The following is a 72089-nucleotide window of genomic DNA, read 5'->3' as shown; positions in this document are numbered from 1 at the left end:
CCTCTTCTTTCTTTTAGGTGGCTCGGAGATGTTGATGATAATTTGCCACAATGTCATATCATCCAGATCAGGTGGGAGTACCGTATCAGGAAGCAAATCTCGAAGGATAGTTCGAGGGTCTGTCTCCATCATGATGTGTTGCTGAATGAAACTGTAGGAGCCTGTTGAAAACATGATAATGACATTATATTAGGCATTAGGCATTGCACTGTGCCATTTTGGGACAGATAATTAATTTATTTCCCCTACGATGAAAATCAGAAGATGCACTGATGTGTGCGGAGGTCTGCAGCCTTCCTTCATACCTATCTGAGGTCTGGGGGTCCAGTCACTGGAGCTTGCGTGAGATGATCGATCATCATCGTCTTCATTACCACAGTCTGGGGAAGCGAAGCCATTCAGTGGGACCACACTTTCAGGATCAACACATTCTGTTGACCAAAAAAAAAAAAAAACTTTTATCAATGCATTCCCAAATAGGATAACTTTACATTTTGCAACTTGGAATGTGCGTACGACACACAACTTGTCTGTGCACCTAGATTGGATCGCAGAGGAGTAAGCAACAATTAGTAAGCAAAAGGAGTATAAAATCAAGCTGCATTTCAAAAAGCGAGCCAGTCATAACTGTATTCTGTACTATTCAATTTAAGAAAAATGCCATATGAAAAAAACAAAATGAGTCTGCATGACTTCAAGTTCATTGACTTGAGCATCATTTCAGGTCATAAGACAGTCTGTACTCATGCAAATTTAGTTGATGGTGAAAATTTCGCTACAATAAAATACAGTCACCCTTTGGGTTTCAAGGCATCTTCAGCTATTCTAACGTTTGTAATATGCTACCGACATTTGCCATGTGGATCTACCATGTGTCAACAAACCCTCCATGTAACTGATTACATTTAACTTTAAGTTAGCCACTTGAAAACCAATAAGCTAAAACAGGTGAGTGAAGGTAGATCTTTAATATATTGAGGCAAGTTCACGCTACAGAGTCAGAATGCTGCTTCATAATACACATTACACGAATATACACAATTGACCCGTATTTGGACTATTCCTCAGCTAACTTGACTGACAATTCAGCCAACTTTAATGTCTGCCCCTCTCTGCAGTGGCTACAGACTGTTGTAGCGTAGGCTAAGCTTTGAGTTAAGTTAGCAAGCCAGTAACATTTGATGGCAAGAGTTAATTTGCGTTTGCTTCAACTAACGTTATCTATGGTTGAATTGCATGCTACTAGCTAGCTGGATGTGAGTGTTAAATCCTAAACCAGCCACTAAATGGACGAACTGTTTATGCCTGCTTTGTGATAACGACAGACTTTCTTGAATTAACTTACAAGTCGGTGTCTGACGTTGTGAACGAGTAACGCCACTGTTCAAAAACAAACGCTTCGGGCGAATTCAGCTAGTAAGAGCTAGCTATGCGGCTACATCATCAACATCACAACAGGAAGGGAAAAATCCACATTACTGATGGCCACAGAGCTATTGGGGTAGTGTGTTACAAACAGCTAGCTATCTATTGGCAAGCAAGACAGCATTTTTCGGAAGGAAGCGGTCTCGATAGCTAGCTTGCTTGCCATTTAATGTTAGTGCACCATGGAAATGGCCCAAGTCCGCCAAAACATGGAGAGCTTGTTAACTTGTAAATGTGAAGTACCTGCGAGTTCCCCATCTTGCCCAGACACCGAGGTCCTCTCAATGGGTAAAATATTTTCACCGGGCTGCGGGACTAACAGCCCATTGTCTCCGCCTAGTGTTGCTGTGGCCTGTCCCACCGCCATCGCCGGCTCAACCTCCTCGACAGACCGCGCTGAAGTCGCCGCCGCCCAATTCTCTCCGGTCTCCGGTCCGCAAATTCCTGGATCTTTCTCAACAATTTTAAGTCCACAGCCAACAGACATACCCATTCTAGGTTTTTTCAAAACAGGTTCATCTGATTCAGATGTTCTGGCTTTAGCACCAACAAGAATATTCTCTCCGTCCGCCATCTTCAACTCTACCGAGCCGCTGTAATGGCCCAGCGCTGTAAAAATTCTTCCGTGCTCGACTCGACAGCTGGGATATTTAAATGGCGCATGTGACTTTCTTTTGCTCACCGCTAGTGTCCCGACTCACGAATTACAGTCTCTACAATGTAACCAATGGGCCAATAGGCCAAGACGATACAATTAAAAACAAAACAATAAGAAAAACAGAAGAATTAAGAGAAATAAATAATAAACTAGTATATTTCCAATATTAAGCATAGCCTAAACGTAGGCATCGTTTTTTGTTATTCCTCAATATTTCAACTTTGCAATGAATAGGCTATCCCCCCCACACACACAAAAAAAATGCAATTGATCCTGCATTTGTCACTGAAAATAGCCTACGGTGTCTGTCCAGTTGGCTTGATGAGATTCTTTACTCTAAAACTGAAATAGTTCCTCATATTTATCGTGCAAATATTTTATTTTTTTGGCGATTCTTACACCTTCATAAAAATAATACAATATTTACAAATTAACAGTGAACAGATTTAAAATGTTGGTGAGACTGGCATACTGCACACCACTTTACACTGCTCACCTCTGGTTCACTTATAAAAAGGCCAGCATGCAAAAGTAACAAGTTGAATATAATGATGCTTTAAGAATACTACTCAAGGTTCCCAGAGGAGGGAGTACTAGCCAGATGTTTGTATCTGTAGGACTAAGCACACTTCATGCACTTTTAAGAAACCAAATGTATAAGTTTTCACTACACCTGGATGAGTCGCCCAACAATATCATGGTGGCACTCTCAAATCCGATTATGAGTAGCACAAGGTACACATCCAGACTGAGAGCGCACTGGAGAAAATGCCTGTATACATTTTAATAATTGTTTTTCTATAATGTATTATCTGTTTTGTGTAGCTTTTTGACTGTCCTAAGTCTGTCTTAATATGTATTTGTAATATCTGTCTTGTGTAAATTTGGACATGGGTCTAGCAAATAAACTGAATTGAATTGAATTGAATTGAAACTACAGTACATGTCAGATTAATGTCAATGCAATATCAATGATCAATAGCCTAATGAAAATAAACAAATACCATAATATACAACTCATAAGAACCAGGCCTTCATTAATTAAGTGTATGCTGACTGGATATCGTTAGACCCTTCTTGAAGGACCCAAAACTATCACAAGAACAGTGAGTAACTAATTTCACCAACGAGGAACCATTGACGAAAAGTGTCTTGAATTTGACATACAGTATGGTTGTTCAACTATAAGTTAGTTTATTAGGCTAACATAACAAGCCTTCAAAACACCATTTCTCTTTACATGGTTACACATTTGAACTTGGTGTGATGTCCATTTGTTTTTTGTTTGTTTTGTTTTGTTTTGTTTAGTAGGCCTAACTATTTTTTATCTGAAATGGAAAAAATGTTCTCCCGTGTCCACCAATAAGATTAGACATTGTGCAGAATTTTAGGCTGAAAAAAGTAGACGCCACACAACAATGAATGCTAAAAAATTGTTGCATGTTTTGCCTTGTTATCGGTGTGGTCTGGTCATGACTGTTCTCATCACTGCTGTCATATTTTACACAATACTTTCAAAAAACATTTTTTTTTAAAAGGGCCTGTTCTACCAGTTTAGTTCAGTTTCATTCCACTGTGTGGCATACAGTAGTTCTATTTAGGTTACCCTACTACCGGCTATTACAAAGCTGGCAAGTTCGGGTCACAGAGGTGAATCACAGACCTCACTGCTTTAACCATCACAATCCAATAATCATTCTGAGAATACGACTACGAATCTAAACAATTTCTTTCCCCTGCCATAATAAATATAATAGACACATGCACACACATTATCAAGGAGGCTAGAAAGATGCTGCATTTGGTTAAGTTTATTGCTTAAAGGGAACAGTATTTTTGGTAAACGGACAAGAAATGCACACATATATTTGTCATGGGATCGATATGGCTTGTCTGCCTGGGTTCATTAGGTTCAATTTCCTGTTTTAGCCTTAACTGAATATGCTTCATAAATGGAGTGGGCTAATTCAAGATTGTATTTGACACAGTGAATGTCATAGACTAATATGACAGATTAACACTACCCTGTTTGTGGTCCGAACTGTGTGTCTGTAACAGGCGCTGCTACGCTGCACCAGATACAGAGTTTCCCTGAGCCACTTGAGGGTAGCAAAGTTGAGATGAGTTAGTGTACACTTATATGAGTAAAATTGACATATGAGTCTCTCAGTCTCACCCCCTAAATGTGTTAGGATATCAATAAAAACACACTGTGCAATATTTTTGAATTGTTCCTACAATATCAAGAGGTTGCTCAGCCTTTGAATATTTCAATCAGAAAGCTTTGTTCTCATCATCATCAATCAGTGCCATTTTCAGAAGCAGTCAATGCTTGTGTTTCATTAATCAATTTCTACTCTCGTTGTGCTTGCGGTAGTCTGTTGTATTCTACCTCTTGTCTTTGTGTTTTTTTCTTTTGCGTTCAGTGTCAGCAGTCTCTAGCTTCTGGTTTCTTGAGAAGATAATTATATAGTTTTTATCATACTCTTTTGATCCCATGAGGGAAGCGCTCAGGGAGCAGCTCAAGGGCCCTTCAGCTGTGGATGTGGGCATGGGAGAGCAGTGCATTTTTCCTTCTGGTCGTGGATCAAACCGGCAACCCTCCGGTTAAAAGCCCAAAGCCCTAACTAGGCCCTGATATTGCACATAGAATGAGTGCAAAATGTACAATATCAAACAGGTCTCCCAACTGGTCTACGAAGGCCTCTACATTGGACTGCTGAGTCTCAGAAGTTCTCTTGCTACTTTTCTTCAGCTCCTGCCATTTGCCATAAGTGTTTCCAGTTGTTTTATGGCGTATCACATAATACGCAAATGTGTTAAACTTCAAAGGTCTTGACCAACCTCTAAATACTGACTTTTTTTTTTCTTTTCAAAAATATTGGTGGGTGAGAGCATGAACCTTTAAAAGTTGAAGAAGAAGGACCACCCTAGAATACATCATGAGATAAGTGTACCCAAATCATGGGTTAATACATTCAAAAATGCCATTTAATTCTTATACTGGGGATGAATCTGGGGAGGGTGAAGCTTTGTTTGTGCTTGGTTTCAATGCCCCACAGTTCTCCAGACTTACTGAGGTGGAACCATACAACAGAGTGAGACAGCAGATATTTAGAAATATTCTCCCAATTCTGATCAGGTTATGCCACTAGTCTGTCTCATCTATTTAACACAACACTACAAAATAAACACATTTTATCCAGCGTTTCATTCATCTTGATTGACGAACCAGAGCAATACCAAGTTATAGCGAACATTTATAAAACCATGAATGAAAGTACAGTTCCAACATGACAGCTCAAACGTAAACACATCGCTACCTACAAATCCTCTGCATGTTCAGACAGACAATGACACAACAGGACAAGCTTCTCATTGCAATCCGCTGGGAGTTTTGACTGGTTCTGAGAATACAGGGAATAAGAAATGTATCACTGATCCTCCACATTTGTAGGGGACTGCATGGTTTTCTTTCTTTCTTTCTTTTTTTTTAACTCTCGGTCAGTGGTAAACTACATGGGATACTTGTGTCAAGTTTTCCTCCTGAGTATTTTGAAGAGTAGGCACGCACATCCAGGTGCCAGCAGGAGCCAGATTCCAAAAGGTTAAAACATGAGATGAATAAAGCTGGATCCGCACACTGTGAGCTCCACGTTTTAACAGTTTTTTTTTAATCACGTAACGTGTCGGGGCAAATCTGAAGAAGGGCATTTGCCCGAAACGTTACGTGATTTAAAAAAACTGTTAAAAAACGTGGAGCTCAGTGTGCGGTTCCAGCTTTATTCATCTCAAGTTTTCTTCCTGAACCTTAAAGCAACATCATCAAATCTTGATTAGGAGTGGAACACGGCCAGACTTCCTATATTTCAGGTTAAAATGGCTTTACATTTGAACGATGTACTGTACATGGCACCAGTCAGTAAATCACTTTTGCACTCCCTACTTGAGACACAGCAGATCACGCTTGAGTTCTTTGTCATTCAAACAGATAGGCCAATGCAATAATAATAATAATAATAATAATAATAATAATAAAACTATTTATTGCATAGGCTGAAATTCTTTCACACAAACAAACAGGTATTTGTGGGCATTTGAGGGCGTTTTTGGGAAGTAACCATATACCATGCTGTTGAAGGTGCAAAATATTACTGCATCCCCACTGAGATCACCTAGAGCTGGCTCAAGGGTTCTAAAAGTATTTTGTCATGTTTAGTTGTATAATGAAAGCACACTTTAGCTATCCATGTATGTTCATTTCTGACTCCTTAGCTATGTCTAACTATACTGGGCTATTTGACGTCTTTACAACACAAACACATTAAAGATATCGGATGTGTAAAATATTGAGTTACTCCAGTCTAGATTTTTTGACGTTGATCACTCCTATGATGTATTTGCTATTGTCTTTCCAAAGTGAAGTGCCAGCCTGTTTCGAAGTTAACTGATGGTCAAATCAACCAACAATCTGATATTGTTTGCACCTCCAGTCTGTGATGTATAGTTTGTGTGAAAGAATATGGTGGTGTTCGAAGGGTGCAGGAGTGAAAATCAACTATTAAAAATGTGAGCATTTATTCCCATCCCTGGTAGGATGACATGAAAAAATAAATCCTATAGGTTCACAATAGTGTTAAGATCTTGATCCACTTTTATATGTTCAGAAGTTCAACGGAGAAAGCTGTGCAATTCGCCTCAGACAGTAGCCTAACTGAACAGCATTGATGAGAGGAAGGACGAAAGACATTTGTAGAAAAGTCCATTCAAAGTCAAGTCACAGTCAAAGTCCTCATAAACTGGCGAAGCCCAGTGGTTCCAGGAGCTTAGAAGTCTTCATAATGGCAGGAGCCTCACACCTGAGCTGTTAAAAGAAGATCAATTGTGCAACACGTGCAACAATTTAGCAAACGTGCAAATGAAATCTGCCACAGCAAAGATTTCCTGATATTATGTAGCAAGCGGTGGCAGGCCTACTGGTGATAATAACCTTGTTGCATAACATAGCTATTATTTAAGCAAACATGTTTGGAAAGTGAACGACAATTGGTCTTTAGCGTACGCTACTTTCATTAAAAAATAGATTTACAACTCACCTATTATGGACAGTATTGTAAGCTAATACATTTCACGACTTCACGCCAAGTCCAGCTTTTTCTGCGTCTCTGCTAGTTTATCTTGAAGCCTTTTCTTGCGCCAATCCAAAAACTTTCGCCGCATTCTATTGGCCTGCCAGCCTGCAAGGAATCCTGTTGCAAACGAGACGGCTATGGCGACTTGTAAAGTCCTCTCCGACACATCTGCCATTTTCACCTCTGTGTATGAATATCACCTCAACCCGATACAGTCAAGTGAGTTTGACAGGCTTTGTGGGATGGCCATGCGTATGGACCGGACCCGCTGTCACGTGATAGGTATTCTACAGTGCCTCTGGTGGTGCAAATAGTACGGTGGGACGTTTGAAACGTTTTTTTCCCATCCCAAAAGCAGGTCTACAGTAACTTTGGTAGCCTGACCAGCCAGACCTATGAAGATTTGCTGCCGCTAGGGGCGTCTAGATTTCTAGGCCACTACTTTGGTGTATCAATGCTTGTAATATTACTATAATAATGTTATATATTTCAGTCCATTTTTTTTTTTTACATTATAAGCCAATGATGTTTTTTCTTTTTTTATGTTTTATAACTTGTTCAATGGTAAGTTATGCATTGCATTTGTTTTATGAGTTATGCATTTGGGATTTAACGGCTATCAGCTGTAGCACTTCTCCACACTGATCCAAATTGTGTTGGGACAGCCTGAATTGGGCTACTCATGCAGTGTCACAGTTTTCAAGTTCAAGATGTCACTCAAATAAAATATCAGCAATGAAATGTGTACTGTATGCCGCTGAGACATCTTAAAGGTGGGGTAGGAGATGTTTGGAGCATGCTCTGGAGCATTTTTTTTAACATATTGCTTGAAATACTCTTCACACCCCCATTGTAACCAATTAATTAAAAGTTTTGACACAAAAATGAAAAGTTTTAGTGGCTTCAATCCAGGAAAAAACACTATCCAATCATACTGGACGGACTGTTGATGATTGGATTCTGATGCTCTATCAACCTGCAATCTGCTCCCCCCTCCCACTCGTGAACAACCATTGCACGTTCCTGTACTCTGGAGGCGTGACTTCGGGGGAAGTCTGAAGAAAGGGGTTGGGGGTTTGACCTGATATGTATTTTTTGCTGGAATTGTTTTCCAGGATCTTACCCTACCTTTAACATCACACAAGTTTGAAAGAAATATTAAACAGAATATTAAAATAGTCTTCAGTGCAAGATGTAGGCTGAAATATAAGAAGACATAATTTAGTTTACACCGCAAACAATACAAGGTGTGTGGGGGTGGTTGCTATTCCAATCAGGAATATGTAGCCACATGCTTTTTAATTGTGAAATTGGCAAGAGGGTAAGAGGCTATGAGTGTGTCAGAGCGGATGAGCCTTGATCTCCTCCTGCAGTATTGCCTGAGGTGCAGAATGGCCGAAAGCGCAGAGTGGCCAGTAGCTCAGTCCTTAGGTGCTTCTCAACATGCCTCCTCGATCCTCGATGCTCAATCCTCGAGGGGCGTTCCCACTGATAACCAACACTGGATAGACTATCCCATTGTTTTCGCCCCATCATTGTTTATGTCGATCAGTGAGGATCGAGGCCCGAGGAGCGAGGGAGGATGTATAAAAGCCCAAATGAGAGGCACCCTATGTCATGGGCTGTGCTGAATGCTGATCCTTCTACCTCCCTCTGCAGAGCCTTACTGTCATGCATGGTGCTGTTGCCATACTAAGCTGCACGTGATGCTGCCACTCACTTTCAGTGTATATGGAGCAACAGTAAAAGTTGCCCAAACCTCAACTGCTGAAGAGTGAAGAGTCGCGCTGTCTCGCTGCCTGCATGATCACACCAGTGTGCAGGACCAGCTCAGGTCCTCCCTGATGTTAAACCCTGGCCTATAATCTGATCAGGTAACTCTCCACTGCTGAGCCCCCAATGAGGACATGCATTCCTCACAGCTCCTCTCTTGCTGAAGTTGTTGCCCCAGCTGCCACTATGACATCAGGGCTCTACTTTGTTCTGTAGGCCAACTTGCTATTATTTGCTAAAATAATGATATATTATTTGCAGTTCATGCAGGAAATGCAACTGGACATGAAAAGCGGCATTGTACATACTGCTATATACTGAATACTGCTTCTAACTATAGAAATGTGATATTTTGAACCTGGAAATATTACTGCATTTCAGAAGGGGGTGGGGGATAGGCACTGCAAATTATAGATGGCTTCCTCTTTTACCAACATTACATGCGTGCACAGCCATGGGGCAAAGCATGGTCAGTGGCTGGCCACAGCATTATACACTGAGCCAACGGCTGCTGTAGGCTAACCTAGATTTGTCATGGTTTGCATATCTTGCCGGCTAATAATGGCACCTAATTATGACTGCCACACAGCGAAGCGGCGGTCATAGGTGTATTTTATTTTTTTCCTTTTTGTGCATGAGTAATTCTCCGTCAAGGATTCCCAGGACACATTGGTGGACCTGTAGCCCCACAAGGGTAGCACGGAGCTGTTGGGGGTCCAGAGAGGAAATGTTTTATGTGTAATTTTTCAATTAAAATGCTTGCATGTTTTAGTATTTACACACTTTGACATGGTATATTGCACACATCCAGTTTTCTGTTGGTGAAAATATCTGGGACAGGGTCTCCAGGCCTGTAGATGGCACCCTGGAGGGATGGGGATGGGGATGGGGTACAGGTAGCTGGCAGAGAGGAAGGAATGTTGAATGCCAGTGTGCAACACCTGAACCTTGACTTGTCTGTTGTCTTTCTGTTTTAAGGTATGTTTCATTTTATTCTTAATGTTGCCATCTAGGTTGCTTTGCAGAGATTACTGGTTAATGTGTTGAATGTTGAATAATGTGTTGAGTGAATGATTCTTATTTAAATGAAATGAATTTTAATTCAAGCAAATGTTTGTTGCCACCATTAACCATGTGGCCATCGCTATTTAGTGAGGTTAAAAATTAATGAATTGGTTGCTGAATGTTGTTTATTTTCACATATATATTCTTATCAAAGTTGTTAATGATTTAATGTGTGTTATGATATTTAGTGAGTGTGTCTGAACATTGTTGGATATCCTGGAATATCAAAGTATTTATGCTTAAAGCATTTTTTTCAACTAATAAATGGAATGCCAGTGCAACACCGGAACCTTGCCTTATCCGTTCTCTTCTCAAGCAAGGGAACATGGTTGTGCCAGCTCAACCCCAAGACCACGTTTGTTTTGTATGTTGGTGTTAAGCGGCCATGTCAACCCATCCCATAACCACTCATTTCATAGCTCCACCTATAAAATGAAAAAGCAAAAATGAGGTGTTGTAATCGCAGGTATCTCTGACCTGACATGGTCAAAACTGCACAAAAGTGGAAGTGTGGGATCATTATAACACCCTCTGAATGCATGCCAAGGTTTGTGCAGTTCCGTTCATGGGGGGCCATACAATAAATGAATGTTACTGTACACCAACTGGCCTGTAGATGGGCGGAGACAGTTTTCTGTGAATATCTGTAGGGCCTAGGAGTATCACCTTTTTTGTATGTTCTTAAAGGGCCATGTCAACCCATCCCATAACCACTCATTTCATGTGTAGCGCAATGCCAAAGCAAAAATGAGGTGCTGTAATCAGGTATATGGCTGATATGGCCAAAACTGCACGGAAATTAGAAGTCATTATGACACCCACTGAATGCATGCCAAGTTTCATGGACCTCTGTCAATGGGGGGGCCATACAATAAATTAATTTATGTGTACATTTAGTGACTACACCAACTGGCCTGTAGATGTTCGGAAACAGTTTTCTGTGAATATCTCGCGAACCACAGGGCTATAGGGGCCATGTCGCTCATAACCACTAATTTAATGTATAGCGCCACCTAGTCAAGGTAATCACAGGTATCTTTGACAGGTTCAAAACTGCACGAAATTTTGATCATTAGGACACTCAATTTACAAAGTTTTGTGTCATTTGGTCCATGGGGGACCTTAAAATAAATAAATATATCTACATTTAATGATATACTATGCACATGCATGCACACACACACACACGCTCACAAGCACGCGCGCACACACACACGCACGCACAAACACACATACACGCACATACACACAGGTACGTATGACACAAGCACAAACACACGCACACATGCACAAGCACACCCACACGCATGCACACACACACACACACACACACACACACACACACACACACACACACACACACACACACCATTACACACACACACACACACCATTACACACACACACACACACACACACTCAAGTGAACACACAAACACAGTGACACGCACACAAATGCAGACACACGCACACAGCACACAGCACACACACACACACACACTCAAGTGAACACACAAACACAGTGACACGCACACAAATGCAGACACACACACACAGCACACCACACACACACACACACACACACACACCATTACACACACACACACACACACACACACACACACACCATTACACACACACTCAAGTGAACACACAAACACAGTGACACGCACACAAATGCAGGCAAACACACACACACATCTAGTTTTGCATCTAGTTTCATCACGGTCTGCGTTTGTATCATTATCATTTTCCAGTTAGCCTACACCTGCACCTTGGGCTTTACGCTCAACTAAGTTGCCTACCTCTAGAATGTGTGGAATGTCATGTCAACATTACTGTAGGCTACATATTCACTGATTTTTGTATAGCATGTGTCGTGACCTATCGCATTGCACAGTCCTGACACTGCCTAAGGTATGCATTCCTTTAGCAATATAATATTGAACATTTTACTGTTTCGGTTGTTGCGCTTTTCTTGGAGAGTGCTGTTCCAGTGTTGCATGCTGCTTTATTCCGCTGCTTTCTGCTCTTGTGTGTGCATGCTTATGCAATGTAGCCTAGATAGCCTACTGTAATTTATATAGGCCTGTCAATAAGTCACAATATATTACATTACATTAGTACATTTTTGAACTTGCTCAATGTGAAAAATTCTTCAATGAGAGCAACTGCCTCTGGACTCAGGATTCACAACTCACACCATCCACGTTGCCATGCAACAATATATACGCAAGGGCGCGGTGCATGATGGGAGTATCCGTGTGATGCTGATTCAGAGCTGAAACGGAGAACGGGGAGGATGGGAAATGGTGCAGCATCAACGAAGAAAAAACCGCAGCGGCCCTGGGAACGAAATGATGCGCCTCACCCAAACGTGTCCAACTGAGGTCTTACTTCGTCGGCAGGCGAGCAGGTTGGCAGAACAATCGTCTTCTTAATTTTTTTGTCTGTGCAATTCGTCATTGCATTATCCTAAGTTAACGTTCTTGATTTTCTGTGTCGCGTGTGTTGGCACCTTGTCAATACTGACCCTATGCATAGCGGGCGGGATGCCTATGTGGGAGGCAAACGCCCATCGGATGCGCGTGTGCTATTGTGATAGAGTATGCGCTTTGGGACGTGCCAGTGAGTCTTGGTTAAATGACACATCTTTGCATAATCCAAAATTTTGTCACTAAACCTAAACCGTGTGATAATCTTATTTTATACCTGTACGACAATGATCATGAATAATTGACAGAAACGTATCAGAAGATCTGTTCCGTCACAAGTCGCGCAGGTCGACATAGGGAAATGTAGTATTTAGAGTCGAAAATCCTTCCTCGCATGAACAATAGAGGCCTTTGGAAAACGACATATCCCACACTGCTCCTCGAATCCATACGGAGCAAGGGAATTTTGCCCCCGGTTGTCCCTCACATTAAATGAGTGAAATTAACCCAATGGGCTATGAAAGAAACCGTTTTCAAGGGCGGGTTTAACTGTAAAAGCTATTCATTGGACGAGAACACATCTAGGGCGGGACCAGGGGTTAGGGTGATCTTGACGTCTGTGTTCAGGCGACGCGCGCCGCCTGTCGCAACTTGAGTGTAGCACCACTGTGCTTTCTCACTGTGCGCGCTCGCTGCAGTGCGGAGAAAATGTGAGGGCAGGCAGCAGTGCAGGACGATCGGCCAGGATGTAAATATCGTTTGCAAATATATGATGTTCCATATCGACTGTTTTATGCGAAGGGTCCAGTGGATGTGCGACGGTACAGTAGGCTATGAATCAACTGGGCTATGCTACAGTGACAGTTTAAGCGTCCAGTAATGCTAAACACAAGCTTCATGGAAAGGATTCGCTGTCATAGGCTAGTCACAGTGATGTAGATATCGGACGGTAGGCTCCTGCCAAATGATCGAATTACCAAGACATGCTTTGTCGTTCAGGCGCATGATGACAATACATCATTTTGTAGACTGTTGTTGGTAGTCTGCGTGCATATGTTTTGTGTCAAACAGTTTAGTTGAGAGAAATTCTTCACTTGTGAAATCTTCCCTGTGTAATTTAGCCCCCTGATCTGCTATTCATGCTGAAATGTCAGATAGATACTTGCCAGTGTCCCCTCGGTACCTTTGCAGTTCTGAGCTACCAAAGATGCTTTTGTAGACTCTGCGCCCCCGCACAGTCCCCAATGAAGGTTACCAAAAGGAAACGAAAAGGAGCAAAGCGCTTTATCACCCTTTGGGCCAGGTAAATTACACAAATGATTTGCCTTCATGCCTTATATAGTTTGCTTATTTGTTCCTAATTCTGTTAAGACTCAGAATATGCACTTCATATGGAATATTTGAACAACACTGTTGCTCACAAGTTGGATACATCTCTTGTACGCTGGTCTTCTGATGGGTTGGAAATATTGGCTTACCAGTTGATTTTGTATGTCCTCTTATTTGTGAACGTTTATTGTGATATAATTAAGTATTGGTGGACATGTTTGTTTCTATTTGTCTTTGATTTAGCATGTAAGCTTAAACTTGAGAAAGTTGATCAAAATGCAATCACATGAAATCATTTTGATGCAGTCACTTAGCACATGTGAGGCGAGGTGAGTTGACTATTTATTTTGGGTTCTCAGAACAGTGACCAACTCCTCAGATATCTCAGTAGACCTCTCCGTTCAAGCAACAGTTTTGGATCTTTTAAGAGGGGTCTTAAGGCATATTTGTTTAATATGCACTTAGTCTTTTGAGCATTTGTTATGTGTTATGGTTTGTATAATAGTTTTGTTTTGTTTAATTTGTCCATTGTTAGAATTTGACATTTATTCTGCTATTGTCCTTAAATTTAGCCTTACCATGCTATAGTTATTGTTATTATATAATTAACTGAGTGACTTATTTGATTGCTATTGTCATTTCATTGTTTTATTTCTCATTAGATTAGTGCTTAAATGATTGTTTTATTGATAATATTGCTATTCTCCCTATTTTGTAATTGTTCACTGTTATTTAATTTGTATTGCTATTTATCTGTATGTCGCTTTGGACAAAGGCGTCTGCTAAATAACCATAACCATAACCATAACCATATTATATGTCATCAACTGACCATCTGTAACCTGCCATCCTTAGTCATCCTACTGTATTTAATCTCAAATTAATATTTGAAACATGTGGACTGCCATGACTGATGACAGTGACATTGTCTGTTGGACTTGGACAGGTCTTTTTAACAGCTGTGGTCTGGAGGACAGAAGTGTTAGTAGGCTAGTGGAGAAGGTTTAGGAGGTTTCCCTTTGGTCCTTCTGGTGCTGCTCTGAGGTTTCCAGCATTGGAACCAAAGATTCTAGAACAGAGCTCTGTTCTAGAATCTTTGACTGGAACAGAGACGGGACTCAGAAGAGTGGTGCTTTTAAGTAGCCTGGAGGTTGTTTTTACACAGGGGACCTCATGGTGTAAAAGCTTGGTTAAGCACAATCTGGGTGTACCCTCAAATGTAGACTAACAGATGCTGCTCGGTCACCACGCTCCAGTTCAAAGGGGTCACACAGAAATGACGATTGTTTCTTTTTTTTTAGTCATGGGAAAAGATGACATCACCTGTGTTGGTACCACAGCAGTAATGTAGCTTTGATTCTCTGGAAGTAGAATCAAGTAGGATAGCATTTGGAGATTTAGAGCGAATGTGTGCGACTGTGCGTCAGACATTAGTCTGTACAGTAATGGTCCAGATCTGTCACCTAACCGACTGACATCTAAGGATTCTAGCGACTTTGAGGATATTTATGTGGAGGGAACTGCTGGAGCTTCCAGCATACTGGTGCTAAAAATAGCTTGTTACTCATCTCTGAGAAGTGAAACAAATTACTGTACGTCATTCATAAGAAAGCGCCGAGCTGTTTCATGTATTTGAAAGGAGGCCAGTTTCAAGAAGCCGCTGTTCCACGGGGTAGTGTTTTGAAAGCCACAACAGCCAGGAGAATGAATTAAAGCTCATTAAGATATATTTTTTCAGTGAAAGACAAAGGGACAGAATACTGTCTTCTCTCTGCTAAAATGAGCATCTGTCTGGGCCCGAGAATTGATATCTGATACTCTTCATTCATTGGTTTGGGATGGGTGTAGTCTGCAGCCTCTTAGGCACTCAGTCACCCAAGCTAAAGAGAGCTGATGCAGGATGATTTGCGTGTCTCGCAGTGAGATACAGGGATTACATGAAGCTAGTTGTACAGGCGGTTTGGTGGAGCCTACAGTATATCTTTTAAGAGCGACCCATGGTGAAGTCCAGACATGTGGAGTCATACACATACAGATCAAAACCATAATGCTGATTTGTTGATATTTATAAATCCAGATTAAAAACACTGGCCTGGAGCCAAATTCTAATTCATTTTGAATTACTTTTTTTGATCAAACATCCTCTTTTCATTACTCTTTAAATGGCATTGTTTAATTGTTCATTGGTTGTTATTTTATTTTTATAATTTTTTCCCCTATTATTTTAATGAATATTTTGCCTTATTTTACTCTAAATATATACAAAGTATTGAGATCATGTTGCACGGTGACACTGCACCTTTTCTGCTGTGAAATACTCCCAGTGTTGGACTAGCTAGCGGTTGCTAGTTTGTGTTATTGTGTAGTATCACACTCAAATGTGGTCATGTTCCCACGTGTACATAGTATGCAAGCTTTGAGGGGCGACTTGATCTTTTTTACACATTGGCTTTTTTTTATTTATTTTTTTAAAGAGATGTCCCCCCAGCCTTGTTCTTTTTACTGTTGCCAGTTTGGGCACAGGTGTTCATATGACATCTTTCAAAGTTCTGAGCACCATTCTACCTTGGTGCCTCTGTGTGGTTATGAGTTCATTGTTAGAATGTGCAAGTATACTTGTAGGATCAGAACCTAAGCCTGTGTCAGCTGCAATATATTTGTCCTGTCTAAAATGACATATTTGTGTAGCATGAATCATTGTCTGCATAAGGTTTGATGAATAATGGATGTTTGCAGGACCTTCATCTTATTCATCCTGAAATATCAGACTGTATCCTAGCAACTTATCTCCTTCAGTAATATAGTATGTGAAACTGAAAACGTCTTCCCGTGCACTGTAACTGGATTTCCCCCTCAGCATAATCATTTTACTACACTCAATTTGGTTTGTAGTTTGTTGCAGGTGTAGGGTAGTGGTACAGGGGAGTTGTCCAGTTAGGTGCTTGACAAGTTGTCTTGCTTGGTCTGGAAAAGACTGATTGTGTTGTCTGTCCTTAATGGATATGTATGTATACATTTGAAGAAATAGCATTTGTGTTTATGCATATATCTATTGTTTGAGGAATACAGGTCACCCATGCTCTAAAACATTTAAAACAGTTCAAAGCTGTAAGGGTAACATAGACTTTCCCAGATGTCTTTCCCAGATTTCCCCTCGGGGATCAATAAAGTATCTATCTATCTACATGTATCTATCTATCTATCTATCTATCTATCTATCTGGTGTTGACTGGGTGTGTTTGGTTTTGCAGGTAAATGGCAGGGTACCGCAGGCTGCAGTGCCCATCTCTAGCCGGCCAATGCAGTGTGTAGGGCCTGCTGTCCAGGCCGACGTCAACATGAACGGGGTGGGGGAGCAGGTGGACATCCTGCCACCAAATTGCATGGTGAAGGAGCGCTGGAAAGTGGTGAGTGACCACACGCCTATGTTTGTGTGTGTTTGTACACGCGTGTGTGTGTGTGTGCATGTATGTTTCTGTGTGATCTGTGTCTAAGAAGACCAACTGTGTTTACACACTTGCTACAGTAAATTTGTTTTATTACACAAAGGCACACGCTTTGCACACATTCACGTGCTCAGGTGTTTGTGCGGCCCTTTGAAGTGTCAGCCCTTTGCTGTCAGGATACCAGGTGTGAGAGGAGGAGACATGGCCGCACAATATGGCCGCTGTTTTCTGACCCACATACGTTTATCTGTAGTGTGTTTGAGAGCGTGCCCTCTTGGGTGATATGAATACCAATGGTAGTGTTGACACTCTTTACACACCTACAGGCTTAGCGAGGTCAGTTAAGGGCAGCCTGTATTCTATCAGGCTGCTGTTATTGTGAAGTTAACTAGACCACTTAGTAGTTAATATTCCACGATGAATCTCTCCTAATCATTAAATTGGACACATATAGTGTTGAGATCTTGACCTCGGTGACCTCACAGCTTCCCAGTACTATTAATTTATGTATCACTGTGAAACAGTTCCAACTATGAAACATTTTCCCTTGAACAATATGCTGTGTTTTTCTGCTATGGGATAAATGTGCGATACACATTTCAAATCTGAAAGATAACGGCGAGGAATTTTGAAGATTTGAAAGCCATTGGAAATGTGCGCTGGTGTTTCATTGGTGATAAATGCCATGATATGTTTGGGCCATTTTTAGTCTAAATGTGTGATCAGCAAGTGACAGAAAGACTGTCGGCTGTGATGCCACTATAGCGAATATGTGGATATTACAGTGTGGCTGTGAGTTCCGTATAAAACAGATGTTTTTTTTTAGCAATCTCATGTGACTATGAGTAGTGAGGCATGCAAATAGACATAGACATTAGGTAGCCTGCTGGTCTGAGTTAGCTACAGCTGGTGACATGAGCCAATGAGTCAATGTTTGCATGGCTAAATTATACTATATATGGACAGTACAGTAGGCATATCTGTAAACACACAAAGCTACTTAAGTAAAGGGACTTTTTTGTCCATGTCCCTGGATGTCGGTCTTCGCCTGTCTGACTTCGTAATGTTTTGATTTTACTACATTGAATTAGTAAACACAGGTCACATACAAATACTACAGGTTTGGTCTGACCTGGTGTTATCTGTGGCCCTGGTACTGTAAGTGACCAGTCACATGAAGTATTCGCACATTACCATCTACAGAATTGTTTGATCTTACAGCATATTAGCCAGAAAACTGACAGAAGATGTAGGCTATGTTTACGTTTAACCATAAGCCAGTCTTTGGACAATAAAGTATCATATGACTTGAACACAAACTTGATTTCTGGATGAAAAACCGTGAGTAAACCATTCCATGCCTTCCCACAGCTTTAACAATAATGATAATAATAATAACTTGGACTTATATAGTGCCTTTCATAGAAGGTCGCTCAACAAATAGGGGGGTTAGGGGTCAAAGGACTTTGTGAAAATAAATATTTTGAGGTGTTTTTTGAACATGGGCAGGGACAGGGCAGAGTGGACATGGAGTGGTAAGTATTCCAGAGTGTGGGAGCATTGACAGAGAAAGCCCTGTACCCAAAAGTCTGCAACCTGGTGCGGGGGATGGCCTGCAGGTCCTTGTCAGAGGACTGTAGGGAGCATGACTGAGTGTAGGGGTGTGAGGCATTGTGGTGAGGGTCCATGGAGAGATTTGTAGGTGAGCAGGAGGATCTTGTAGGCGATGCGTGACTTGACTGGCAATCAGTGAAGCTGTTGGAGAATGGGAGTGATATGCTGCCAGGGCTTTATTGTCAATCTCAACAACTGAGAGTTGGCCATTCACGAGAGGTTTTGATAAGGCTTGTAGTTAATTAATCTAATTAAACTAAATGAATTGCATATATCATTTTTGATTGGAAGCATTTTAAATATTTCAATTCAAATGAATCAATGAATGATCAGCATTAGTGCCATTACAGTGAAAAAAAAAACGATCTTATTATTATGATCTATGGTAAGATCTATAGTAAGATGAGGAAATAAATGTAAAAGTGCTTCAGGAAGAAGTTTTCTTTTTCCACATACAAGGCATTTCAGGCCACAGTTATAACCTAGAGGACACACATAAATTAACACTCCCCTCAGTGTCAACACTATATCTTTGCATTGATGTGGTACTTTAGAGTTGACCAACTCCGGTGATATGTAAATTCCTTGCTACAGACATTGCAGAGGACTTTATTTTTATCCACACTTTAATTTGATCGACAGCATCAATGCTCCAATCAATGATCTAGGCAGGCACATTCTCTTCTCTCTCCTTCATGTTACAGTCTAATGGTTACTGACTAGAACGGCTCTGGGTCAAAGGTCGTATGGAAATAGATTAATCTGCGTTATTTTTTTTAATCAGCTATTTTTTTTCCTTAAATTAAATAATCGAAATTAATCAGTTATTTTGGCAGCCCTAGTGTATATATATATATATATATATATATATATATATATATACTAGAGCTATATATATATATAAACATGACCGTTTGTCCATTGTGTTTTAACTCTCTCTCACTTTCACTCTCCATTTCCCATTACCTTGTTCTGTCTGTCTGTCTGTCTGTCTGTCTGTCTGTCTGTCTGTCTGTCTGTCTGTCTGTCTGTCTGTCTGTCTGCTTATTTGTCTGTCTGTCTGTCAGCTCAAGAAGATAGGGGGTGGTGGTTTTGGGGAAATCTATGAGGCACTGGACTTGCTGACCAGGGAAAATGTGGCACTGAAGGTGGAGTCGGCCCAGCAACCCAAACAAGTGCTCAAGATGGAGGTGGCTGTCCTGAAGAAACTCCAGGGTAAGCAAGTGTGTTCTCATGCTTGCCTCAGGCTGCAAGTCTCTGTTTTTCTCGCAATAAATGCTCCCAAGCAAATGGAAGTACACATTTATGTGTCACTGATCAGGAGTCCATTTGTCACATTTGAAGTTAATTTCTTTCCATTCCATTTTGTAGCTGAGTGCATTTTAGTGTGGCTCAGTTCTGCTTACACCCATATAGGCCCTATCCCTGTCTCTTGTACCCTTAAACAGTTCCTTACTCACATGTGGCTCCCTGGACATGTCATAGGGAATCATGTGTGACAGTCTCTGTCATCTGTCCATCTGTGTCTTGAGGCAAACTAACTGACTGAATAGTTAGGTCTCTTAACCTGTATCTGTTCGAAGAGCTACTCTGTGTCGTGCACAGAAATCATGAAATGTGTCACACATAATCCATCGGAAGTGGGCCCCTGGCTCAGTCAGTCAGAAAGTCTGAAGCTGTAGATGTATAACGTTTTAACCTGAAACAAAGCTGGGGAAAAACTGTAATGTGAATATTTCAAATCTGTACTCAGTGTCTCTGCTTTTTCAAAATCATATTTCCGAGAATGCTACAGCTTAAGTTGCTATTATATTGTGTGGAGAAATGTTACTGTTTCTGTGGCAACGATGATGCAAAACCTGACAAATTCAGTTTGATGCCGTCTCTTGGCATGTCACTATTCTTTCTAGAGGCTGGCATGTAAAATGGTTCAGGTACAAATCCTTACTGTGATAAAGAAGTATTAATCTAGATGTGGCCTCGTTTTCATCAACGTGAACTTTCACTGTTTTTTACTGGATGACTCATATTAGCCCTACTGGAGCAGAGCGTCTGATTCCGCTAATAGGCTTTTAGCTGATCACAGGAAGGTACAAACACAAACACAGTCACAATAATAGCCTCTTCAGAGCTGTGCCTTGAACATGCACATGAGCGCATCAGCAGACACATACACAACCTTTCACACACACACACACACACACACACACACACACACACACACACACACACACAGTGCAGGGGTGTTTCTTTGGTTGTCAGATTCGGTTTTTTCCAGCTGTGGCTCTGCAGTGCTGCTGGGAGCTTCCAATACTACAGGGAGGTTTCCAAGGGTAATAGGCGTGAAAGAGATAGCAAGAGAGCGAGGAACAGGGAGACGGCAAGAAAATGTGTGTGTGTGTGTTTGCCCTTCTTTTAGGACACTGTGAAATGCCTCCTGATGTCCTCTAGCCACTGTTCCCATTAGAGTGTAAAAGCAGAAGCACTCCAAACAATACCATTCCACTCCAAGCAGTACCATTCCACTCCAAGCAGTACCATTCCACTTCAAGCAGTACCATTCCACTTCCAATTGTATTTGCAAGTCTCTTTCATGACCTTTCTGTTCCTGTTCACATTATTTTCAGGGAAAAACCATGTCTGCAAATTTATCGGATGTGGACGAAACGAGAAGTTCAACTACGTGGTGATGCAGCTGCAGGTACCACATCACACGTTTAGTTTTACTACTGGGGATCATGATAATGAAATGATCAGAGTTTCTGTAGTCAATGTAGTCAGTGTTTGAGTGCATAATTCCCAGGATGAACATTAATAAGTTTATCGATTCTGTAAATCTCATAATCCCCAAATAATCCTTTTACAGTTGCCATTCAGTTCAGTTGTGTTGCATCACACAATAGATGAGGGCAAACAAGAAAGGCGAGGATAAAAGATTGATTCTCTCTCTCTCTCTCTCTCCCTCTCTCCCTCTCTCTCTCTCTCTCTCTCTCTCTCTCTCTCTCTCTCTCTCTGTTCCCCTCTGTTCTCCTCTGTAGGGGAGGAACTTGGCTGATCTGAGGCGCAGTCAGCCTCGGGGGACCTTCTCCATGAGCACCACGCTCCGGCTGGGCAAACAGATCCTGGAGTCCATAGAGGCCATCCACTCAGTGGGCTTCCTGCACAGGGATATAAAGCCTGTACGCAACCTGCCCACACCTACCCCCCTCTCCCCTACCCTCCTCTCCCCTACCCCCCTCTCACCTACCCCCCCTCTCATCTGCCCCCCTCTCCCCTACCCCCCTCTCTCTCATACTTACTATTCACAGTACTGGAGGCTAATTTGGCTACAGCAGAATTAAATTGTTTAAATGTTAGATGCTCGTTATTGATCCCTCTGCCTCCAATTTGTTCAGCTAATCGATGTCATTGAATTTTCTTGTGGATAGCAGACAGACTTTGTGTGTGTATGTGTGTGTGTGTGTGTGTGTGTGTGTGCAGCTTTGACAGGGCTACAAATCCTGGAAGACTGATTTATGCACTCTTTCTCTCTCTCCCTCTCACTCTCTCTCTCCCTCTTTCTCTCTCTCCCTCTCACTCACTCTCTCTCTTTCTCTCTCTCCCTCTCCCTCTCACTCTGCTTCTCTCTCTCTTTCTCTCCCTCCCTCTCACTCTCTCTCTCTCTCTCTTTCTCTCACTCTGCTTCTCTCTCTCTCTTTCTCTCTCCCTCCCTCTCACTCTCTCTCTCTTTCTCTCACTCTGCTTCTCTCTCTTTCTCTCTCTTTCTCACTCTCCCTCTCTCTCTCCCTCTCTCTCTCCCTGCTTTGCTGCGTTTAGTCAAACTTTGCCATGGGCCGACTGCCATCGACGTATCGGAAATGCTACATGCTAGACTTTGGCCTGGCGAGGCAGTACACCAACACCAGCGGAGAAGTGCGGCCGGTGAGTACCAGCGCCCTGCAGCGGCACCATCAGCCTCGTCGCCACCACCCAGCCTCCATCTTAGCTCTGCTGCCCTCGACACACACACACACACACACACACACACACACACACACACAGCCGACACCCAGGGCCCTCAAGTAATGGCTTAAGAGATTGAGTGTGTCTCTTTCATGTTGAGGAAGGGAGAGTAATGGTGCGGAAAAGGAGAGAGAGAAATATATGGCAAGGCTAATCTTTCTGCTTACTCAGATGGTTCATGTTGATTAAGCACCTGTACTGCTGCAAAATCTCCGCCATTAATACAGAGCCTGCTCAGTTCTCCTCCACACATACACACACTGACTCCTACAGTAGATTGGACTAGTAATCCCATAATTCTTCAAATAATATGTCCTTAGTTAGTCTCCATATCTTAACTGGTATACCAGTGTATAGCAAGACTGTGTTGTTTAAGCTGGAGGTGGGTAAAAGTCTCTCAGTCACAGTAAATAATGGATGAGGTATGTAGTGCATCAGAGTCCCAAGGGAGATGGGGTGTCATGGCCTGCATGCTCAGCTCTGCAATGAACTGCAAAAGACCTTGGGCTGTGTTAACCAGCAACATTAGAAATCTCACAGCCATGGCCTTACTCTACTGCTGTGGGATTTTTGTATATCAAGTAAAACATGGTGTCATTTAATATCTTTGGTTTTGTCATTGTGGTATTTGTGATGTATGTTCTGTTTTTGTTTAATTTGGATTCAGTTCAAACGTGTTATGTTTAATGATTTGTGTCTGAGAATGTGTTATGATTTAAATGCTTTGTCATGTTTTGTTTTTGTTCATTTTCGCAGTTCCTTTGGTCCTTTTTGTTGGAAGCGCATGCTTTTGTTCTCAAGTGCTTGTTCCCCTTGCCATAGCGACACAGTTGCATTGTGAGTGGTCTCTCTCAGCGCCTCGCTGTCCCCTAATGGACTACAGAGCACCTCACATTCTCCTGTCTGGACGCCCGGTCCACAGCACACACCAGTCCCTCCATCCATCCATTCATTCATCCCCTCTTCTCTGCATCCCCTCTTTTCTCAGTTGCTCTCCTCTTCCCCTCTGCCCCATTCATCCTGTCTGTTTATCTCCTCTAATAATGGTCTCTGTGCTCTCTCGCTTTATCATTTGTTATTACATCTACACATGTGCAACCAGTGTACAAATGGGGGACTAACAGAACACACACCTTCACTCAGGAAAGCGATCAGGGGATTGGAGAGGAGAGGAGAGAGAGGATGGAGGAGAGGAGAAGAGAGAGAGAGAGAGAAAGAGAGAGGGTAGAGGAGATTGTGCGCTGGAGAAGAGGGAAGGGAGAGGAGAGGGTGGGGGGGCTGAAGGAGAGAGAGAGGGGGGAGAGAAGAGGAGAGAAGAGAAGAGAGAGAGCTGGAGAGGAGAGGAGAGGAGAATTAGTGAAGCTGGGGCACTGATGCGGATGCAGTGGGGAGAGAAGCCTGTTCCCCAGGGCCAGCCAGTGTACACAGCGTGCTGCACACTCCGTGCTGCACACACACTGTTCTCACACACACTGTTCTCACACACACCATGTACTCACAAACACTCTCCTCACACAACAAATGCTCACACACACACACTGACACATGCGCACACACACTGTTCTCACACACACTGTTCTCACACACACCATGTACTCACAAACACTCTACTCACACACACCATGTACTCACAAACACTCTACTCACAAACACCATGTACTCACAAACACTCTCCTCACACAACAAATGCTCTCACACACACACACATGCGCACACTCACTGTTCTCACACACACCATGTACTCACAAACGCCATGTACTCACAAACACTCTACTCACACACACACACACACACACACACACACACACACACACACTATTACAATTATTAAATGTGTGTGATCTGACTTTATTTCGATTCAAAAAGAGACTGAAATGTTGTAAATGTATCATTTTCAGCCAAGAACGGTGGCAGGATTCCGAGGGACAGTCCGATATGCCTCTGTCAATGCTCATAAAAACAAAGTATGTGCTGTGATTTTCATGTAACTGCAACATTTCCTATATCCTAATTAATACAGCATCTGTGCGTCATATGAGAGATTATAACCTGAGTCTGCTCCTTGTTTAACAGGAGATGGGTCGGCATGATGATTTGTGGTCCCTGTTTTATATGCTGGTGGAGTTCACTGTTGGTCAGTTGCCATGGCGAAAAATTAAGGATAAGGTAATTGGTCCCGCTACTTAGGAGGCAACTCTGTAATGAAGTGTGTGTCACCTTGAATTAAACCCATCAAACCATTTCATTTCCTGTTTGTCATGTGTTAGATTTGTCGCTGTTGTGTTGTTAATCTCAGATTTGATGTTGTGGTGAACAGGAGCAGGTGGGTCAGATTAAGGAACGCTACGAGCACAAGATGCTGCTCAAGCACATGCCGTCAGAGTTCTATATCTTCTTGGACCACGTGTTGGGGCTAGACTACTATACCAAACCAGACTACCAGGTACTAGGATCTCCACTCCCTTTTACAGCTCCTATTAATCTGTCTGGACCTACAGTCATGGTTGAAATTGTTGGCACCCATGCTAAAGTTGACTAAAAAGAGGAATATCAAATCATCAAATTCAGTTTTCTTCAGTTAGCCTATTAGCCTGTTTGATGCTCATTGAACTCAATGCAAATCAAACAAGCTAATAGGCTAACTGAACAAAACTGAACAAAACACCATGCCTACCTCTAGGTATGGTGAAGGGTGTGTGATGATGTGGGTACATTTTAGTTCTAAAGACCAAGGGAACTTTATCAGGATGCATAGTATCCTGGATCCATGAAATAAGTGGCCTTTAAAAATAAAAAACTGCCTAACCCTATGTGTTAAATTCCCATAGGGTAGGGGTGCCAATATTTTTGACCCCAGTATTTTGGGAAGAACATTTATTTATTTACGATACATTATTCATTCACAAAGAAAATTGGTGTGTCCTAAAATGTTGGATTTTTCCTAATTTTATTACTTAAGCCATTAAAATCAATTTCCAAAAGATGATTTTATATTCCTCTTTTTAGTCAACTTTAGCATGGGGTGGCAACAATTTCAACCATGACTGTATCTAATGAATATCTCTGAGTAAGTGTTAAAATAAGCAAATGATATAAGGATATTAGATATTATCAAATGATTTATGTCAGAGTACAATTGAAGGGTTCAGATACAAAACCCTCTAAATCCGTCTGACCACTTTTCTTTTAAATGAGCATTTTGTATCAGGCTCCTACAGTATAGGGTTTTGCCTACAAATCAATATTTCAGACCAGTTCAGTCTTACTGGAAAAATGCATGCACTTGCTTGCCTGGTTACTGGTTAAATGTATGATTGATTGTTGAAGTTGAATTTGGCACAAATAAACATATAGGATATACATTAATGCCGTCAGCTGTAGTCTCTCACGTAGTGTTAGTGTACACTAATGTAGATGTACTGTATTGTATGTATAAAGTGTGTATATTAGATGAGCTCAATCATTCAGTAGTAATTGGCTCTCTTGTCCATGATGGTGGCATCTGTAGAGGCTTGATGTTTTATGGGCCACTAAAGAGAGCAGCTAACTGCTTTATAACTAACTGATCATTTATGTGTCATCAAGGCATCTGCCTCTAATGAGTAGCCACACATTTTTATCTGCCTATTAATTGATGGGATTCGATAACGGGTAAAATATTGTCTCATTAAAATTACTTAATTAAATGGTCAAATTAACAGGTATAATTGAGTGTCTGTAGTGCATTGAGATCCTCTATCTAATTTCCTGCCACTTCTGACTCTTCACCCCTCCCTCCCTTCTTCCTTCCTTCCCTCCCTCCCTCCCTCCCTCCCTCTCTCTCTTTCTCCCTCCCCCCCTCTCTCTCCCTCCCCCCTCCCTCCCTCTCTCTCTTCCTCTCTCCCTCCCTCCCTCCCCCTCTCTCTTTCTCTCTCCCTCCCTCCCTCCCTCTCTCTCCCTCTCTCCCTCTCTCCCTCCCCCCTCCTTCCCTCTCTCTCTGTCTGTTTGTAGTTGCTGATGTCTGTGTTTGACATGAGCATGAAGGACAGGACCATTACAGAGAACGAGTCCTATGATTGGGAGAAAGCAGGGACAGAGCCTACGCTGTCAACCAGCTTGCCTGCCGCACCCCAACAAAACACCAGACCGACTGCTGCAGTGGCAGGGTAAGACACACACACACACACACACACACACACACACACACACACACACACACACACACACAGTGACACACGGTAAATAAACCACTCTGCAATTCTGGCTTGCCAATTATCACTGTCTCTGTCCCTTCTCCTCATCCAAGAGCTTATAGGCCCCAGACACACACACACACACACACACACACACACACACACACACACTCTCTCTCTCTCACATGGGTGTGTGTGTCCTTGGGGAGGTGGCTCTGACGCCTCCTGCATTGCCTCAGCGTCTGATGTGTGTCTGTGATCTCCCTCACTGCGCCTCAGGCGGCCCTGACAGGTTGGGGAGCACAATGCAGCAAGAGAGCTCCCTGAGCCGCGCCGTGCCGCTCGCCCTGCCCGTGGGTACTCCTCCCGGAGCCCCGGCGGCAGCGGCGGCGGCGGCACCGCACTCCTAGTCATTCGGATGCCCGGCGCAGGGCGGGCGAGGCTGGGATTGCGCACTGTCTCCCTCGGCGTTGGCAGTTGGCCAGAACGGCTGCCTTTCATCTCGCCCACTCCACCCATCCATCCAGCCCGTCCCCTCAAGTGCTCGCTGCCTGCGTGTCCAAATCTCCGTCTTCTTATTTTGAAGCGTTCCTCTCACAAACAAACATGAGCAGTGCTGATTTTCTTTTTTTCTCTTCCCCCCCCCCCCCTCCTCCTTCAATAGATGACTTTGTTTACGCATCCTTAGGAATTTCTGCATTCATTTGAAAGCATTAGCCAGTCCCATTTGGATTACAGCCAAGATCCAGAGCAGGGCTTTGGCATTTTAATTCAGACGTCGTCCTCCTGTTCCCTCATCCTGTGTCTAGACTGCTTTTCCTTTAGAAGAGAAGACCGTGGTGTTAGCCTGTCATTGTGAGACTATAGAGGTGTTCTTCATTTTATAATATACTTTTATGCGACACCTGTATGCTACTTATTTCATTTCTGTTTGACATACTGTTGGCTTAGACCATGTTTTATTGCAGGTAGTAAATGTATGGTTCTAGTTGATTAGACTGATGTGAAACCTGTGTGAAACATAAATATTGTGAAAATGTGATCAATGACTTGATCAATGAATTTGACCAGTCAATTTACATAAAACCTTTTAGATGCTTTGTGGAGGGGGCTGTATATTCACTTACATTATGAACAACTTTAGTTGTGTCTCATTTCAGGGGCTGGATGCTTCGGAGCATTCGTGCTACCTAGCACTGGTCTTCTGTGACCGCATAGACCCGACCTAGCTGGACCAACGTTTTTTTTAAACGGGACGGTCTAGCCCAAAAGAACGGCTCTGTTACGTCATGAGTCCGAGCTTGGCCTACTGATCTGTCAAACTCATGTAGGCTACGTGAAAAGCATCCTTTCAACACGCCCATGTCATCAAAACATGTTACATTTAACTCATAGGCTACAACAGTACAACATGCTACTACTGACTGAGAACAATCATCTATTCGATGTTTTATTTTTTATTTAGCAGACGCTTAGAATAACACTCAGTGCAGAGGAAACGTTATCAAGGAATTAATGTGGCATAGGCAATGCCAATCTTATTTTATTATAGGCTAAGACTAGTCAAAACAGTGATAGGAGGATAGCCTATATGGCCATATTCTATGCTTGCCTTCATCTCCAATTTAAAATAATTTGTTAAACCACCGGCTAAAAGCGGCCACACAACTGTCGCATTAGGCTACTTTTCAATGGCTATTTCAAAGGGAGTTGGATAGCGTTCATGTGAGTAGCCTTGCCCTTTTTCTTTCTAGCCTGGGTTAAAACCAAACTTTACAGGTAGGGTACAGATGGGCATGGCTAGCGTAATTGCTTTCGCTGCTTGACATAATTTCAAAAACATCGGAGGAAATATAACAGGAGTTTAGATAACTGGCTATGGAATTGCAGGATAACCAGCTGTGATAAGCTGATGCTTATGCTGGTCGTTTTGCAGGCTTAAATGCATAACTATTGGACTTCGTCGTTAACTGACCTAGCTTGTAGCTCCATTGCAACGTTGACAAACGTCATTGAGGCTCAGCTGATGATCATATCCATGTTATCCATTTAGCAGAAGTTGATCGTCTCTTGCGCAAGTGCTGTTTGTAGGTTTATGTCATGTTTATAGGCTATCTCTTTTCATATCTCGATCATGCACAAAGCATCACATGCATTTGCCACATAAGATAGATCGACAAAGTATAGTTACTCTATTGGATTGCCCTGAGGAAGACCCGCTCCTGTTGAAGGGCAGTCTCATATAACGGCAGAAGTTGCGCTCTCATAAATCGAAACGCGCTAACTTTATCCAATGAAATAAAGGATTTTTAAAAATGTTTTCACTTAATCGGTGTGCCTCGGACCTCTGACTAGCCTACTGCCTTCTACAAACTTTATCACCAAGAAACTTTACATAGGCTACAGGACAGTCGCAGTTTGTTTCAATTCTATTTTTGTCCATTCCCGAAGAGCTGTTTTTTACTTTAAATCAAGCGACCCAACGCAGCACTCCTTCTCTCTCTCTCTCTCTCTCTCTCTCTCTCTCTCTCTCTCTCTCTCTCTCTCTCTCTCTCTCTCTCTCTCTCTCTCTCTCTTCTACGTTAGGCATTCTATTATTGCAGGTTTACAATTAGTGATCAGACTTGCTTTCATTAGGCTTAGGCTACTGATTATGTAGCCTACACGAAAACTATCTCCAGCGGCATCGTGTGTGCAGGCTGTGGTTAATTCAGGCTACACATTTTTTTTTTAAATTTGCTAGGGACACATTTGTAATCTATCAAATTTAATCTAGTTTCCATTAGGCTAGATGTCACCAACAAATGCTTTAAGAAACATTTGGTGGATGTCATTCACCCCTGGACTTTATGCAAACGGCATCAACTAACATTACGATTCTTTCCATGTGATGTTTAATAACGATCTTCTAGTGGGAACCAATTATAATAGACTAGCCTAGGCCTATACTCACTAGTGATTATCTGAGCATAATGTTAATTGGCATATGACTTGATAAACCATTTGGAAGTGAAAGGCCAATGTTTGAGCTTTATTTAGGAAGTGATTATTTTGATAGCCTACGGAAATCGGCGACATCGTTTAAGCATAGTTCACATTTCAAAAAGTTATTTTGAAACTGAGACTTAACTGAAAATATATAATAACTTCATTTAAATATTATTATAACGTTTATTAAATGTTTAAACGTGTAGGCTACTCCTCTGCCGACTATCTCGACAACTCAATGAAACTCAATGAAACGTCATAAACGTATCGAATTTTGGTGGCCAGGTAGGCCGCGAAGCATACATCCGATGCACACTCCGTTTCGGGGAAAAGAAGGGTGGGTTTGTCGGCCGGAGTCCACGGAATGGGACAGTACTAGGCGCGCCACTATGACGCAACCGGTCTACGAATCCGGCCTTAGAACCACGCAGCCCCTGGAATGAGACACAGCTTTTGACTTCTCACACACAATCCAAGAATATCTGAATCAGAACAGAACTGAATTGAAAAAAAATATCTTACTTAAAAGGATCGATTATGAGCCAAATTTACAAGCTGCTACAGTGTGCCCTGCCAGAAAGTGATACCAAATGGTAGCAGTCACATTTAAGTGCATGTTTTATAAATCCTAGCCTCGTTTTCCGTCTTGATTTTGTGTTTCTGTGTGACTCTGGCTCTGGCTTTGACTGTGTACTCTGATCTAATGACTAATGACTGTACGCCACCACCTCCTGGTTTCCCAGAGTGGTCAACATAACGGCGGTTCCTGGGGAAACGCCACGAGAGAACACGGACGACGTCCTGAAGGACGAGCATCTAAGTGACCAGGAGAACGCCCCGCCCGCCCCAGCGGCCAGCAGGCCCGGCGACGCCGCCCACCCCCCGCCTGAGGGAGAGCCATGGGACGACACGGACTTCAACCGCAACAAACTCAGGATCAGCATCAGCAAGGTTCTCACTTATCCTGCAGCGCTACCGCTAGCGAAGGCTAGCACAAATGTCGATCTTATGAGCTTCATAGCAATGCTAGCTTCCGAAAATGAAGGAAGATGCTCTCGGTTAACTCCACAACAACACACATCTGACCTCACAACAGTGAACAGTGAAAATGAAAGATAATACAAATTCAAGAACAGATTTGAGTGTTGATGTTTTTTTTGTAATGCAATGTTTATTGATTTTTGAACTTTGGGAAGAATACAAAGCATTTGTCAATAATGGTTGAATTTTCTCTTGAACCCCCCCTCCCATCCCACCCAATCCCTTACCAACACATGGATCCGCATTAGTCAGCAGAGTACAAATACCTGTTTGAAGCAATCATACAACAAAAACACATTATAAACAAGAATTGGAAAACAAAGAAAAAAGAAAAACAAAGAAAGCTATTTACAAAGCAACTCTTTGATCAGATGTTCATGTTTAACGGTGATGTTTAACGGATGTTTTTTGGTGTGCTGCGGACAGACACAGGTGGCTCTGGAGGAGGAGGGTCAAGCAGGAGGAGCGGGCTCTGCCGAGGCGAAAGCTCTGGAATCTCCCAGCGGACAGGCGCGCGCCCTCAGGTTCCGCCGCGTCAACAGCCCCGAGTCTGACCGCCTCTCTAGGGCAGATGGCGGAGCAGATGCCTACGACAGACGGTGAGCAAGTTTGTGTGTTGATTCTTTGCGTTGGAGTAGATCATCAGGAGACTGTGAAGACGACCAACAAACTTAGAATATAAACAATGTATTGACAAACAGGGGCATTTTCTCAAACAGTCTTAACACGAATGTCTAGAAAACATCCCAGCTTGTGTTGTTTTTAACACATCTCTGTGTCCAGATAGGAACAACACAGTTTGTGTTGTTTCCTTTTTTTTTATTTGCTACACAATATGTGTTGAAAATAACACAACTTGGGTTAAAAACAGCACAACTTGCAAATGAGGAAGCAGACTGTGACTCTCCGAGACTGACAGGCCCTGTACACTGACCAGTGTTATGTGTGTGTGTGTGTGTGTGCCGTGGTGGCCCGCAGGTCTCGCATGGACATCCTGTGCTCGCCGTCCCGGGTGGTCTACTCCTCGCAGCCGGCCCAGATGCTGTCGCTGGACGCGGGGCAGGGTGAGCGGCAGGCCAGCGGGCGGCAGGACGCCTCGGTGGACGGCGACCAGGAGGCGCACAGCAACGCCTTCATCCACTCGGTGCCGCTGGCCGAGGAGGAGGACTTCGACAGCCGCGAGTGGGTCATCATCGACAAGGAGATGGAGCTGCGCGACTTCCTGCCCGGCGCCGAGCCCACCAACTCGGGCACCACGGACGAGGAGCCCGAGGAGCTGCGCCCGCTGGAGGACCACGAGGGCCGGCGGCGGTGCCACGACGGCGTGGTGCGGCCCAAGACCCACTCGGCCGAGCGCCAGCGCTGCATGATGGCGCTCAACAACGGGGAGGGCGCGGCGGGGTCCAGTCCCGCCCACTCGCCCTGCCACTCACTGCCTCACACGTGCCCCCGGAGGAGGGAATCCGAACCGTTTGGTCCTCACAGACAGGTAAGAGCGACTCTGTGTCTGTGTCTGTGTCTGTTGGATGCTTGGATGAGAGAGTAAGAGTGCGCGTGTGTGTCTGAGCAGAGAAATGGTGCATATCTTTTGCGTGTGTGTGCGTGTGTGTGTGTGCGTGTGTGTGTGTGTGTGTGTGTGTACTGGCCCTCTGCGGTGTAGCTGCACTCTTCTTGATTCATTCACTTGTCCGTTGTGAAAGCGTGACATGAGCGCGGGAGGGTGAATTGATCAAGGCAGGCTGCTGGAGGCTCGCTCTGCTGACGGACAGGCTCTTTGAACGCTCAGCCATGGGTGTTTCAAAAGCTCCCATCTCTCATCGTTTTTCCCGCGTTGCTTTCTTTCTCCATTCACCGCCCGGTGTAAAAAAGCTGCTTTGAACGGCTGTTTTTACATGTCATTTCACCCAAGACTCTTCATGCAAATTTATGGTGATCTTTCAGCATAAATTTTTTGTTTTGCCCTTTTGTTTTCTGCTCTGTTATATCCTTGTGCCATGTGCGTCAGTGTTCTCGTATGGTAAGTTGTTGTGTTGGGGCCACATGAAGCGGTATGCCACCATTTCTGTGTGATACTCTGGGCTACAGAATGTGATTTACATAACGTTGTCTAAACATTGTCTTTCTTGCTGTACATTATGTGATGCAGTCAGTGATCAGAGTCAGGTAGTAGAGAGTCAAGTGGTCATGTAGGCGAGAGCGAATTAAATGTGGTGCAGTGAAAATGGGGTCATCTTTATAAGGCAAATGATGGTGGTTGTTCTGGTGTGTACTGCGGATGCAGTAGGTCTCAGTGGATGGAGAGGATCTGTGTAAGACACTGTAGCAGATTTGGAGGCAAACACAGTAGATATGAACCTGCTGCCTCCTGCCTGTCTGTAGCACTTACTGTGTGTGAGTGGGTGGATGTTTCTGTTTGTTTGGTCGAGACAGAGAACTTGCTTCACTGGGCGCATGTCATTGCTTCATAGTCCATTATAGGTATTCTTTTCCTGTGTGCTAGGCATTCAGAACACAGCCGTTTCATAGTTTTCTACAGGGATACCTCTAAGGCAGACAGCTTCTCTGTCTGAGCCTACCGTGAGCTAGTCTTTATTTGGTTGTGTTGGAAGACGTTGCATATTGCATGGGGATAAGGATGCTCCCACCATTTTGAATGCATTGGTCCTGACAGTCTACTTAACCCAGATGTATAATACAGTACAGTGCATGTATATCAAGTATGTATATATGCATTGTACTGTTGGTCTCTTCCATGGAAAAACATTACTCTATTTTTACATTAGAGTAGGCCTACATTTGTTGAATTTCAACATTTTGACATTTTGAAGGCAGTGCCGTCTCTTTTGAAAGCAGAGCTCAAAGTAAGAGTAGCTGTTCCTGTATTTGTGCAGTATATGTTCCTTTTGGTGAAAGCATTTTCAAGAAAGCCCACAACAAAAAATTGTCCAAGACCATCATTCCAAAGTGTCGGACAGTTAACCGATGTAATGTAATGATCAAATTCCATTGAAATTACAGCAAAACTAAAGTCTTTTATCTTGGCGCGCTTGTGTGTGTCTGTGTGAATGTTTGCATTTTTTTGTGTCTGTTTCCCTTCTATGGACTCAGCATACCAGGCACATACTTGAGATAAGAATGCACAAACAACCACACAGTAGAGAACAGGTTGTAAGACACACAACTGATACACCACACACACACACACACACACATAACACGCCGTAGTCTTCCCAGCTTGATTCCTTTTTTCCTCCACTCTTATTGGTCTCTTTCAGTTGGAGGAGGACAGGCCACACCCCCAACACTCTTTCCCGAGGCCCGCCCATTTGAGAAGATTGGCGTCGTATGTGTTCTCCTCCAATTCCATGGAAGCGGAGCCCTTCCCCCACGACCCCGCCCTGGGCAGCCCGGCCATTCAGCGCAGCCGCTCGGCCGAGAGCAGCCCCGCGCACCGGCACGCCCACCGGCACCGACACATGCCCCTGTTGCCAGGCAACCCGCGGGCCCGCCACTCTGTGCTCAACCTGTCGCGCCTCCACATCCAGCAGATGCTGGCGAAACTCATGAACAAAACGTGATGTGCACTCACACTCACGTACACACACTCACACACACACATACAGTACACGCACATACACACACACACAGACACACAGAGTCCTGTACTGTAAATGTTTCACACACACACACACAAACACACACACACACACACACACACACATACACACACATGTGCACTCTCCACACACTCTTATCACTTCAGGAGAGCAATCTTTCTTTCTTATAAACTGACAAGAAAGGAGAAATGGAAGACCTTCATCCATCTGCTTGTGCAATAACCGTAGGCCAGGAGCTGTGTGTGTGTGAGTGTGTGGATGCGTGTGTTCATTCCTGAATGAATGTGCGGGTCTGGTTACACTCTGGAAGAGAGAGACAGAAAAAGGTCACTTGATACCTGTGGCCACTGAGCTCTCAAAATGGCTGCCAAGGGGCATAGGACGAGGGAGAAAATGCCAGAGATTTTACTGTATACACATTTCTTTTTATGCAAAAAAAAAAGATATTTTACTGTTTTTAAAAGCTCTTGTAATGGACAGCTGCGGACCTGCACATGCTCAGTAGTAATGGGGAACAGGAGGAAATCGCAAAACACCTCTTAACATGGAAACACAGCCACCTATGCATTCACATCCTCCTCATAGCCATCATTACTGTGTCCATCACCACATCATGAGTTGTGTCCCTTTGAGCGGTCACTTCACCTCAAGACACACTGCACCCTACAACAGGAACGGCCAAATGGACCGCCCATTTGGACGAGAGACCGAGCGCCCGTGGAGACGGAGCTTTGTCCGAGCCGTTGTAGGCCCGCGTGCGCGCGCGTCGCACACATGTTCCTCTTGAGGCGCGGGGCCATCTGCACTCCTGGTCACTTGAACGGGCCGAGGAGCCGCGTAACCGGCTCTGCGAGCTCTCCACCGTCTTCCCCCCCTGCTTCGCTCTCAGCGCGCGGCCCCCGGGAGGAGTGGGGGAGCCAGACGGCGTCCCGCTGAGGGCCGATCAATACGCTTGCGGTCTGGTCATGTCCATGAAATGGAGATCCTAGCAGATAAACAGAGCCAAGATGGACCAGTTGGGCTGTAGGATTAATGACTATGGGGAAAAAGCATGCAACACTGACTGTTTTGTTTGTTTGTTTGTTTGTTTTTCTTGATTTGCAATGTGGTTTCTTTATCGTTGCAATATTTAATGATGATGAAACATGAGGGAAGGCAGATCGTGGATTTGTGCCATCACAAAACATGGTGATGCACACTATTCCGTTTCTGTGTGTGAGTCGGAGTGGGAGGGTGTTTGTTTTATGTCTGTGGTGGTGGATATGGAGTGTCTGTACAGTACAGTATGCGTCTATATGAGAGTGAACCTGTGCGTCTTGTGCTGATGTGCGTGTGTGTATGTTTGTATGTATGTGTGTGTGTCTATGTGTGTGTGTTTGTGTGTGTGTGTGTGTGTGAATGTGTGTGTGTGTGCTTGTTTGTTTGTGTGTGTGTGTGTGTGTGTGTGTGTGTTGGCGCGCTATTTGGGAAGGACACGAGAAGGGCAGAGAGGCTGCACACTAAGCACTTTCCCTATAGGCACTCCGACGTCAGCATGACCCCCAGCGCATCCCGCCGCCCACTCCATGACCAGTTTAGCGCGCGGCCGGCGGCTAGGGAACCGATGAGAACAATAAGCCAGGCTGACAGCACACAGATGGATGAGCCACGCCGGGCGGCGTCAAAATAGTAGCGTAGCAATATTGAAGCGCACACTCGCTTTTCATTCAGTTGTCGTTGAAAAATCAATTCGAGCTTTACCAGCTCGTTCTTCTTACACAGAGAAAAATGCCCTTGGGGTAGTTTTTTTTTTTTGAGCTTCCCATAATGCTTTTACAAAGTAAATGCTGAGTTAGTTTCTCATTTAAAAAACGAATAGTATTTTATTTAGCTCATTTAGTTGCAAGAGAAAATCAAACCGCTTAACAGCACATTCTTTCAAAAGGAATTGAAGAGTAGTCAATAGGCACAATACAGCGGCATGGAAGATGGTGCTAATGAAGTCATTCATGTGGACGGTGTTCTGAATTGTGCTAAAAGGTAAAGGAAAGAGATCATGAAATACTGAAAATACTGAAATACTCTCAGAGGAAACGGTGTAGTGCACTAACAGATTGCAGCTACAAAGCTGCGGTTGCTGTTTCACTCTGTGTGTGTTGAGTACTGTAGTCATCTGCATCTGAGCCATGGGGACATACCGGTACATACAACCTGTACTTTTTACCAGCCAATTGGACATTAGAGCTCTGCTGGTTCTCCCTGTACGAAAGCCTCAGCTGAGAGACGGAACTACTGTAAAGTGAGGTGAACTGTGTGTTCTAGATGCTGCTTTGTCACTCGCACTGTTGGATAACTGAGTGAAAGTCAAGTGAGACTGAATGGCAATAGAGAGGTTGGCAATAGTTTTGCGTTTGGGAGGTCATTGCTCCCGCCATGTAAATGTGTATGTTCAGTGTTGTTATTTGTGGCTGTGCTGGATATGTATCTTGTGTGCTTTCTGATGACATATTAACTGGATCAGACATTTGACAGGAACACTAAATGGAGGTCTAAGGGCAGTAGCACAGCAGAGTATAAATAGATGATCCAACTCAATAGTCTAGTTCCTGAATCACCAAACAGGGAGACAAAAAAAAATGTTTCACTTAGATACAGACACGTATCAAGTGTTGTCTTTGTATGTTCATCTATATTCCACCTGTCGCTGAGTTTTTAATTCATCATTAGTAGGGACAAATTCATAACGTTTATGATTTTCCCGCCAAAGAAGAGGGGTATGCAATACCCATTACTGTGGACCACTGCTGTGGTCATTGTATAGAGCCCCATTGCTGCTATAGCTACAACATGGACAACACCCCCGTGCACTATCATTCACTCACCTCTGTGTTTATGTGTTCACCATGTGGCGTTGTGGAATGCAGTGATGCTCTGGCTTGGTGTGGTAGAACAGGGTTCTCTGTCTGTACTTAGTGTACAGAGAAGTTCAACAGTAACAGTGGACATACCAGTAAACCTGCTAGAGCGCGCTATACCTATTAAATGGAGGCTGCCACAGAAAATCACTTATATAGAGTGAGTGAGACAGGAGTCTGTAGATGCTAATGCAATTTTCTGCACGTTGAGGTTTAAAGGTGTTCTGTTAATGGATTAGTGCAGCATTTCAGCTTTGGCAGTGCAGCGCTTAGTTCAGACAGTCCCCTTAGTTAGGGGTTCTTTTGTTTCTCATTTCATCAAAAAATTGTAAAATAAAAGTGTATATTTTCTTTTGTATTAGAAATGTACAATTGTTTTCCTACACAGAAAGAATGCTATCACTGATTGCTGGAGGGGTGGCCTCTGCTGCACCGATCATGTTTTTGCTTTTTGCTCTTACTGTTCAACGCACCCATTCACTTAAAACATGCTTCGCCGGATAGAATGCTCTTAGCTTGCTGCTTTTGGTGTGTTAATGCTAAGCACATCAAACATGGTTTACATGCATTTTCAAACACTCAGAGACATACAGTCACACTCATGCACTACATGTAGCACCACATTTTGTTCCTTTTTACAAAACAAAAGAGAAATGAGTAAACTACATTATTGAGGTTTGGACAGGAGTTGTACTGTATATAACCCCACTTTATCACAGTTAAAGAAATGACATTGATGAAGTCTCTGGATTAAGAATGGGTCTTCCATGTAAGACAAGACAGGCTGCAGTATGAAAGCAGATGCATGTCTGATAAAAGTTTGTCGAAGTGTGTTGTGTGCTTCTTCAAACGTCTCGTGTTACAGTGATCAACCTCTAATATAACTTCTTAATTTTCTGTTGGCCCCAGTGGCATATATGGCTTAAGCTTAAAACAAATCTAAACACACATCAGATCATTTGCACTGCACTGTGCCTTTTAACACGGAAATATCATTTGATTGTGCTAGCAGTCTACACAGATCAAGATATTTGTCGCTATATATTCAAAGTCGTGTTTCTGTCCGCTTTGACCGTCTCCTACTACAAAGAAAAAGATTGACATTCCTCTACCCGTACCTTTTACATTAATCAGTTGACGACTGCCCCCAGTGTCCACAACTGACAAAGAATTGCTCTACTGATGAGATCCTGAAACAGTTGATATGCTGTGCTGAATTGCGTTGATTACATCATTTTCCCACTGTATACTATACAGGCTATGAGGTCAATGCCGGTAAATGATGCGGAAAGCAGCTCATTTGCAAATGTACACATCAGCACACTGGCTACCAGTGCTTTGACTTTGCAGTATTTAGTATTTTCTAAGGTGTTTGTGCCCTACTAATATTCGTCATTTCTTGTGGGATAGTACAGATATGTAGTCTTGGTAACATTGGTCTGGTGTCAAGCGTTTTTGCAGTATCGGAATGGGCTGATATGGTAGAGAAACTTAGTGGTGCTTAAGATGCCGTAGAGGGGGGGGGGAAAAGCATTTATGATGGCTGTTCAGTATGTTTAGTAAATATACACCAGAAGTGGAAATCCAAATTCAATGTTCATTGAAAGTCAGGTTTATGGTGTAAAAAAAAAAAATAGTATTACATTAATCAGCAGTACTTCACTGATTACAGTATGTATTAACAAAACTCTTCTAGAGTGTTTACCCACATTTGGTGTCAAATAAGTCATTATGGATTCCTGGAATGCAAAAACACATTTGACAGTTTGAGGGCACTGGGCAGTGTTCAGCCAAGTTAGATCCAGTACGTGTAAATAATTGTTCACACTGGTTTCGCTCCTTGTAATGTTTTGTAAGCCATTTCGTCATTTTTCTTTCTTTGTCTCTCTATCTCGCTCGCTCGCGCGCTCTCTCTCTCTCTCTCTCGCTCTCTCGCTCTCTCGCTCTCTCTCTCTCTCGCTCTCTCTCTCTCTCGCTCTCTATCTCTCTCTCTCTCTCTCTCTCTCTCCCTCTCTCTCTCTCTCTCCCTCTCACACACACATCCTACCAATGTGACTATGGAGACACTGTGCGTATGATGACATCAAAAGAAAAAAAGGGAAATTTGCTGTGTGCGTATAGTGTACTGTTAGCTTGATAACATCTCTCTTGGAAAAGCCTTGTTAACAAAAAAAGTCAGCAATCCTGTATAGGGAGAAGACTTTCGAACTTTATAAAGACAAACAGAGCATTGTTTTGTATCGCAATAACACTGTACAGTTCCACTTGTATCATATCTAGAAAAGCATGTGTTTTGAGCTTTTTATCTGTTCCATTTTTTAAAAAAAAGAATAATGTGTTATCGAACACGCTGCTGGATTTAACATGTGAGTGGTGTAACTGTCAGCATGCTCTCTGTTCTGCTTCCTTGTGCTTCGCTGCTGTACATGCCTTGGGCTAAGCACTGTATTTTGAGCCTACACTTGAAATCACAACGGGCTTGGTGATTTAACTACAAAAAAAAACAAAAAAACAATAGGGACGCAAGATAATATAACACTGTACCATGGTCTTTTGTGCCTTTTAAAAAAAATGTATGTCAGTTACTCAAGACAATCCTGCAAAGCTTGTATACAACCAAAATATTAAAGGAATTGGGGAAGAACTCATGCAGTCTTTTTACTCTTTGTCAGTGCTGAATCTAGTCATGTGAAGACGATATGTAGTGTATCAGTTAACAATTCTTACAGTCACTTGATTAGCCATCTAGCATGTAGAGCTATTGAATTCAAAATTAAGTGTGCACCGTGTCTGTGTTTTTGTTTGTTTTTTCTATACACATACAATATTTCCCGCTGAATATACTGCTTTAATCCATGTTATATAACATTCCACTATTAGATGGCTTTATTAGTTACTATAATTACTGTAGATGTGCTTGTCAGTGTAATGTACTTCATTACTGTAATGGCATCACTGAGTATTGCTGTTTTTTTTTTTTTTGTAGGACATCCAAGAGGCACATCCTGAGGTCCTGCCCTCCCAGACGAGACCGAAGCGAGTGGACTTCCTGTCCGGGGTGCTGATGTTCGACGTGCCTCGGGAGGAGGGCGGCGAGGGCCAGGGCTCCGGCAGCGAGGGCAGCCCCAAGAGCAGCGAGGGCAGCCCGGAGAACGCCGCGTCCACCCTGATGGCCCCCGCGCACAACAAGGAGCACGACCAGGAGGACGCCTCGCGCACGCTGGTGCTGGCCTCGCCTGCCAACGGCCTGGGCTCGCCCGGCAACGGCCTGGTCTCCCCGGGCGACGGGCAGGGCACGTTCAACGCGCTGACGCCGCAGAGCGAGCGGCCGCCATCGCACCCGCCGCCGCCGGACGAGGCCGAGCCCGGAACGCTGGCGTCCACCATCGTCCGGTCCGATCCCCGGCCCATCATCGCCATGCCGACGGTCAGCATGGTGTCCAGCTCGGGGGGCACGTCTTCGCCGCCCTTCACCAAGGTGGAGCGCACCTTCATACACATCGCCGAGACGTCGCACCTGAACGTCATGACGGCCCGACAGCAGCACCCCGGCTCCCACGAGGAGACGGCGCCAGAGCCCAGCCAATCAGAGAGCCCCAGAGTAGAGGAGGAGGAGGAGGAAGAGGAAGAGGAAGAGGAGGAAGAGGAGCAGGAGGAGGGGAGAGAGGAGATAAAGGGTGAAAGTGAAGGGGAGGAGGATGAGGGCAAAAGTGAAGAAGTCTTGCAAGAGGAGGAAGAGAAGGATAGAGAGGAAGATGACGAGGAGGAGGAAGATGACGAGGAGGAGGAAGAGGAGGAGGAGGAGAAGGAAGAAAACGTCAAGACAGAGGAAGAGGAGAAATTAGAGGAGGAGAGAGACGAAGAAAGCCAACAGAGTGAGGAAGAAGAAGAAGAAGAGAGAGTCGATGACTCAGAAAAGCGTGAAGACAATCCGTGTGATGCGGAGATCCTCGAGGAGCAGGCAGAGAACAGAGAGGAGGAAGAGGACGCGTCGGAGAAAGCCCCGGAGAGCGAGAGGAAGAGCGAGGGCGAGAGCGAGAGGGAGAAAAGTGGCGAGAGCAAGGAGGAGGAACGCCGAGAGAGCATCTCGACTCCGCTGGGAGCGGAACACGAGCACACGCCTGAGGCAGCTGTTCAATCAGAACCTTGCATTCAAACTGCAGAAGAACCCGTTTCGCAGAACGTTCTAGAAGCCGGCGGGGAGACCGATGTAGAGGGAGCGCCGTGCGTCGAGCAGGAAGAGGACGCTGATCAGGTAAAGGTGTGCGAGGTCGTCGCCGCTGACGCTGAGACGGGGGAGGAGGTGAAGGAAGAGGTGGGTCCGGAGGGTGAAACGCCGCCTGTTATTGGTGCCGAGACAAAAGGGGAGGAGCCAGAGGCCGACGCTCCGACCGGCCGTCGGCGCCGGAGTCGGATCCCGGTGCCCGTGTCGGAGGAGGAGAGCGGCTCGGACCGGTCGATCCCCAGGGGCCCCGGCTCCCCGCGCCACCTGAAGACCGGGCGCCCTCACCTGGCGCGGCTGGTCCTGGAGCGCCGGCAGAGCCGCCACCGCCGAGCACCCGCCGCGCCCGCCTCCCCGAGCCCGTCCACCACCGCCTCCGAGGACGAGTCGGTCAGGGAGAGGGGCCGGCCACAGGCGGCCGAGGGCCAGAGGAGGAGCAGGATCCCCAGGCTGGTGACGCCGGTCAGGAAACCCCCGTCGGCCCCGGGGACCGCTCCCGCCGCACCCCCCCACCCCCAGACAACAAAAGCAACCTCCTCTCTGCGCAGGTTGGTACACCACACCTGGGGAGCGTGCAATCCAAATTTACTTACGGTTACGATTAGCTCGATGGTGTTTTGAGCCCCCAACGTCATCTTCCAGGCAGCGCTGGCACTGTGGACTTAAAGGCACTTCATCCTACCCCTAACCCTAACCATAACCATGCCTAACCCTAGCGCTGCCTTGAAGACAACGTTGGGGGGCTCAAAACACCAAGAAACTTACTGCTCATGTTACTTAGCAGACGCCTTTGTCCAAAGCGACATACAAACAAAAACAATAAAATGATTTAATTTAGCAGTGAACAAATTAAAAAAGTTGATCAGACTATATAGTGTCGACTAAAGAGAATAGCAATATAAACAATAACAGTATCAATATAAGCAAACCTAATGAAAATAAACAATGACTAAATGGGAAAATTATAAATAAACAATAAAGTAATTTAATCAATTATATAATAACAATAACTATGGAATGTTAAGCAATAAAAAACAATAATGTCAATTTAATCAATGGCCTAATGAAAACAAAACAGCACTATACAGCAATATCCCAACCATAATCATAAAGCCCGATTCACACCAAAGATTCCCGACGCGACGAGACTGAGTTGCAGCAGTGTGAATTAGAAATTGCACGTAGTTTCAAGCCGTCGCAGAGCATTAAACACATTGATTCGCAGTCGCAAGGTATTAGAACGTCGCGGCTCGTCTCGTCTCGTTTCGTCGGGAATCTTTGGTCTGAACCCTACTTAAGAAACGCTAATAGACTAAGTGCATATGGAATAGATATGCCTCAAGACATGTTATAGGCTTTGATCACACACATGGTGACAAGACCATCTCTGGCTCATGACCACCAGCATTCACTCATAACCTCCAATTCAGCGCCGTTAGTTGAGCCTAAATGGTCAGTTGCTTTGGATAAAGCCGAATGGAAATCTAATCTGATTGTTGAAATTGCACATTGCCAATGGTAAATACTCATGGGTTCTCTCTGTTTGTTTAACACTCTGTAAAGCGCCATGAGACATGTGTAATTTCGGCGCTCTATAAGTAAATTAAATTGAAATTGTAGGAAGAGGACGTGTGCTAAGGGTGTGTTCTGTTCTCTCCTCTGCAACAGGCTTCGGAAGGCGTCCAGCATGGGCTCCTCGTGGCCCAGGTCCCAGCCCTGCCCCTCTCCGGCGCCCCAGAGCCGCCCCCTCTCTGCGGCCGGCCCCGCTCTGCTCCGCGGGGGGCGCGGTGGTCCTCGCTCCGGTCCTCGCTCCTCCCCCCGGGCCCCGGGCTCGCCGTCCACGCGCAGCATGAGCACCTCCCCGCGCAGCTACTCCACCTCCCGCACCGACAGCCCCTCCCCGCAGCACCACCGCCGCCCCCCGCCGCCGCCGGCCGCCGCCGAGAGGAGGAGGCAGCCCGCCGGCCCGGCCGCCCGGCCCACCTCCACGCCCCCGCCCAAAAGCAGAACCCAGGAGCCCGTCTCCAAGAGGACCAGGCCCGCCGCCGCCGCCTCGGCACCCACGCCCGCTAAAGGGAAGCGAGAGACGTCCGACGGGAAATCTTCCGGTAGATAATAGCCTCACACCTTAGCCATAACTTACCCACACGACATCTGCATTACCACAACAACAGTTGGGCAGAGGCCCGGGCATAGGCGGTCACTACCACCATATATCCTCTACGAAAGACAGATCTCAACTGACCCGACCAAAACGACGGGAGTCGGTCTCGGTGGTCTCGTCTATCGCCACAGCAACTGCTGCAGCTGCTTTGTCAATCCAGATGTGGACAAATATTTGCCATGCACGCACACATAACATACAGTTGTTACCTTGGGGGAGTGTTTGCCTGAGCGAATGTGCTTGTGTGTGTGAGAGAAACTGCTGGGAGTGTGTTGGAGTGTGTTTGACAGTTCAACACGCCTCACTTGCCTTAATGAAATATGCTTTGTATTGAAACTCCACTGTCACAGATGCTTCCAGTAGAGAGGAGTCAATGTCGTCAAGCAGAAGTCCTTCATATGATCAGCACACCCGACAGGACAGGTCACCATTATGACTAATCATTTATCTGAAAAATCAAAGCACTTTCCTGTTCCTCTGAGCGTGATCTGGTTTTAGTTATTTTTCGTCTCCTAAAGAATTGGCTTATGGTTTTTTTGCTTACAATGTTTTCCACCAGTTCAAAACGCCTACAGTCCTATAGCTCTCATATCTCTCTCAGATTTCTCATTTAAATAGAGAAGAAATCATGTTAGGTTTGACAAATATTACTTGAAAACATTTTTCAACAGATCATACAGCTTTCAAATTCAAATGAGCATAATAACAAGCTATTCCAAATTGTGAGGAATTCTCTGCAAATAGCCATAGGGATTATAAACCTGCCAAATATCAATCTGGTATGAGTTGGATGCGAACTGTCTGGAAACCTTGCTGTCTTTCTTTAAAGGTGTTTGGTACTGTACTTGGCACTGGTACACAGCTGGCAGGCAAGAGGGCCAGGACAATTCCTCTATATCAGTTATTCATATCAAGAATACCAAAAGGAGACGGAGGCGTCCTGTACTATAGGTAAACATAGCACATACAAACAGTGCACACTGCATAGTCTGTCCAAGAGTCTTTGAGGGGGGAAAGCCAAGCGGTGCTCATTGTGATGCCAGTGCTTTATCACGGCTACTGTCGGTTCATGCCATTACTTCATTTCCTCCTATGGGTCCATCAATTGAACAGCAGCAAACCAGCACTCCTCAGAGAGCAGGCATGCCTTTGGATACCTTTGCTTTTGGTGTTTGATAATCGTTTACTATACATCTGTAAATTATAGAGTAATTTCTTGAAACAAACAAAAAAAAATGTATTAATTTTTTTATTCAGTAATCTAAACTGAGAGGGACAAAAAGTAAAAAAAAAAAAAAAAAAAGACATAACTTACATTAGGTTTTGCATATGTTTATGTATTTATTTTTTCCAAGTCTTTGAATTGCTTTGGTTAATCACACAGCAAGCTGTGATTGCAATGACAACCAAATCGCACGACTCCGTGAGGCACAAAAGTGGGACATTCTGCTTTTATTTTGTGTTTCAACTGGCAAGCGCAAAAAAAAAAAATGCCACAACGGCCCACAACACTCTGCCTGCTCTCTGCTCATCTCACAAGCGTAAGAAACGGACAGAAAAGCTGATGTTTCGTTTCAACAGAACAGTCAAAAGCCAGTTTTGTGTGTTAGAGTGGATGTGTGTGTGTGAGAGATTCAAAATATGAAAACAAAAAGCCTTCTTCCCGATTGGTTTATGAGTCTAATCTAATAGAACACCAAATGGGGTTATGGACTACAGAATACTGAAGTAACCTTAAAATGGGTAATATGGCCGAAAGCAAACATTTTACACTTGAGCTAAGTGATTAACTTGAATGGAATAGCTCAATACTGCCCCCAACAAACCCTCACCAACCCTAACTCACAACAGCTACACAGTAATATTAGTTATCAGTTGAGATGTGCACGTCTCAACCATGTACGAAGGTTAAAAAACTGCAGCAGCATCTTGTCAGTGAAAAATGAAATATTGAAGTTCTTAAAGCAAGCTCGATATGTATTGATGTGTACTTGACATGTAATGATAAACCAATAAAGATAAACAACAACAGGGTGACAAGTGAAAAGAAGAGAAAGGTATGTGTATTGAAATGTCCTGTGAATGTTTAATTCCACGATTTCTCTGTGATCCATACCTTATTATTGACGGATGGAAGAGAGGTTGACATTCATCAGCCAGGCTGGGGTGGTGGTGCGAAGAGGGTGTGAATCAGAGCAGGTTGCTCCGTCTCCCTGGTTTTGGATCCTGGGGGCCCAGAGTCTAGAGTCGGGGACCGAGGGAGCGTGTGTCAGGAGAGCCAAGTTGGCCATTACTCCGCCTTTGTCTTCAGTGTAATGAACGTGTGTCCTCTCCTCTAAGGGACTCGTCGACACAGGAGGGACATTGCATGAATGTGTGTTTCATAATTAATTCATTGAATATCTGCTTCTATTAATGACCTTTCTGACAAGTTATCTGGTTTATCAAAGGTTCCAGTCAATAAAAGTAGCTCCATTGATTCCTTTGAGGTGACTTTGGGGGTTTTCTTCTTGAATCTTCAACAGAAAGGGTGCCTCTCATTCGTCGTTTTTATCTGTCCTCCCTTCCTTCCTTGGTCCTCGTTCCCACTGATCCAGATAAAGAATGACAGGGCGGCAACAATGGGGTAGTCCATCCAGTTTTCTTTATAGATCAGTGGGAACGAGCATCGAGGATCGAGGAGGGATGTTGAGAGAGGCCCATAGTGTGTGTCTGTTAAGAAAATCTCCAATATTCTAAAAACCCACTTTATGCATGCAACTTTTGTTTGGGTCTATCATTAAGCCTTTAGTGTGGTGGACTCAAGGGTTTCAATACTGTCATTTACATTGTGATCAAGTTGTTGGTTTCAAACCATCCTACGAAAATGACAGAGAGTCATTCTGTGGACTATTAAACATACAGTACATAAAGCTGTATATGATTAGTTAAAAGAGCTTTAAAAACTATACAGCTCTCATTAACAAGCTACAGTATACCTCTATCATGAGTGGGTTTTTCTACAGCCATGAAAAACATTACCAATATCCTGACTAAAACCAGTTCTTCAGATGATTCACTGATTCCTCTTCTTTTGAACTGCTTAGAGCGTTCCTGCATAAGATATACAGTATATGAAAATCAGCTCCTTGTGTGCAAAGGTGAAGCAAAGTTATAACCCTGTTACTTTTTCACAAAAGTCCCATAGCTCGAGACAAGATGCTCTCTGAATAAAATTAGGTGCGTTCGGTAAATGATTCATTTGTCAGTGCTGAGGAAAATGAGTAGCCTAACGATTATTGTCTTCGACAGAAAGGCTGGGTACGGCAGAAAAGTCTGTGTAAGAGGGGCACCATTGTCGTCATTGAACATCATGTTTTCGATGTTGAATATTTGGAGATGGACTTTGTGACGGGACTGGCGCTGTTTCAGGAGGGGTGTCACAGGGGCAGCTCTGCTGGAGAGCCCCAGCTGCTGAGGACTCTTTGGCCCGGGTGACGCGCCACAGCAATCTGTGTTGGGTAATATGAGCAGATGTATCAAAACAACACATCACCGAACGAATCCTTTGATTTGCACTCAACACGCTCTCGCTGGGAAGTTGAACCACATAAAGAATGCCACATATGATGGTAGAGGGACTTTTGGTGTTAGCGGGAACACAGTAGGATTAGGGGGCTCAAACAGGGCCGTACAACTACACAGGTCAACTGTTTACTGTTTACAGAGTAACATTTCAAGTCATTTCAGGAATTTCAGGTTTCGTCTGTACAGTACAGTTTTACTTGTTTGTCCCTCATGCCAGCAGAATACTGAAGTATTGCTGGACTGGACTCTCAGTGATTTAATGTCCATTCATTTCCAGGGTCCTTCCACCACGACAAAGCTGCTTTGATCCTGATTCATAGAACACAATCACCAAACACAATAGGCTCCAGTGTTAATGAAAGCACGTGCAAGCTCTCTCTCTATAACTCTTTCTCTCTCTCTCTTTCTTTCTCTCTCTCTCTCTCTCTCTCTCTCTCTCTCTCTCTCTCTCTCTCTCTCTCTCTCTCTCTCTCTCTCTCTCTCTCTCTCTCTGACACACACACACACACACACGCATACAGTTATACACGCAGAGACTTCTTTTTATTTTAACCAGCCAACTTGACGTGCACAAACACATACCCTGGCACAGTAGTCCAGTTTGAAGTGGGCAAAGGGTGAGAACCCAGAGGTTCTCAAGGTGGAGGGGGAGGAAAAGAGGGGCAGGGAGGAGGGGGGGGGGTGGTGGTCTGAGACATCCACCCAGAGTGCCATGTTTTGGCCCCCCACCCTCCCTCATTAGAAGAGGGCCACTCTCCCTACAGGAAACCTCTAGCAGCTGGTCATCCCGCAGCGCAAGTCTCTGCTGTGCGCCGCGTTCTGCCCCTCCAGCAGGGACGAGGGAAGAAGAGGGACTCTGGACAGCACTGGGCTGTTGTTTGGTGTAGGTGGTCAGGGAGATTACTTCTGACAAGCCACTGGACCCTTGGACCACAAATTTGCACCTGCATCAGTGCACAAGCTTAACAAGATCCTCTTCTTCCATAAACACGTTCGAGGACGGAGAGACCAGGGCTGCCGGCGGTGAGTTTAGAGCTGAAGACCTCTGCAGGAAGCTTCAGCATACTACCAACAGGTGACTCTTTTATATTCGCATATTCTCTACATTTCAATTAATCACTTGCTTTTTGCCTACTGCCCCACGTGTTTTTCATGTTGTAATGTATTGCTGTAGGTTACCAACAGATGTCTTCATGCAAAAAAACCCCCCAAAAAACATTTGTCTCACTTTCAAAGAACTTGTGTGATTATGTGATATGGTATTACAATGTATATCTCAATGGACAAAATATATGGCAGCAAAATATGTAACTGTGGCCATACAATTCCTGCCTATTCATGCATGCTTGTATGCTTAAATGAGTCATCAGTCTGAAAAAGAAAACAACTTCTTGAGAAATCGTAGCTTTGCAGACACAAATATGCATAATCCTCTCAACATTAATGAGAGAAAATATGGAGCCTAGATTACCCAGGTAAACACCCTGCTATATATCTTTGACGTGGCTCACACTTACAGTACATGTAGAAAACTCTTATGTAGGAACCACATTCCTACTCAGGATCTTTAGATCTGAGTTTTTGTTTTTACTCCCTTGTGTACTATGCTGTGTTGTTCTGCTTCCTTTTGATTAGATTAGATTAGATTTGCACTTGTTCTGTGTTGCCCACTGTTGCTTTGACCAGCCATGTTCACCCATTGCCACCACCTGCACAGCTATCATGGCCGTTGCTGATGCTAGACCCCTTTACTGAGGCATATGGCCCAGGAAAATATAAGTTTCGAAAAGGCCGCTGTATTTGGCAGTGAATTTATTTAGATAACAATGGGGAAAGTATTGTGAAAGTATTTTTTTAAATTCACAATGTCAAAACAACACAGTTCAATGGAAAATACATATGCACACCTTGTGACAGAGTCTGTGCACCATGTTGAGCATATCCATGATGCAATATATGTATTGGAATACCAAAAAGAGGAATCAGAATTAAGGAATGATCACACAAGACCTGTCGATGCTCTTATTGTCTGGGTCAATCTTAACATGTCCAAATGTTTATTTGTTATTATACATGGCATAGGCCAAGGCCAAGGCCATGGCTGAGTATTTGCACATTGGAAGTGCAGTTAGACATTCACAAAAAGGCTGGCTGAGAACCCTGCATTTCCTATGTCACAAACCGGACCCAATCCCATCAATTTGTCCATATATGACGAGTTGGGATGTGCAGGGAGGCTGTGTTGTCAGAGACAGGATGAATAAAGTCCAAAATTAGACAAATATGTAGAATTATCCAAGCCATTTTACTGCCATGAAGGGACTTTTTCTTGAGAGAGATGAGATCAGTGCCTTTGGTGGGTCTTTGATTGTCCCATAAATGTCCTGTATTTGAATCTTAACGTTGATCAGTGTGTTCTTATACTACTTTTCCTGCTCACCAGCAAAACTCAGCCCCCAATCTGACCAAAAGTGTAGTCACTCAGGTAATGTAGAAAATAGTCAATTCAATCCTTTGATTGATGTTTTAAAGCAAGTGGTTGCTTTGGTGATTTTGATTTGATTAAAATCACTGACTCATCAGACAACTATTTGGATGTTTGCAGAATATAGAACATGTAATATCGGGTGTTTATGACCCCTATATAACTTTATGCTCTGGGTTAGTGTTTTTGTATTTTAATTCTTTGGATACAAACTCTGAACTGTTAGATGTAGGATTTCTGCCTGGCAACCTGTAGTGAAGAGCCTCATTGAATTTCAACTCGTCTCTCTGTCCGAGGGTGCATTTCCAGCCCCACGGCCATTAAATGAATTGATGGTGACTGTGGGTTTGTTTAAGTAACACACTGGGGTTGCCAGGAGACAAAGCGGATTAAATTAAATGCTTTCAAAGAGCAAAATACATTTAGTCATCTGACATATATCACTGACACTGATAAAAGTTTGATTTGTGGGACAGGATGAAGTTTGAGAACATCCTGGCAGAGACGGATGGATTTGGCCGGTTCCAGATCGCCCTCATTGTACTGTTGGTGGTCCCCCGCATTACGCTGCCCTGTCACTTCCTGTTAAACAACTTCATAGCAGCCACCCCATCACATCACTGTGACTTCAGTGGTCTGGATACGGAGGGCGTCTTTGAGAATCTGACTGCGGAGCAGAGGCTGGCGGTCAGTCTCCCGACACGGGCAGATGGGACACCCTCCTCGTGTCTGATGTTCCCAGAGCCCCAGTTCCACTTGCTACTCAACTCCTCCAACACCACAACCCTCCCTGCAGGGCCATGCCAGAATGGATGGGTGTTTGACAACAGCACTTTCAAAAGCACCCTGGCTACACAGGTATCATCAGTAGCCCATCTCTGTCTCTTTCACTCACAATGTCCAACTGCTAAGTACATACCTTGGAGACATTCCACAGAATTAACTGTCCTGACAGGTTTGAAGGTGCTAGTGTCCATGCTGCTAAATGGCCCCAACATCCCTCCTCAAGATAGAGATGTTTCCCAGGAATGTCTAGCAATATCTCAGTTGATACTAGTCAATGCTAAGAAAATACCTGATAATGAAGCAGAACCATCAAGGTCCTCCAAACTCCAAAAACCTTCAATTCCTCTTTATTGCCCCTCAAGTTACTTAATCAAGAATCAAGAACTCCCTTAACACTTTGGAAATCACTTCCTTTTCCCATCTCCTCCCACTGCTCTGTGACTATTTTTTATTTTGTCCCACTCAGTTTGATCTGGTCTGTGATAAGAGAAGACTGACCAAAGGCACTGCCACTATCTTCTTCATTGGAGTCATGCTCGGGGCAGTGTTTTTCGGTGTCCTTTGTGACAAGTAAGGAATTGTTTAATTATTATTATTATTATTATTAACTTTATTTGTTATAGAGGGACAGTGTACAGTAATTGACATTTTACAAAGAAAATGTAAATGCACCCAATTATAGCCAAAAGGCTAGTTTCCATTGGTAGTCCCCCTGCCAGAAGGAGCATGGCAAAACCTTAAAAAATAAAATCGCCCCAAAATGTTTTGTGGTAAAAACACCATAATCGTATATATATATATATATATATATATATATATATATATATATATATATATATATATATATATGTGTGTGTGTGTGATGTTGTTTGCTCTTTGAGTAAAGCTTTTTTGACATGTTCGTCATCTCTGTACGTCCAGGTATGGTCGGAGGAGTATGCTGCTGGTGTCCTACATCTCCGCTATCGTGTTCAGCTTGATCAGTGCCCTATCAAACAGCTACATCATGTTTGCTGTGTTTCGCTTCCTCACTGGCTTTGGAATTACAGGAATTAGCATTATCACCATCGTCCTCAGTGAGTATTTCCTATTTGTGTTCCAAACCCGCAATGAAATGTAGGCCTACAATCTATAGCCTACATTGGGCCTACATATACAGTGGGAAGAACATGTATTTGATACCATGCTAAAGTTGCCTAAAAAGAGGAATATAAAATCATCATTTAACAATTGATATTAATGCCTTAATTAAAAAATGAGTAAAAATCAAACCGCTAAGGACAACAATTTTCTTTGTGATTGAAGAATGTATCGTAAATAAATAAATGTTCTTCCTTAAATGCTAGGGGGAAGTATTTGACCCCCTATGTAACTCTATGGGAATCTAACACATAGGGTGGTTAACATAGGGGCAGGCAGATTTTTATTTTTAATTTCTATTTCTATTTCATGGATCCAGGATATTATGCATCCTGATAAGGTTCCCTTGACCGTTGGAATTAAAATAGCCCCACATCATCACACACCCTTCACCATAGCTAGAGATTGGCATGGTGCTTTTTCCAGTAGGCCTATTAGCCTGTTTGATTTGCATTGAGCTCAATGAGCATCAAACAGGCTAATAGGCCTACTGGAATAAAGGCATTAAGATCAATTGTCAAATGATGATGATTTTATATTCCTCTTTTTAGGCAACTTTAGCATGGTATCAAATACATGTTCTCCCCACTGTAGGTCAAATCTTATGTGTTTACAGACAAGACAAGATGCTTGACAGCAAAAGCAGACATAAACCTTTTGAGCACTATTGCTTATACTTATGAAGCATGCTACTTCCTCATCTGATTATAAAATGCTGTAGCAACAGTGGCAACCAACAGCTACCTCAATAGCACCACTGGCATCGGTGGCACAAGGTGTGCCTGGCCTGCTGCACCACCACCAATACGAGGCAACAGGAGCAAAAACTGTTCTGTTACTCTTGCCAGTCCCGTGGCACCGTCTTGTGCCACTTTCCAATTGTACCATATACTAGTGCAGGGGTCTCCAACGTGGTGCCCGCGGGCACCAGGTAGCCCGCGAGACGCATATGAGGTGCCCGCAGCGCACCTTCTAAAAATAGCCCACAAGTCGTCTGCAGATCACGCTCTAAAAACATCCTCCGTTGTGACGTGTTTAATTATTTAAAGACAAGAACCATTTTAAGAATGTATGTAGACAACAATCTGTAGCCTTAACTACATTAACATTAACTTGATATTGGTGTTGATACCTTAAATTGTAGGCCTAGCTGGTTAACTTTTAGCCTTTGACTCAGAATACCTTTCCCATTCAATCGACAACGGAAGTGGAGCGCATATAGGCTACATGCTGCTCGCACACATGCAGAAAAAACAAGCTCGCTCGTCTGGTGTAGCAAATGGAAGCATGTCTTCGCGAAAGTTCTGTGCCCATTCCGTGTTTGTCCCATACGGTTCGTGCATGATTGTTCAACGACTGAAAAACGTTTGCTTTACTGTAGCGCACGGGCCTTTTCTCCTCCGTGTAGTGCTGGAAATCGTGTGGCATGATCCAATTAACCTACCGGGCGCAACATGTTGTCAGATCATGGAGACGTGCAATAACTATAAAAGGCGTCTTCATAAGTTAGGGAAGGTGGTGTTGGTGATTGCTATTGAAATGTAAAAAAAAAAAAAAAAAAAACAGTTGTCCACTGAAATCAGAACTTAAACAGCCTCAAAATTCTTAATGGTGAGTAATGCCTTAAAAATGTAGCTAACCTAAATTATTTTGTTGTTGTTGTTAAAAAATAAATATTAGGTTCCCCATGCAAACTTTGAAATTAACAAACTGAACAAGATGTTGGTCGTGTTGCATATTGATATTAAAATATTGAAGAATCAGATGAAAATACAGTTGTTTAAAATATATATAGGCGTATGGGCCTACAGCACATAATATTGATAATTTTACATAGTAAATCACCCACTATTTAGGAGGGTTACCCTCGCATAAAAGGTTGTGAGGGGCTGTTCGCTTCAAATGGGTAGCCCTCCATATGATTTCGAGTTCTTCCGGTAGCCCTCACCCCCAAAAAGGTTGGAGACCCCTGTACTAGTGTCCTGTGCCACTCGCCTACTGTCCCACGACACTGTCTCGTGCTACTCAGTAGGCAAGTGACATTTGACAGTAGGCGAGTAGCGTAAGATAGTCGGTGACAGTGCACCACCAATGACACCAATGACAGTAAAGTAGGCTACAGCTTTGCTCGCACTTCTGAAACGAAGTAGGCCTAGTACACTGTTACACAAACATCAAGAAAAAGCAAGCAAATAGGTTCCATGCATCTTATGGTCTTATGTCTCACCAATTATGATAGGCTATAACTACTACAACAGCTTAGGGCTATTTATCATAGCATACGAGGATATACAGGAGGTTCATGATTAGGCTACTAAAGTAGAAAATGCAGTGAAATTGTCAGATGTGGCCTTATTTGTCATATTTCCTAACTGATGAACACGAGTTGTTGGCATATTCTGATTTAGGCTACACTAGGCCACTCCAAGCAAACAATTTGTTGTCAGACGTTACAGGTGCACACTCAGGAAGGTTATGGATTGGCCAATGCAACATTTCGAGCTGACTTTGAGTGATTTGTTCCGTTTTCTCAAAACGAAACTGCCCCATTGGACAGGCAGACCATGTGGTGTCTAGAAGTTGATAGGACTGGCTAGGTTTTGAACAATAATTGAAAATATTAATTCCCTACTAGTGCATTATCAGTCTGCCAAGCAATCAGCATTTGCAAAAATCATCTTTAAAAGGAATTAATTTGGTCAGATGGATTTTAATGGAAAAGGTGCCATTGCTGGAAACATTTCGTTTTGCACATGAATAGGCTCACAGTTCCGACCTATGGATGAGTTTAGTCAGAAATGTAATTTAAGGCTCTTTATTCTCACAATTTAGCCTACAGATGTTGTTAAATTCCCAGCCGATCACATGTGTTAATGAATTGAATTATAGCTATTGAATTATGGCAGAGGCGGTTGAAAAGGATCTTTGATTATAGCTAGTTGCCTGGGCTACCGTGGCTACCATACAGAACTGAACATCTCATGAACCAAACACAAAACTTAAAGAAAGCTTTTTTATTTATGTACAAGCAATCGTGCAAACGAACATAACATTGAACACAATAACATAACTATTTAGACTAGAACATACATACAATACTGTCCTCTGACAACAGTCCAGTTGACCTTCATTCAGTTGCGTAGGGACAATAGCGACGGGTGTGTGCTTTATCCCCCGTTGCCTCACAGGTAGGACACACGTAGCTCCTCAAAATAGGACAGAGTACCTTGCCATCTCTCGCTTTCAGTTTGTGGCTGAGGTAGATGTCAGCAGTTTCTCCGTTCTGTCGACAAAATCCACACCCGTCCCGCGAGTTCCGATTGCTGCTGCTGCATACGCTGCTCTCAGAACTACTTGTGCGTTTTGGTTCATTGGCAGGGGGCGCAGGCTGTTCAATATCCACCGGTAGGCGCTGTTGGAAAGGAGAAGCTTGTATCCTCTGTGTCCCACTCTCAGTCTGTCCGAGGTTTTCCACAACTGCCCCGAGTTGAAGATAATCTCGCCACATATTAAAACGTCCGTTCAGTTGGAACTCCTCGCGCATAAACGGTTGTCGCAGCATCTTGTCAGATTTTGGGTATGGGGGAGCGCAAGGTTTAAATAGCCCTTGGACCCCGCCGGTAGCATGCTGCCATCATACAATGTAACAAATCGTGCAGTCTGACCGTCTCACCCTGTCTGGTCCTGAAAGCTTTGCAACAATTTTTGGATGCATTAATCAAGCCGTGCACAGTCAAGACTTGCATATTTTGCATAATATGCATCCATGAATTGGTTGTCTTTCAAATAAGTGAGGGTGTATTTAGTGCAGGTGCAGCCTGTACGGTGTGCCAATGTGACCTGCAGGTTCTGACTCCTGTGACTACTGTAACACAGTATCTCAAGTCCGATGCAGTCACCAGATTTAACCAGATTTGGAAGCAATTAAAAGTAGGCTAATACTATTCAGCTAAACATATCAGATTCATTTCCAACTGTAGCCTACACACTCGATCGTACACGCATGTTTACCCCTTTTTTTTATTTTGAGCAGTGCTGAGAGTATAGGCCTATTTAAAAACGTTTTTCCATTTTCATTTTTCCCCTTTAATAATTTATCTTTAAATGAGCTCATCTTTAACATATGGGTTTATCAACGTCTCACAAAATTACGAGTATAGGCTTCTGGGGCAGACGGCAGTAAAATCGGTTAAAAAGTAGCGGAGTTAGACTATGTTTTGATTACAGCAGCGTGCTGACGAGTTATACAGTTTCATTTTGCATATGGCTCGTGCCCTTTAGGACAGCCCCCAGTCGTCCCGGAGATAAACACTCATTACGCAAACCACTCGCCAGTCTGTCACCATGGGATTTGATCAAAGAAAGTTAAACGTCATGTGTGTTACAGTGTTTCAGTCCTAGACATTCTGTCTGGGGACGTTGCAAAGAGTAGGCCAACATTAAACTGTTGATTACCAAGTGGGATTACCTGATGAAATGCGTGTTGTAGTAGCTATAAATTACATAAAAACGTAGTGCGGCCTAATATTAGGAGGTGATGCCTAATCCAAATCCAATAAAGACCTACCCTCCAGTGCGTTTACCAACACGAAGGGTTGAAGACACCTACTCCAATGCTGAAGCAATGCTGGTAAGCAGCCTAGCTTGTATTCACCCTCATATTAATTCACTTCTAAGTGACAACTGCAGAGATGACACTCGAAATGCCGCTGAATTGGCACTATCGTGGCTGCCGTCTCATCCTGTGTTATGCTCAAACAAGACATCAGTTTGAGACTGTGACGCGAGGCTACAGTAGCTTGTTCCCGGCATATTGATTAGCCAAACTAGTCTTCTCAGAATGTAGATGAGATGCAGGGTTATATTGTCTTAGAAAATGAAGACTGACTGTAGGCCTAGTAGTCACCAACAGTGGGAGTTGCCAATGTGTTTTTCCAAATATTGTGACACCAAGGTAGCCAGCCTACATATTTGACTGAATGCAAACATTCACTTTATTATTTTATTTTTCAATCAATTCTCAAAAGTGTCATTCTTGTAATCGTTGCAGGATATTCCTATTACACTAGAACAGATAGTTCTGGTCATTGCTTAGGCCCACTCCACTTTATGCCTTCATTTCAACAAGCACACCACACTTGTCCAGGCCTGGCATTTCAGGAACTGGAAGTGCCCCTATCTAAAACAACAGGTTAACAATTAAGAAAAATAACAATAACTGTCCACAAAGTCCATTACAGATGCATTTGCCATTTGCCACACAGTCCGAATATCAGAGAATCAGAACATTTGTGAGTGAGTGAGTGAGTGAGTGAGTGAGTGAGTGAGTGAGTGAGTGAGTGTGTGTGTGTGTGTGTGTGTGTGTGTGTGTGTGTGTGTGTGTGTGTGTGTGTGTGTGTGTGTGTGTGTGTGTGTGTGTGTGTGTGTGTGTGTGTGTGTGTGTGTGTGTGTGTGTGTGTGTGTGTGTGTGTGTGTGTGTGTGTGTGTGTGTGTGTGTGTGTGTGCGCACATGCGCAAAGTCCATCCAGATGTTGTCCATCCACATTCAGCTGAAACAGAAAACTATGAGGGTCATATAGCAGTGACATAATTTGACAAGTGACATGACTAGTTCCATAGGTCGCAAGGTCATAAGTCAGTGTGGAAGTGGTATGGTAAATTATATCAGACACAAGCAGATTATAATTTCTCCTTTGACAAATATAGTCAGAGTTCAGGTATTTTTCTGTGGTCCAGGAAAGGCCCGGGTGTTCTGTGGTTCTGTGGTTTTCAACTTTTTATTTTTATTTTTGTTTTTTGGAGTTGAGCATGCCTGTTCCTGTGTGTTTACTTGGTATTTTTGTTTACATCATTATAGTTTTGGATGTAATTTGTTCATCCCTTGCCAACGTCAGTAGACAGAATAATACAAAAAGGGAAAGAAGAGGGCTATGTAAATACTATTAGACACTATTTTCCATATTTTTTTGTTTTGCATCTCTCACTATTCTATCTAATCTTGTTTTATGTGCGTTGTTTCGGCCTGAAGGTGTGGAGTGGGCAGATATAGAACATCGGACATTTATTGGAGTCTTTGGGAGCGTATCCTGGACGATCGGCAACATGTTGCTTGCAGGAATTGCATACTTGGTTACTGACTGGAGAATGCTGATCATTACCGTCACCTCTCCTTTAGTGCTCGCAATTCTGACTTGGTGGTGAGAACACTAAATGTGTGACATGATTTTTTTTAACATAAATCCTATTTCAGTTTTTGATGTACCATTGTTGTCCATTGCAAACCCTTAACAAATCACCAATCCAGCAGTAATCTAGTTTGTTTCTTTCTTTACAATTTAAACTATGAAGTAGTTTAAATAAAGGAAAAAAGACATTAAGTATTTTGTTTTGAGATTCAGAAAGTTTAGCAGGTTAACCAATAATAATTTAACATATGTTTAAACTATTGTGATGTGTTCATTCATGGCTTGGGAGACAGGTGGATTCCAGAATCGGCTCGTTGGCTGATAGCCGCTGGGAAACCTGAAAAGGCTCACTACTTCCTCCAAAGATGTGCCACCATTAATCGCAGGGAAGAATTCTCCACCAGAATTAAGCCAGAAGTGAGATCCTTTTACTTACAAAAATTCTCTTTCCGTTTTGCAAACTTTTCTTGTCATGAGCTTCCTAAACTGTCACATTTCCTGGTTAGACTTTATCGAGCATCATATCGGTGGATCAGCAGAAGCGCAGCTTCACATACCTGGATCTCATCAAGACCCCTCGCATGAGAAGACTGACTGTATTCACAGGCATTGTGTGGTAAACGGTGTGGCTGTGTGAGTGAGTGCGTGCATGAGTGTTGTATGAGTTGAATAAACCTGTTTAACATCGCGTGTGTCTCATCTAGGTACGGAGTGGCATCCACATACTATGGCATCAGTTTGAACATCACTGGCTTTGGACTGGATCTTTATCTGACTCATTTCATTTATGCAGCCATCGAGCTCCCAGCCAAGTTTCTCACCTATTTCAGTCTTAATGTCATTGGCCGCCGATATAGCCAAATGGGGACCCTGCTTGCTACAGGGATATGCATTCTGATAAACATCCTCACGCCCAAAAGTAATCAATCACACAAACACACTCACACAGAAAGATACAAAGAAAATAATGCTGTTGTTGTTTTTTTTTTCTACCAATGATAAAGAAACAGGATTCTGGTTGGTGTGTGTGTGCATGGGTTTTAGGTTTTTGGATGTTTCGTACCATTGTTGCAGTGTTGGGAAAAGGTCTTTCTGAAGCTGCGTTCACCACAGTCTTCCTATATACTACTGAGTTGTATCCAACAGTGGTCAGGTTAGCCATTTCCCTTTTAGTTAAGTGAGAACTACCTCACATATTGTGGCTGATGAAATCAATTTGAAATTGAGAGAATAATCTTGGATACTGACACACTGATCTTGGATTAATCTGACATATTTTTTATTGTGTCTACAAACAGACAAAATGGTGTTGGCTACACCAGTTTCATGGCTCGTTTGGGTGCCTCCGTTTCGCCCCTCATCATGCTGTTGGAGGACGTGTGGAAACCTTTCCCTGAGGTGGTGTTCTGCTCAGTGGCCATTTTCTCTGGACTAGTGGCATGGCTTCTCCCGGAAACCCTCAACGCACGGCTGCCCGAGACCATCGAGGACATTGAGCAGACCAGGTACAGTATGCTCAGAGTCCGAATTCATTCACAAGTGCATGATCTATTACTGTATCCGTAATGTCCCGACTATTAGCCGCGGCTTATACATTGATTTTGCTAAATTTCTTCAGCCATGCGGTTAATACAGGGGGCCAGTTAATATGGTGTTAATATGGTTTTGTTTCTTTTGACTTGCATAAAACACTGTCCTTCGGCTTATACACAATGCAGCTTATATGCGGGAAATTACTGTATAGGCCAAATACCAAACAAAGTATATGAACTTTGGTTACATCCCATTCTTAATCCATAGGGTTTAATATGACATCGGTCCATTGTTTGGAGCTATAAAAGCTTCAACTCTTGACTTTCCACAAGGTTTAGGAGTGTTTGTGGGAATTTTTGACCATTCTTCCAGAAGCGCATTTGTGAGGTCACATACTGATGTTGGATGGGGCGACTGGCTCTCAGACTCCGCATTAATTCATCCCAAAGCTGTTCTATTGGGTTGAGGTCAGGGTTGAGGTTCTATTGGGTTGAAGCCAGTCAAGTTCATCCTCACCAAACTCTGTCATCCATGTCTTTATGGAGCTTACTTTGTGCACTGGTGCACAGTCATGTTGGAACAGGAAGGGGCCATCCCTGAGCTGGGCTTGGCCTCTTAGTTCTGGTGAAAGGAACTCTGAATTCTTCAGCATTAACCAAGAGATTTTGGACAATTCCATGCTCCCAACTTTGTGGGAACAGTTTGGGGAGGCCACTTCCTGTTACAACATGACCAGGGCTGACCAGTTTAATAAAATGGCAAGCGTGAAATGAGTCGAAAAAGTTTTTGACCGTCACTCTCAGAGTGTGACACTTGGCAGCTCTGATTAGAGTCGCTTTTTCAAGTGTTACAGTAACTAACCAAGAGAAGAGGCAAATAAATGTTACACAGCTCTGCAACAAATATACTGTAGGACAATGATCGACTTATAGCAGCCTTACAACAGTAGGCTACATGTTAACTTGGAAACTCAAGGAGAAACAGTGGATCAACAGTGAACAAAATCTAGCAAGTAGGAGAACGTTTTAAATGTGGGACTCAGCGCTGCCTTACATTGCTTCTGATTGGTTTATATTGCGTTTTGCCTTCCGTGGTTGGTTAGATTTAGGCACAAAGCACTGATGGATTGGTTATTGCGGTCAGTCAATCAGAGTTTCTCAAACTACGGCAAGGCAAGACAAGGACCAAAGTTTATTATCCTGAAAATAATAATATATACTGAAAGGGGAAAAATAAGCGTGAGAAATGTCAAGTATGGCGTGTTGTGTGAGAATGCATCAAATTGGGTGTGTCCTGACCTTAATCTAATAGAACACTAATAAACACACTCCTAAACCTTGAAGTTCATATGGGGGTCAAGGCAGGTGACCCAATACTTTTGGCAATATAGTGTATTGTAGACACATGTATTGTATCCCAATAGCTTCATCTAAACATCCCTGTATTTTTCCCCGCAGAAAACGGTCCATCTGCTTGTCCTCTCAAGACCAGGTGAAACTGAAGCCCGAACCAGAACCACTAAAGCCAGAGGAGAACATGGAGAAATCAACCATGATGGAGTCGTGATAGTGTAACAGTCCCACTATGGACTTTTTACTATGGAGTTTTTTTTATTGCCGTGTGATAAGATGAATAAAATATGTTATCACTGATTAAAAATCATTTGGATTGTTTATATTACGTAAGAACTACAGCTGCAGTTTTTAGGCTACAATACAATACAACCAATAGTGTTATGTGCGTAAAACAGTGGGTTAGAGCTTGAATATTTAGGTATGGCACGGGAGCAATTACATTAATGAAAAGTGCATTATTATCACAACATATGTTTGATGAAATCAACTGTAAACAGTTATCGTACAGATTGGAAACAGATGAAATAAACCTGCATGATAGAGTAACTCGGAATAAGGGAGTCAGGGATTGAATGAGAAACAGTGATTGTTGAGTGAGTGGGAGACTGAGGGACAGATGGAGAAAGAATCTTGCTGTACATCCAATCAAAGTGCACCACATCCACAAACTAAGGTTCACTGAATTCTTGCTCATCCTTATCCACACTGTCCACACCATAGACTGTATAGATTAGATATATACAGTCTATGGTCCACACCATGATCATTTTGAAGGGGCGTAGCCAACTTGATGGATGGTGTAGGTCTTTTCCCCCCAACTTACAGTATGAACATTTTTAGTGTGTGGGTGTACAGTACAACCACTGTTGGCTGACAATCTCATCAAACAAAACAATTATTTGAAGTTCTGAAATTCCCTTTAACTTGGTGCGCAGAGTATGTGTGTGGTATGTGGTATAATTTCATATAGATTTCTCATTTAATTAAAGGTTTAGCTTAACTAAGCAAATGTGCTGTGAGAATAATGCCCTTCATTCTTCTGTGTCCCTGAAGCCTATCTCTGTGGAAAGTTTCAGAGTGAGAAGACCGTTTGTTGCAGGACATCTTTATCTCTGTTAATACTGGTTGGATGAATCATTGGTGGGGGAGGTATCTTGTGATTTTCCATGAGTGTGTGTTAGTGGCTTGTTCCTTTGACATTTCATGTGGGTACATGCTCCCGGTATCGAGATTAAAGCTGCAGTCCAACACCAGTTGTCTGTCCAGTGAAAAATAACTGCAAGTTTGAATGGTCCCATTCATTTCTGGAGGATATATTGAAGTGCCATGTGTGTGTCCTTGTTTTGAAAGTCTCTGATATGATGGAGTAAAGTTTTGACAGGAACTTCTGGGCTAACCCCATTCACCTCAACTGCAGGTTGAGAACAACAAGCAGGTGCAATATGCTTCAGTCCAAAGAATAACAGCTTTATTCAGTGACTATAGTTCAAATTGATACATTGCTGTTTTACTGCAAAAGATTCAACACAGATGCAGATCCACAAATCCTCCTTTTATGGGTTTTGGTTTAGGTTTATGGTTTTGTAGTCTGTGAGGCAAGACTGGAATAAGAGGTGGCACATGGAAGCATAGTGCACATAGAGGAGCACAAACAAGTGTTGCAACTGTGCTTTGCAGAAATGGTGCACATGTTTCACCTTATTTGATTAATATGCAGTAGGCCATACAGAATTAAGTATTCATTAGATGGAATGCTTTTATTTAAACAGATACCCAAAGAGCTATAACAAATATAAAAGTATAGTTATAACTGTTCATCAACAAAAGAGTTGGGGCAGAGATGTAGACTTTTAGATGGCGTGGGGTGGGTCTGCATGTGTATGTCTGCCCATGTGTGTGTGTGCCTGTGTGTATAGATGTTTTGTGAGTGAAGCTACAAAGCTGTGTGCACTGTTTCACTGACACAAGTCTATGACAACAAAACAGGCACATGATCCACCAGGGAAAATTGTCTATTCTTCAACAGCCTTGTAGATCTCCAAGCATGTGCAGCTTTATATGCCCTGGTCCATGCCCTGGAAAATCACTGACCAAAAATCTCTGGGGGGGGAAAAAAACAACATTGACTAAACCAATGAAAGTGCTGTGCCTGCATGTGCTGATGTGTGAGCTCAAGAGAACAGCCAGATAGAGGAGGAAGGAAGGGGAGGGACAACTCATCACATTAGCTTGTCATGCAGCCCAAATCACAAGAATCCATTTTTCCAACATGCGTTCCTTTCATGTAGTGTATGTAGCCTATGTTTAGTTGTTACAAATATCCTGAAGTCTCCTTGGTGCCTGGGCCCTTAGGACGGATGGACACAGAAGGGGCTCTACAGGAATACACAAAGGCCTATCACATGATGTGGTGTTTACATAACTGAATAATACAAGCCATTTTTTTCCTGAAATCATTTTTTTTTTTAGTGAAAATGCATTTGTTGAAACTCGTACAGTCATATACAGTCATTTCCCGCATATAAGCCGCATTGTATAAGCCGCAGGACAGTGTTTTATTGCAAGTTAAAATAAACAAAACCATATTAACACCATATTAACTGACCCCCTTAACCTCATGGCTCAAGAAATTTGGCAACATCAATGTACAAGGTGCGGCGAATAGTCGGGAAATGACGGTACACTGTCTTCATGAGAAAACATGGGCTTTCGTGTGTAGGCGACGTTGTTCCCATAGCTGGCACATGGTTACAGTGCAGAGCAGTAGTGCTGCTGCCGCACCTGTGACTTCCGTGTCAAGCAGGCTCTGAAGCGTGCAAGCTCTGAAGGGCACTTCACATCGCACGCGGCATGCGCTTCGCTCGCCGCTATAGGTTGCTCTTGGTTGAGAGGTAATGCTCCAAAGACTTTTGTTGTTGTTGTTTTTGTCGTTGTCTTCGCCGGACATGACTGAACGTGGTGGTGAGTGGCAAATGCTAGGCGCAGCAGCGGACAGGTTTTTGCACGTGCAAGCCATTGAAAATAATGGGTTTCATAGATCAGCCTGACATTTGCGTGTGCATTGTGAACCCGGCTAAACCTGTCAACATGAGCGGCAAAATGAAAAAGCACAGTCAGGTAACAGCTGCCATGGACTCCCTGTATCCAGTGACAAACCCATGATTTTCAATGGCTTGCACTACAAAATAAAAGCCATTACAAAATTAATTTCACCCCTTATTAATGTCTTACTTCTGACCTTAAAACCCTTCTATAATTGAGTGTTTTATATTTTAAGTAGAAATGTGCATAGATTAAGGAAAAAAGATGACTGAATTACTTTACTTTTTCGATTTCCCCTTAATTTTCCCCATAATCAAGAAATCCCTGAATTAACACCTTAAAGTAAAATTAATATATACTTAAATTGTTCTTAATTACTCCCTTGATCACAATGGGACCCCTGACTGGAAATGTAAGATTAAAGGGTTTCACACTCACTTTAAAATGTAATTTTGAGGTCAAATTAAGAGCCTGTTTTACACTTTCAGAGGCCAATTTGAGTAGGCCTACATCCCGTTTCGTAGCTTGATGTGAACAACAACGGTTTGTGTTGTGATGAGGAATGGTGGCACAAAAAAAGCTAGCCCTCACTGAACTATTTGGAACAACTTTCCAGACAACTGAGAGATCCGATGTATCCCACTTGGAGTTGGAGATGCACAACCATTTTTGAATGGTCGTGCATCATTCCCTCAGTTTGCCTTGAGATAGGAGAAATACGGATTTCAATGTTTGACTTACTGCTTTCAATGATGTAAACATCATCATTTTACATCATTGAAAGCAGGAAGTCCTATTCATGGGTTTCATTGAAATCTGTATTTCTCCCATATCAAGGCAAACTAAGGGAATGATGCACGACCATTCAAAAACATGACTGGTTTTCTAAAGATACAAAGCGTAATGCTAATCGGTGAAGTGTCCCTTTAATGCAGTGGTCGGCAATAGGCGGCCCGCGGGCCAGATGCGGCCCGCAAGCAAAAAACATCTGGCCCGTGAGATCTTTTGAACCAGAGAATGAAAAAATAAAAAAAAACTTTTTAAAAATCGGACTGCCAGTCTCAAACATGCTCTTTATTTTGAAACGTAACTTTCCAGAACAGAAGAATTTCAATCAATCTAAATGCTTAGATATTTGTTTCATCTGAATACGAGTGAAGCACGCAGCGAGGTGCAGCGTGAACGCACAACATGCAAAATCAAATGAAGTCAGTGGACAGCGCTGGTTCTCAAATTCCAAGCTAGTCCCTATAACACATGTTGTCATTCAAACAACGGACATAGGCTTATGGTGATAATTAAAACACGACTTCTTTTAAACAGGCCTGACATCAAACAGGCAATTTACGCACATAGAACTGTGAAAAGTAAAACACGAGTTTCAAACATTAATAGCGTGCGTGTTATTTAGGAACGCAACCTTTAAATTAGCATGCTTACTTTCGTGGTGCCGTCTTGTACTCTTTGCATGCAGAGAAACCCTCGTTAGTTGTTACAGATCAGGCATGTGGGCTTTGCATTAATACAATTAGGGAGGATGAAGGCATAGTTCTCTGTCCATTCATCATTAAAGATCCTGTTTTCGCTGTTAACTTTTCTCTTCAGATTTTTTCATAGTGCCATTTTTTGACAGCTAACAGCAACGCGTGGAAATGTTTTTTCTGGTGTTTTTTATTATTATTTTTTAAAGACACAGGCATATAATAGCGCCCCCAATGACCAGTCGACAAATTTAACCTACATCAGCCTGCTTGAATGTCTCTGCTCTGTCATTTCAAGAGCGCCTATCATTTTTACCTCCTCCGATATTAATTAATTAAATTAGCCATTGTTTTGGTTGTGAACTTGTGGCCCGCTATGTAATGGCTCGGAAAATATCTGGCCCGAGGCCAAACTTAATTGCCGACCCCTGCTTTAATGCTTCCTGCTTCCTGCCAATGGGAGTAATGCGATGTGGAGGTTGAGTCGCCTTGTGTTCCAACAAAGTTTGTAAAATTTAGGCTGAAATAGTAGTCTAGGCATACATTTAAAGTGTAACTGCACCCCATAACCTCGATCCTCACTGATCTACATAAAGAAAGATAGACAAAGGGATAGACTATCATTGTTGCCGCCCCATCATTCTTTATGTACATCAGTGAGGATCGAGGCCCGAGGAGCGAGGGAGGACGCATAAACTCTAAATGAGAGGCACCTATGGCTTATCACAGGTAGGCTAATCAGGGCAGCAGGTGTTGGGGCGTTTCATTCCTAATTTGTAACGACCTGGTGACGTAGAGTTGGACATGAAGTGCAGGACTACGTCAGCATTCCAATAGCATTTTGGACCAAAATGCCATGGCATGTTTCAACCTGTAGAGGGCGCGGAGAGCTATATCTCCAATACAAAATCATACGAAATGTTAATTTTCTCGGGAAACATTTATATGTAATTTCAACCAATCAACAGCTCAAAAAACATATTTTAAGGTGCAGTTAGACTTTAATCTAGCCTGGACAACAATTTAATAACAAAAATAAATCTACGTCCAGGGTCAAGGCCAAGCCAAGGGCGAGCCAACATTGCCAAAAGCTACGTTATCATTGCTTTTCAGAAAACCAATTCGTTGCTATATCTGTACTGTTGGGCTAGAGTGTTATTAAATGAAGATCAGAGCGCGGCTTTAAACGATCAGGCACCTCGAAAGTTATGCGTATCCATTTACAACTGCATTGGACGAGGAATTGCTTATCCTTGGGAACGAGCACAGGCATTCACACACCTTCTAATCCAAACAGTCCTCCCCCAAACATGCAGACTCGCTCCCAGACTGGAGAAAAGAAACGTTAAAGAGCACCAAAATAGCCTCTGCAGCTACCCATAATTCCCTAAACCAGCTCACCCAACGTCGCTTAGCTCGCCGCTAGTAACATTCTTTCTCCGGTTATTTTTCTCCTCCAGGCACAAGAGTCAGGACCAAAATAGACCAGTTGACAATCCGTGCCACACTAAGGATAAAGTCTTGGACTTGCATGAAAAGATACCCTGATCACGGATTATTTCTGGTCATGCTATGCCTAGGCCATTTTTTCCCCTGAAAAAAAAAAATGACAGATTAAATTTAGGCACTTCGAATTAAAAAACAATACGGTTAGAGAGTGGTTCCTTAACGTTTTTTATATCAAAGGAAGCCTGCAATGTTAAATTAAGCTATGCCTAGGCTACTTGAAACGTTTTGAAAGCAAAGAGAGTTATAAAAGTCAACGCCTGCTGTTACAAAATGGGTCTATTTTTAGAATTTAGGCGACCAGTCATGTTGAAATGTATAGCTAGGCAGTGCGCCAGGAAGATGGCCACACAACAATCGCCCGTTTGACTCTGAATGTTTGAGAAGGCAGACTTCAACAGGTAGGCCAGCGACTGGGGCGTTTGCGCAGGGCTGTGCGCGACAGGCTAGGCTTAGATGTATTTCAGACCCGCTACATTTCAAGCTGGGCGTGAAATCGATTAATACCATTATTAAAATTAAAAAGGGAAAAAAACTGAGATGGGCATGTGTTTTGCATGCAATGGAATTTGATATGCTGACTGAAAAACAAACAAACAAACAAACAAACAAACAAACAAAAACCCCAGAATGCCAGAAGAAAGTTCAGCATTTTTCCCCCTGCAGATCTTAAAATGTATAGGCCTAATAATCGTAGACAGAAAAAAGATATAATGAGGTTAACTGTCCAGATCAAATCACAGGTCAAACGAGGATATAAAAACATGTAATTTTGAGTAGGCTAAATTGTAAAATCCGACACATTTCAAGAAATGTGACACTGATGCTCTTTGGCTAGGTTTTTTAACTATTTTTGTCTGACGATATAGAGCCCCCATAGGGAGGTGTTGGGAATTTGTTCTAATTTGTTTTTTGACCTCCTTTCAGTTATCTCACAATAGATTTGCATTCCCTCACAATGTTTTTGTAGCCCCTCACAATAGTTTTGCAAAGTCAAAAAAGTATTTTGAGGGAACTCAAAACTATTGCAACGAAAAGCAAAAGTTGCGTGGGAACACAAACCTTCTTGTGATAAAAATTGAAAGGGAACACAGGAGTTCTCATTGGAATACATTGCAGTAGACTAAGAGCTGATAATCGAGACATATGTCAAAAGGTACCATGTCCTAGTCTGGCTATCACCAAACTAAACTCAATCTTGTAAGATTGAACATTAGTCGGGAGAGTCTGCGCTTTATTTCTATTTCATGAGGTGTGATCAATGGGCATAGTTCAAATGACACTTTTGGATAGTCCTTCAACCAATCAGACAAACGATCCAGGTGCGCCTTTTGAAAAAGCTAGTTTGATTGGACCCAGGACAGGAAGCAGGAGGGATAGATGTGTAGGTTTCCAGTGAACTGCGGGGCGAAATCCTAACCATGTCCTTCAAATGAATCCAATTCCTATAACTCCTCTTGTCTCCCACCCAAGCATTGGGTCTTGTCCACCCATCAAGTTCCTCTCTGTTCTTCAAAGTCACTGAGTAGGTATGAGGGAAAAAAATGAAAACAGTCGGTGCTACCGGGCTTCAGTTGCTACAGCCAACAGCTAGAGCAGCCAAGCAGCTATACGCTCTGGTGGGTATGATTTTAAAGATGCCCCCAGAGTGGTGCACTGTAGCTTCCTGGCTGCTCTGTTGGCAGGGATGGGCAAAAATACATCAAAATGTGTTTTGAAATCAAATATGATATACCCTAATTTTAAGTGTATCAAAATAAGCTACAAAATGCATTAGCCACATGTATCAAAATAAAATATTTTTGCATTTTAAAGTACTAAACACTTTTTGAAGGGAGCATGAAATAACTGCAAACATTCCATATCCAATATATTCTTTCATCAGTACACTGCTCTTTTGATAAGTGGACAGTGTTTAAGAGCAACAGCCTTGCTCTGCCTACAAGTCATACCATAACTTGTAAACAGTCCAGGCAATATGCACATCCGATAGCCTACATAATGTATCAGATGTACTCAAAAAGTCCTGACTTAACTTATCAAGCGGTACAAAGTGAAGACAAGTCTGATGTTGTGTGTTGGCCCCAGCCGTGGCGTGACTGGTTGGGGCACCTGCACCGCACACCAGCGACCCGGGTTCGACTCCTGCCCCATGGTCCTTTCCGGATCCATCCCTCTCCCACTCACTTCCTGTCATTCTCTCTACTGGCCTGTCCAATTAAAGGCATAACCCCCCCCCCCCCCCCCCAAAAAAAAAGTCTGACATTGTTAATGCATGCCCAGATTGAGTAATGTTACAAGGCACCGGTTACACAAGTTCTGAAGAACTGGTTGTTTAGTTTAAAGGCCGTCCGGCGCCCACAGACACGGGGCGTTGTGCCAGAGAGGGTTAAATGAAGGATCTTTGGTTCCGCGGTGTGGGCTTGACTTGACTTGAGCAGTTTTCTTGTGCAGCTGCATGCAGCAGACGTTTCTAATGGGCTTTGCGCCGTATTTTTTATTTTTTATTTTTTTTGCGCTGCGTATGTGTGATGTGGTGGGCGCCGGCCTTAAGTTTGGTATGAGAGGGGGTGTATTGTGGCTATCTCCCTGAATTTTAATATTATGAGCAGAAGAAGTCTGGACAAAATACTAGTCGGCACCAGTCAGAGGTTACATTCATTGTTTTACACCAAAAGTAGGCCTATAGGTTATTGTTTTTACCCAAAATTTTTGGCAGTATTTTCAAACTACAACAATACACCTATTAAGTATTTTGATACAAAATACAAAGCCATTATCTTCAACAGAATAAAGTACAAATGATAAAATACTATTTTGTAGGTATTTGAAATACTGTCCATTCCTGTTGGCTGCAGCAACTCGACTACTGTAACTGCAACTCGGCTACTGTAGGTATGTTTTGTGTGTGTGTGTGTGTGTGTGTGTGTGTTTTGTGTTTGCCCACTCAAAATTTCTACCAGCACACCCAAATGTAGTAGGCTATACCAACCCTGATTTGAAATACTCTGTTTTTCTTCTCAATTTCTCAATTTATCTCTTGTGAGTCAAAGAAAATACATTTTCGAGACAAGACAGTTGTTTGATTTTATTTTATTTATCCTTTGTTTAACCAGGATGGTCACATGACATAGGTCTCTTTTCCAAGTGTGCCCTGCTAAGAAAAGCAACATCTAGTTGCCTACAACATAAACACAATACCAATACACACAAATAATATCTGAACGGTGTCATACCAAATTCAGACTCAACAGTAGGCTATATTAAGAATTACATTGTTTCCTTTGGGAGGTTTTCATCATAGCCATTTGAGTGCCCTAGCTTTATTTCCAGTAAAAGTCCAACATTTGTAGCTATCACCCTAAACTTTATATTTTCTAACTTTGGTTATACCCTTGGCAGGTACTGAAAGATCTTTTCATCTTCATTCAATTGAAGGCTAGATAGTTTATTGCAGTAGGCTACGATTGAGCATGGTGGATTACTTATGGACACAGCCTAAATTACTTCCAGAACCATAAAGATTCTGTAAATCTTCTTCGCCCACGTGCATTCCTTCATATGCAGCTAAGACTCATGTGTGGTTAAAATCAGTGACCACCCAGTGTTCAGTCACTGAATGTGCGCTATAATGCCATGTCCCATTCTGAGATTATTTTAAATGGTTCCTGAAACCTCAATTTATCATTCTGACCATTTGTTTTGTCTCAGAAGGTCAATGGTCAACATTTTGAAAATACATTTGACTATTTCTGCAAGGTGGCAGGTTTTCAATGGCAGAAAAGAAATTCCAACTACACACTGGAAAACTTTGGACTGCTGTTACTTGGAAGAAAGTAATTAAGTTGTAGGCTCAAATTTTCCTGGAGAGGTTGAAGAAAAACATGAAATTCATTTATGGGTTATGGTAGGCTACTGCTTCACATGGAATGTCTCTATTTTAAAAACTGTTGTAATTCATCATTTCACCATGGCAGGGCAGTCGTTCAAAGGACCTACAGTAGCCTAGTCTAGTCCAGTGGCTATTACAGTAGGCTATGTCTGCAATTTCGAAAATTATTAGACACTACACAAATGAGAATGGGCCTGATGTCAATGCAAGTTATTTCTTAAAGTCTATTTCAATTACCTTGCCACGACAGCAGTCGCCATCCATGGGTTCTTTCAGTCTTAATTAGCCTGTTCTGTCTAAGCATTCTTTTGTTGAAACTGCGTGCATCCGGGATCTGACCTCAACCATCAAACAATTACGAGCGCGAGTTGGTTCTCATACACACTTCTGCGAGTGCGACAGGGCTGTGTGAAGGGAACAGTGAGCGCCTATGTCTCCGAACAGAAGGCAGGCTTTCCTCTTTTACCCAAGTAAGTAGATTTGACGAACGTACGAGTGAATATTGCTTAACAATTTCCCTCAATTTAGCGAGCGTATCATTGTAGTGTATGAAACTTGCTCCAGCATCTCGGAAAAAAAGCGGATTTCCTTGAAAAGGGACATCAGACCGACGAGGAAGCAACGTGTACTGCTAACATTAGATGCTAAGAGCATCCTCACGTTATTAGCGAGGAAAACCGGCATCATTCAGTTAAGGTTAGCATAACGTTACGCGCTTAAGAAGGCCACGCGTGCCACTCATAATACGTTTTGTACCTGGCAAAAACTCTTTGGTGTGTGTGGTATCGTTCTGTTTATACCATTTGAATAATTTAGCCAGGCTGGCCTCATGATGCTGCCATTTTGTTCAGTATCATGCATTTAGGCTATAATAAGCCTTACTTTACTTGACAATGGCTAAGCAATCACGACTGGATGAGCTATGAGAAGCCTATTGAAAGTTGACCTCATATGCCTTCGGTCTAGAGCAGAATCCTAATGCTGTAACGTGAGCGTGATCCGCTACTCAACGCTACCTTTTTTTTTATAGGGGTAAATGGTATTATGTATAACGTTACCGATTTGCCTCTTAACGTTTTTGGTATCTCAGTTTTAGATTTGGAGGGGCTCTGGCAGCCTATAGGATCCGTTATATTACAG

The 72089-nt window shown here is 43.1% G+C and overlaps 4 protein-coding genes across 6 annotated transcripts in view; 3 read left to right on the top strand and 1 right to left on the bottom strand.

Annotated features, from left to right (window-relative positions):
• The window catches only part of sirt1 (sirtuin 1), a 7251-nt gene extending 5195 nt beyond the window's left edge, over nucleotides 1-2056 (bottom strand). Inside the window, exons 1-3 of one of the 2 annotated variants that reach the window (XM_062520083.1) lie at nucleotides 1669-2056; nucleotides 306-431; nucleotides 1-161 (exon numbers count right to left, since the gene is read on the bottom strand). The exon at nucleotides 1-161 is cut by the window's left edge and continues 78 nt beyond it. In XM_062520083.1, coding sequence (XP_062376067.1) covers nucleotides 1-161; nucleotides 306-431; nucleotides 1669-1999 — 618 coding nt within the window. In that variant the 5' untranslated portion in view covers nucleotides 2000-2056. Of the gene's footprint in view, nucleotides 162-305; nucleotides 432-1345; nucleotides 1482-1668 lie in introns of those variants that run through there. The other variant, XM_062520084.1, reaches the window with a different exon arrangement.
• A 10300-nt stretch (nucleotides 2057-12356) lies between these two features.
• Nucleotides 12357-43929, top strand: LOC134064448 (tau-tubulin kinase 1-like). Its single transcript, XM_062520373.1, has 15 exons — nucleotides 12357-12469; nucleotides 17069-17224; nucleotides 19945-20092; nucleotides 21505-21578; nucleotides 21916-22056; nucleotides 22694-22798; nucleotides 24778-24843; nucleotides 24953-25045; nucleotides 25197-25322; nucleotides 26870-27024; nucleotides 30783-30990; nucleotides 31507-31679; nucleotides 32059-32569; nucleotides 40578-42361; nucleotides 43482-43929. The coding sequence occupies exons 2-15, from the start codon at nucleotides 17117-17119 to the stop codon at nucleotides 43927-43929; spliced, it is 4140 nt and encodes a 1379-aa protein (XP_062376357.1). The 5' UTR covers nucleotides 12357-12469; nucleotides 17069-17116.
• Nucleotides 43930-48255: 4326 nt separating this feature from the next.
• On the top strand, nucleotides 48256-61332 carry LOC134064236 (solute carrier family 22 member 7-like). 2 transcript variants are annotated; one of them, XM_062520080.1, is made up of 11 exons: nucleotides 48258-48619; nucleotides 50506-50887; nucleotides 51282-51385; nucleotides 51737-51891; nucleotides 57984-58152; nucleotides 58434-58557; nucleotides 58647-58756; nucleotides 58845-59059; nucleotides 59185-59293; nucleotides 59439-59645; nucleotides 61131-61332. In XM_062520080.1, the coding sequence occupies exons 2-11, from the start codon at nucleotides 50507-50509 to the stop codon at nucleotides 61237-61239; spliced, it is 1683 nt and encodes a 560-aa protein (XP_062376064.1). In that variant the 5' UTR covers nucleotides 48258-48619; nucleotide 50506; the 3' UTR covers nucleotides 61240-61332. The 2 variants fall into 2 exon arrangements, with proteins under 2 accessions (XP_062376065.1, XP_062376064.1); XM_062520081.1 differs by lacking the exon at nucleotides 57984-58152 and having other exon boundaries at nucleotides 48256-48619; nucleotides 58430-58557.
• A 9939-nt stretch (nucleotides 61333-71271) lies between these two features.
• Nucleotides 71272-72089, top strand: part of LOC134064447 (uncharacterized) — a 14911-nt gene continuing 14093 nt past the window's right edge. The window contains exons 1-2 of the mRNA XM_062520371.1: nucleotides 71272-71419; nucleotides 72040-72089. The exon at nucleotides 72040-72089 is cut by the window's right edge and continues 134 nt beyond it. The gene's annotated coding sequence lies outside the window, so the exon portion shown is untranslated. The remainder of the gene's footprint in view (nucleotides 71420-72039) is intronic.

The sequence above is a fragment of the Sardina pilchardus genome, chromosome 18, assembly GCF_963854185.1.
Source record: "Sardina pilchardus chromosome 18, fSarPil1.1, whole genome shotgun sequence".
NCBI classification, from domain to species: domain Eukaryota; kingdom Metazoa; phylum Chordata; class Actinopteri; order Clupeiformes; family Clupeidae; genus Sardina; species Sardina pilchardus.
The sequence above is the reverse complement of the archived record's forward strand: the minus strand, read 5'-3'. Positions and strand labels throughout refer to the sequence as shown.

Coding starts and splice junctions, on each gene's coding strand:
- LOC134064448 (XM_062520373.1), top strand. CDS start 17,117: ATGCAGTGTGTAGGGCCTGCTGTCCAGGCCGACGTCAACATGAACGGG. Junction 21,579..21,915: donor ACGTGGTGATGCAGCTGCAG/GTACCACATCAC, acceptor TCTCCTCTGTAG/GGGAGGAACTTGGCTGATCT. Junction 25,046..25,196: donor GGCGAAAAATTAAGGATAAG/GTAATTGGTCCC, acceptor TGTGGTGAACAG/GAGCAGGTGGGTCAGATTAA.
- LOC134064236 (XM_062520080.1), top strand. CDS start 50,507: ATGAAGTTTGAGAACATCCTGGCAGAGACGGATGGATTTGGCCGGTTC. Junction 58,558..58,646: donor CCACCAGAATTAAGCCAGAA/GTGAGATCCTTT, acceptor TTTCCTGGTTAG/ACTTTATCGAGCATCATATC. Junction 58,757..58,844: donor GTATTCACAGGCATTGTGTG/GTAAACGGTGTG, acceptor TGTCTCATCTAG/GTACGGAGTGGCATCCACAT.